We start from the raw sequence: 53,214 nt of genomic DNA, 5'->3' as shown, positions 1-53,214 counted from the left end.
AGTGCTGTACTGCAAGTTGGAGTGATATCATCCCCCCCCTCAAACCCCCCCCCCCCAGAAGAACAATGGGATGGTAACCAGACAACAGCTCCCTGGTAGACATCCTCTTGGAGTACTTGCTGTAACCTACAGCACTTAATATCCCCACGATTTGTGTCTGTAATTTACCCTCCCATTTAGACTGTAAGCTTTATGGGGCAGGGACCTTCATCCTTTTGTCTTATCAAGAGCCACTGCCACATATACAGGTTAGCACATGTATTGCTATGCCTTCTGCGATCTGCAAATCTCACACGTTTGGTTTCTCTCACACACTTTTGGTTTGCGTTCCAAGCATACATGCGCCTGTGTCAGAACGGGGCCATTTAAAAGAGTTTTGTGTGTTCCTTCCTGTGCAGTGAAAAATTAGGAAGAGTCCTTACAATATTACAATCTCTCCATATGAGAAAACCAGCAACTATTCGTAGAGGGCAGTTTTGGGTCTTTAATGATCAGTTGTAGGAAAGTTAGGGTGGTTATACTGCATCTCCTTACAGGCTTTAATTTAGAACTACTTGCTTCAGGGCAATTTAGGGTGGTGGCAGACGGGGAGATTAGTCTCCCAGCGACAAATGTTCTGTACTGCGGGCGACTAATCTCCCGGAAATGCCTTCCCACTGGCAAGAATACCAATCGCCGGTGTGATGGCATATGAATTATGGGATTTCCGAAGTCATCCGAAGTTTCATCATGAGGCAACTTCATCATGAGGCAACTAAACTATTAGTTTGCCATCCCAGCGCTGATTCGTATATTAGCTGGCGTAAAGGCATTTGGGGAGATTAGTCACCCACAGTAGAGAAGATTTGTCGCTGGGTGATTAATCTCCCTGTCTGCCACCACTCTTTAGGGGTTTGCAGCTTTGTTCCACTTATCCTCCCCATTATGTTATGTACCAACGTTAACACTGCAATCATAGGGGTCATTTACTTACCCCAGGGGCATTTATCAAAACTGCTGACTTTAACAAAGCTTCACAAGTTGGTAATTTGGGGGACAAACACGTTTACCCATTTTGGTTTTAGCAAAAGGAGTACTTTTAAAAAAAATATATGGTTTTTAAATTTTTGGTAATGCTGAGCTCACGAGACCTTTGGCTTTCCAAATCACTTGCATTTTTTTGCATAAAATTAACACAATGTTTCTGACATATATTCCTATATTATAAAAATATTTTATTTCATTTTTTCTTGTTACAGAAGTGAAATTACACAAAAAAACTTGTCAGGCAGATTTCTTGCATTCTATTTAGAATTATTATTCCAATTAAAACAAGTGAAGAGATCCTTATTACACGGAACAGCTTTCCCTCAGCAGAGCTTTTTAAGATCAGTTCACGATCCTGCCAAACTCTCCTGCAGTCAGATTCATAGCGAACGCTATATGGATCCACTTGGACGTTAGTCGTCTTTTATCCTACAGAAAGCAAGGGCATAACAGTGATCGTCAGGAGCGGACCTGTGAGAGAAGCCAGTAACACTGTGCGATGTACATAATGCAAATCCCTTAAGTATAATCGCACACAGGATATTTAAAAAGAATCTGGCAGTTCTTCACTATTACAGACATATTTACAGGTGTGGTTGCAGACTGAGGAGAACTGAAAATGGCACTCCAAACGAATTTCACTCTGAGATGCACAGTGTCTAAATTATTTAGCGTAAGTAGAACCAGTATACAGTGTGGCTTGGATCTGAAACGCTAATGCACTACTAGTTGTTGCTCTCTTTGGGGAACGTGAACTAATAGAGGATTTCCAGAAGTGCATCCCTCCCTTTTATCCATCTTTCCTTGCATTCAGGCTCAGACTGGCAATCCATGGGTTATGGTAAATGTCAAAGAGGCTACTGTAACTTTCCATAGACTGTCTGTATTTATTGAGATGGTGGGGGCTGTTTGGGCTCCTGTGTGCCTATAATGCCAGGGCCTATTTTGAATCTCAGTCCAATAAGTCAAATAAATCACGTGAAGAAATGCAGTCTATTCCTTTCATTGAGTCTATACTCACTCTGCCACAGAGAAGTGCTGAACACTGATGAAACACAACTTGGTGCGATCATATACCTCAATGTGAAAAAGTGAGTGCAGGCTCAATAAAGGGCACAGGCTGCATTTGAATGCATGAAACATCCACCAAGGGGGAATGCAGGAAAAATAGCCATAAGAACACCTTTGATAGATTAGGTTGTCCTGAACAAAAAAGTATAGATTTCCTACGTAAAACATTATTCCGAAGGAGGAAATGCACAAAAAGATACTAGCGACCACCAAATATATATTTTTAAAAAGTGGCCAAAATGAGGTGCAAAATTCTCCAGGCCCTGGGTTAACAGTAACAAAAATAGTTGTTTATTGAGGATTTTAAAAAATCAAATAAAATCTGAGGAAAACCAAAGCACTTGCAGAGCAAACATTCACTTCTCTACCTATATAGCTCCAGACAAAACAAGAGATTATGAAACATATCAGTTCACTGCAGGCCACTTGCTGCTGGGGCGTGAGGCGTGAGATTCGACAGCTGCCCTGCATAATGAATCTTGTTACGTTCCTGCACGCACAAAGCATTGTAATCCTTTTAAAGGAAATAAAGCCACTACCTTCAGCACATATAGAATGCCTCCCAGAACTAACCGCTCTACATATCACCATTGACTATTTTCTATGATCTCACATTGCCTCAACTGCCGTTTAGTTATAACTAGCAATTTCCCCCTCCTGACTACATTTAAAAAGACAGATAACAAAACAGTTAAATCCAACCCCATTTGTTCTCCCAGCAGGTTCGGACTGAGAATCAAAATAGGCCCTGCCATTTCAGGTACACAGAGCCCCAAACAGCCCCCACCAGCCCACTAAATACTGACTTTCTATGGCACCTTATAGCAGCCCCTCTGGCATTTGCCAGAACCCACAGATTGCCAGTCCGGTTCTGCCCATCTTATCGCATGCGGCTCTGGCAAACCTTAGCCAATCATGGCCCATCGCGTATAAGCTTCTCTACCAATCAGACCGGACCCTTAAAGAAACAGACTGTGAGCATTATAGGGGATTTTATTTTTAACTGGTGACATCCTGTACATGTATATCAGCCTGCTCTCTATGGGTTCTTCTGTATGAGTTGTGAGTCTTTTTTCTACCTCAAAATCCCTTGACTTTTTTTCAGCCTAAATACAATCTAAATTTTCCAGCCAGCCTGATCAACAAGCTGACTGATATCCAAGTCTTCTGCCGATATTGGTCAGCTCATCTCCCACAATACACGCACCCAATTTTATACGAAAATTTGTTTTGTATGATATTATCAGTGCGTCTATGGCCACCTGGTTGTACTTGAAATAAAAAGCAGAAAGAGCAGGTGCACTAAGGTGGTGCCAATGAGGTGTGCAGTATGGTACAAAAACGAAATGTTCTGCAAGTTATTTAACTGTTGAAGGGAAATAATTATGGTCTTGAAGGAGACCATAGGAAGGACTAACAGTGGCAAGAAATGTTGGAGTAAGACTTTGCTTGTCCTTTAAGATCATACCAGATGAAAAAGTTAAGTAAAGTTGGGGTACCATTTAAAACAGCTACCACTCATGTTGGACAACAAAGAGACATGCCTGCAACCTATATAACTGTAGGCAGAACTTAACAATTTTAAGTTACATGGTGCTGAGAAGGGTCCCTGTGGGGAAAAAGTTATATGTAAACTTTAGAATATTTTTTTCCATGTTAAAGGGGACATATAGCATACATTTTCACAATGCTTTAAACCATTTCAAATAATGTAAAATAGAAGAGAGTGTTTTTATTTCAATACCTTTTGCATCAAAAAACGCCTGTATTAGCTTGAAAACTGTTCTCAGCCCTCCCCCTTTGAAACTTCCTGTCTCAGACTCTTCAGTATCTGAACTGCAGCCGATGGCTCTTTCTGTATAAGCTATAGAGCAACAGCCAATGAGGGAGGAGTGGGCGTGTCTGTGATGTCTCTCTCAGTCCTTCCCTGCAGACTTCTGTTAACCCTTACTGCTGGTTTTCCCTTCCCTGCTCCTTTCTCTCCCTCTCTGTCCTATTTATGTAACCGCCTCCCTTCACTGCTTGTTCCTTTCTCTTGCCCTGCAATATATATATTTCTGTATAAATAAAACATAATCTGCTGCTAAATGTATTTTATTCTTTTCTGGGGCAATGAGCAGTATGAGCAGTTAGTGTAAGTACCATAGTCATTTTCTACCCAGTATTATGTTGTATACAACCAGCAATCAACGTCTTTTTGGGGTTTCCTTTGTAACTCCCTGCATCTGTTATTATATGTTATACAATTCCATCAGCTGCATTTATTCCCTTGCAACTCCCTGCACCTCATTATAAATTGTTCCATAACAGCTGCATTTCTCCTTGCAACTCCCTGCACCTGATCATAAATTATCCCAGAACAGCTGCATTTATTCCCTTGCAACTCCCTGCACCTCCCTATAAATTGTTCCATAACAGCTGTATTTCCTCTTGCAACTCCCTATAAATTGTTCCATAACAGCTGCATTTCCCCTTGCAACTCCCTGCACCTGATCAAAAATGATCCCAGAACAGCTGCGATTATTCCCTTGCAACTCCCTGCACCTCTCTATAAATTGTTCCATAACAGCTGTATTTCCTCTTGTAACTCCCTGCATTTCCCCTTGCAACTCCCTGCATCTGATAAACAATTATCCCAGAGCAGCTGTATTTATTCCCTTGCAACTCCCTATAAATTGTTCCATAACAGCTGCACTTCCCCTTGTAACTCCCTGCACCTCCCTATAAATTGTTCCATAACATCTGCATTTCCCCTTGCAACTCCCTATAAATTGTTCCATAACAGCAGCACTTCCCCTTGCAACTCCCTATAAATTGTTACACAACAGCTGCATTTCCCCTTGCAACTCCCTGCACCTGATCATAAATTGTTACACAACAGCTGCATTTCCCTTGCAACTCCCTGCACCTGATCATAAACTGTTCCACAACAGCTGTATTTCCTCTTATAACTCCCTGCACCTGATCATAAACTGCTCCACAAGAGCTGCATTTTACCTTGCAACTCCCTGCACCTGGTCATAAATTGTTCCAGAACAGCTGCATTTCCCCTTGCAACTCCCTGCACCTGGTCATAAACTGCTCCACAACAGCTGCATTCCCCTTGCAACTCCCTGCACCTGGTCATAAATGGTTTCAGAAAAGTTGCATTTTACCTTGCAACTCCCTGCACCTGGTCATAAATTGTTCCAGAACAGCTGCATTTCCCCTTGCAACTCCCTGCACCTGGTCATAAATTGTTCCAGAATAGCTGCATTTCCCCTTGCAACTCCCTGCACCTGGTCATAAATTGTTCCAGAACAGCTGCATTTCCCCTTGCAAATCCCTGCACCTGGTCATAAATTGTTCCAGAACAGCTGCATTTACTCCCTTGCAACTCCCTGCACCTGATCATATATGAATATGAAGGAAAACAAAGCTACAGCTGCTGTTCTGCAATATCATAACAGTGAATACTAATGGGCACTGTTTGTATAAGTGATATAATGTAATAGAGGCAGGGAGTTGCACAGTGTATAACAATATATTATGGACTATAGATTATGTCCAGGGACATGTGTGACTGATGCCTATTTGCTGTGGAACACAGGACAATACTGTTGTACTTTAAATAAAAGAAAATACTATTACATTACTATTACAGTTTGTATTAACCTTCACATATATTGATTAATGTTGAGCATTTCAGGGATGTTGTTATAAGTGAATGATCAGGCAGCAGCATAAGACAGTTAACTATGTGCAGGCTGGACACACAGGACAGAGGGTGGGAGGGGTTTGGCTGCTACAGCTCAGGAGTTCAGCCTGTCAGTCAGTGCTGTGACCACTTCCTGTGAGAGAATGAACAGACACGCCCACTCTTCATTTCAGCCTAGCTTCTGACCTGAGAGGTTCTCTCTGCAGCTCTGATATAATTATAATGACAGTTCTAGGAGGTAAAATGCTTTCAAAACGTTTTTCTTTCTGCATCATTACATGTTTTGAGGAAGGATGTGCAATATATCTGAATATGAAGGTTATATGAAATGTCCCCTTTAAACTATGTGTCGACCAAGACTCCCTTGCTCTCGAAAAATGCCTTACCTGATCCTGACGAAACTTTTCAACTGTATCCTTGTTGCTTATTCAGTCTACTACTGTTCTGTAGACTACTATACACTGACTTTAACATACCCAAGCACTGAACCTTAACTTACCCACAATTCAAACTTCATTCAAATTATTATGTTGGTATTGTGAATCATTATACAATCTCTAGGCGTGACACAAAAACGACTTGATCTGTGCGTCTGCTAATGATTTTGCGATCACACTGTGTAGAACTTAAATGGTAATAAAACAATAAAGAGTAGAGAGGATCTCCGCTTTGCAGTGGCGTAACTACCAGGGCCCGCTCCCCCTTGGTCCCTGCAGAGGCCGCGCTACTACAAACGCGGTAGGGACCCCACACCTGTAGGGGGGCCCCGGTGCACATCCTGCACTCGAAAGAGGGTAGTTATGTCACTGCCCCTTTGAGTTTTATTCTAGACAAAGGCATAATAAACAAAAAATTATAATTTACTAGGCCCACGTGAAAACCTATGCTGGTTTATTTTAACGGTTGTTGGTAATTTGCTTATCAAAACCTTATTATTAAGCAAGGATTCCAAGACAAGGTTTTTCAGTATAACTGTCACACTTTAGCAAGTATTACAAGGAGAGCTTCAAATATCACACATATCTGTCCATGCTTATATACCCTTTGCTGGACACTGGGAGGCACATTTATCAAGGCTCGAATTTTGAATTTATATTAGTTTTTTAAAACTCCCATAAATTCAACCAAAAAATTATCAAAATTTATAAATAAAATCACATTTTCTCAGCTCGGATGAATTGAATTGACCCTAAAGCAAATTCGATTTGAATAAAAAAAACTTGATTCAAATTTTTTTTCTTCAAAAAAACCCTGGAATTTTAGGAAGGCTGCAAACATCACCAAATTGATCCCTGGACCTCTTCCATTGACTTATACAGTAATTCAGCAAGTTTTAGGTGGCGAATAGTTGAATTTAAGTTCTTAAAGGGCCAGAGTATGATAAATTTCAAAATTATAATTAGAACTCTAATTGAGTTTGGATAATTCACAATTCGAATTTGAGTTTTGACCAAAAAAGGGCACTTATATTTGTTATTACCTATGCAGGGTTTGGGGGGAGCAGGGAGGGGGGGGGACTATGTAGGGGTTTTTATTAGTGGAGAGTTGAGTTCTCCTTTAAAACAAAACATTTTGGGCGATTATTTTATGAACACGAAATCTCCTTTATCAATAACACCAACTTCAATTTACCCCCAAAAAACATGGTGTACTTTTTAACAAGCAATGTCAATACCCATGGGACACAAAAATTACACCCTTTGTAAATACGACCCAATTGGTACTTTTTAAAAAGTGCTATTAAAATCAAGAACACAATTTGTAGTATAAGTCTACTATGGTTTACAATAATCATAATCATATCATACAATAATCACTTGTCATCTTTCACAAATGGGAAATGGAACCACATTTTTCATTTAGAACATTGAATTATATCTTGTTTTGGTCTGTATATGTGACAGCTGCAAATCCTTAATTACTGACCAACTGCTGCAATCTATAAGGGCCTGTCAAAAAAGGGCCAAAGACATTGGTATATAGCCCCCAGCTCAAAAGGGCACATACATCAAGTCCAAAAATATATTCCAAAAACATTCTTTCAAAGTTTAAAAAATTATTCTTTATTCAGCATAAATATTAAAAAATAGGCATACAGACCAATTGATGTTCCGCCTTACGCGTTTCGTACCCACTGGCACTTATTCATAGGCATCATTATATATGCCTATAAATAAGTGCCAGTGGGTACGAAACACATAAGGCGGAACATCAATTGGTCTGTATGCCTATTTTTTAATATTTATGCTGAATAAAGAATAATTTTTTAAACTTTGAAAGAATGCTTTGGAATATATTTTTGGACTTGATAGCTGCAAATCATTGTCATCAGTTAATTCTCCAGACCTGTCTGCAGCAGCTCCCAGCTTTTACTCTCCCTATTTATTAAGACCTCTTTAGGGGAGAGCATTTGCAAGTGATTAATTTACAAGTGATCTGGAAGAGTTTAACAAGGAGTTATGAATTGACATCTCTCTTCCTCTTCTGTTTATTACAGGTAAATCTGCTAAAACTGCTATTGCATTACCTTTCATCTCAGTTGTGGCCCTGTTGTCTGCATTTTTGCACCTTTACTGGTAAATCTGCATTACACCTACCACTGTTTAATGAGTTATATGTATGCATTGTTCATTTGCCACTTCTAAACTAGTCACATTATATTGATTATAAGTTCTCCCTGTAGTCTTGTAACTTGTACATTTTACGACCCCCTATAAACTCCTCTTAAAAAAAACTTTGTAAGTCAGGTTATCTCTATATTCATCTTGAGCCTTGCTCTGCTCTCACTCTCTGTCACAGCTGGGTGATCAGTTTGGTGTTTGATCAATAAGAATCAGACCCAGACCTGTGTGCAGCAGCTCCCAGCTTTTACTCTCCCTATTTATTAAAGGACCAGTAACATCAAAAAAATTAAAAAAAAAATTCGTTAGTATACCACTCAGAGAGAGAGAATCCTCCTTCAGTGTTTTTAAAACAAAACTCAAAGACTACCTCTGGGAGCACCTGGATAACACCTGAACTGGCACTTATATAACAGTGTAACAAACTGTAACCCGCAGCATCCTCTGAATTGTGTCTGTATGTTACCCTCCCATTTAGACTGTAAGCCCTACGGGGTAGGGTCCTGTACTGTACTTATATTTATGTGAATTGTATTTCTAATAATGCACTTATTGTTACTTTTTATTCCAATGAACCCTTGTTTGTTGCTACTAATTTATTGTTTTGCTGTACAGTGCTTTGTCCTCGAGGAGCGCTTTACAAATAAAAATATACATACATACATCTCTATTTTTTTTTATCAAAACTTTATCTCTGCATGGCCTATGAGGAAACATGGTCATATGCCCACTCTCAAAGCATTTTATTAAATGTTCTCATTTCTTCTTGACAAAACTCTATATTGGCTAACTCCACACCTTCTGCAAGTGCAACAGCATTAGCCACTGCAAACAGTCCACAATCATTTGGACCATGTTGTTTCTGTGTGTATTTAAAGTCAACATCAAGAATTTGATGCTCAATGGGAGCATAAAGTTTGAGAATTTGGGCTTTAAGTATTTCTGGGAAGCCCCGTAAATCTCAGAGTCATGACCCATTTTCCATTGCTGTGTGACACAACCCAGTGGTTTCATAAATGGTGTATCTAAATAACATTATCAGCACCAAGTCTATCAACCGGAGAAGTGGCCAGAATTAAAGAGTCTATGAGACCAGCAATAAATGGGTCATTTTAAGCTAGCATTTATTGTATTGTTATCTATTCATTTGTCAGTGCTAATATCTTTATATCTTAACTTAATCTTATTAATTGTTACCCATATATCATTTTGGTTCACAGTAGTGTGTGATGCCCGACATATTCATATTTGCACCTTTCACACTTCTATTTTTTCGCTGGTCAGCCTTTGTGCTAGAGTCCTACGCAAAACCAATTTGTTAAACCCGACCCCCAACCCGCATACTTACCCGCTTGGACCCGCAAGTACCTTATCCGCAACCCGATCTGCAACCTGCTGACCATTAAGAAACAGGAAGTGCTGTTATTGTAAACTTGGAAGTTACATCATTGGAAGTTGGTTTAATCAGAATAAATGGAGTAAAACAGGAAGTGCTGACATTGTATACCGGAAGTGAGATCATTGGAAGTAGGCATGATCAGGAAAAAAGGAGTAAAACTCGCTATTGAGAAGACCTGCAACCCATATATGAAGGGTGGAGTATGTCCCACCTCAATGACTAAAGTGCCAAAAATGCTACAAATATGTTTGCATCGCAACAAAAAGTGTGTGAAATCATGGTGGTACCAGTCTATTTAAATGAATCAGGTATTCTACAACCCCCAATTCACTCTTAACTTTGAAAATGCCATCTTTTTCCTCTACAACTGTTACATGTTTCTTATTCAGTGCAGCCCAGTATCTTTTCATTGCACATAGCAATAAAAGTTGTTTTGTCCTGGCAACAAATGGGAGTGATTGGATTGAAATAAAGAATATCCTGTACTGGGTACACACAGTCAAGCATAAAAGCGCATCCCAGCAGAGTATAAGAGTTTACAAAAAGAGAATCCTCAAACTTACCACAATGCATATGTTACTGCCCGGGGCATCACCTTTACATCCTAAAAGGAAGCACTTGACTGTTTTCCTGTCACCCAAAGAGGGATAACAGTGCAGGGGTAATATGTTAATATTGAATGGCTGCAATATTTAACCCATGTTATTAGACTTTCCTTTAGGTTTCTGAAAAGTCACTGCACACTGCCCCATCTATCTTAGAATTAAGGTTATGTGTTCTGTGTTTGCTTATTATCACTGCCATACTTGTACTCTTAGCTATATGGTGTTGTCCATAAATGTTTAAAATGAAAAGATCAGGTTTTCATAACCACTTTAGAATACTAACTGAACACAATATAATAAAGAAACATAGAAATACTTTTTGTACAGCATTAGGAAAATTTTACAATGCAAAACGGGAGCAGATGAATGTGAGTTCAGATTTTAATAAAAACTCACCCACATTCTATTCATTCCTGTGGGCTTATTAGAAGGGTATTTATCAATTAGTGAGTTCTAAATTTCACCCATTGATAAATATCCTTCTAAAAATCCCGTAGGAATGAATAGAACATGGGTGGGTTTTTATTAAAATCTGAACTCACATTTTAATATTTATGTGCAGTTTGTGTATCCGTCCAAATAGTTATGTTTTAGAATATAATTTTGCCGTTTCTAAACCATTGCTTGTGCTTATTCAAAAATGCAGAGTAGAGTTTTTATTTACATGATTGTATGAGGTGAAAAAAAATCTTACCAGAATGCATTGAAGTGGATAGAGAATAATAATCTATATTACGCTGTGCAAATCACTATACTTGCTTATTTTTATATCTGATTTCAGGAAGGCATTTTATCGAAAAACCATTTTCTAAAAGTTTCATTTTTCTTCCAGGCCTGGCTTTTTGTTAGGTTAACAAGATCCTTGTTATGGTTTTCCAAGGTTGTAGCTTTTGCAACATCTCTGGTCATTTGTAAATTCATTTTTAAAATTTGAACACCATGATCTTTTTTATTTAGCCATTGTGACCAAGCTTTTTCTGGATGAAAGTCACACAAGATTATTTGAGCATCTAAAAACAGAAATACTGAATTATAACTAAGGTTATTTTTCAAAGGTTGAATTTCAAAATTTATGTGAATTTTTTCACATTCTTAAAAAAATTTGAATGTACTCGAATGGGAGGTTATTTCTGAAAAAACTGGAACATCTAGGGGCAGATTTACTAAGGGTCGAAGTGAATTCGAGGGAATTTTTGAAGTAAAAAAATTCGAAGTAATTTTTGGATACTTTGACCATCGAATAGGATACTACGACTTTGAATTTACTTAGATTCAAAGTAAAAATCATTAAAATATTCGAACATTTGATAATCAAAGTACTCTTTAAAAAAAAACTTCGACTTCAATACTTCGCCAACTTAAACCTGCCAAAGTGCTATGTTAGCCTATGGGGACCTTCTACAACATTTTTCTAAGTCTTTACACATCGAATAAAAATCCTTCGATCGATCGCTAAAAACGTTCGATTTTTATTTGACCTCGAATTCGAAGTTTTTTAATTTGATGATCGAATTTCGAAGTTTTTTGTACCTCGAAATTCGACCCTTGATAAATCTGCCCCCTAATATTCGATCGAATAGTCCAGATGAAATTTATTTCAAATCGAGTTTTCCTCAAAAGAAAAACTTGAATGTCAGGAAGGCAATTAATATCTTGATATGGTTCAACGGCCCTTTGACATTGACGTGTAAATTAACTCGGCTGGTTTAAGGTGGCCAATATTTGAATTAGACATGTTTCCATGGTCGAGGTGTGATAAATCTCACATTCAAATTTACATTTGAGTCAGTGCTTTAAATTTGTATAATAAAAGTTTTCATAGCTATGGTCAAACTTATTTTCTTTCCAAACAAGCTATCAATCAGTTAGTAATTTCAAAATAACAAAAACTGAAACCAATACATTTAAAAACCTTAAGATATTGCATTCGTTTCTTCAAGGCAGAATGAGGGAAATTTGTACCATACTTACCGTTATTTCTCTTTCCTGGACCCTGAAGAAACAGCATACACCATAGGTTTTATCCTGCCCCAAGTTGATTAGGACAAGCTCCCAAACCCTTCTCCATATTAAAAAAAATCTATATTAAAACCCTCCTCTTGGCATCACTGCACAAACATCCCAGATAATGTAATAAGTGTTTCTGGTGGATGACCTGAGTGGGCCTTATTTCAGAATCCTATGTAGGGATGAAAAGTAGTAGAAGCTGAAGAAATAGATCTGGCCTCTTGACAGAGCACTTTGACCTTCACGTCATGACTGTTATCTACCATAAGATCTGCCTGGCCTATAAGCCCAAAAATGTCTCTATAGTTCTGTCTGAATTTTGCTGAAAATATCCAGTATGTCTTCTGTTTTTATCTTGGGGAAGAAAAAAAAAAAACAACTTTCCCCAAGGCATGCTTAATAATCTCATCCAGTTTCTGCTCAAATAATAACGGACCCACGAATGGCACAGTGCAGATGTTGACCTTGGAAGCCGCATTGGCTGCCCAACCTCTTAACCAAAGGCTTCTTCTGGCTACCACAGACAAAACTGTAGACCTAGCCATAAGTCTGACCAGATCCATTGAGGCTTCTGCGAAAAATTCTGCTGCCAGTTTGATCTCGGATAAGGCGGCTACAATGTTGGTTCTGTCAACTTGATTAATTATTGCCTCTTCAACATTAGCCAGACATAGTCTCATGGCCCTAGAGACTGACTTCATCACAATAGCTGGCCTAAATGCTGCTGTACCCGATAGGAACGTTTTTCTCAATGTCGCTTCCATCCTTCTCTCCATTGGATTAAAGATGCAGAGAGCAGATTTGGTCAGGGCCCCTGCTTCATTGATTTGAATCCAATCAGCCTGTGTGCACTCACATACAGTGGAGCAGAAGGAGAGGTCAGCCTAAATACACTAATCAAATTCAAAACAATGAAGCAGGGAGCAGAACCACTTCTCTCAAGTCTGCAAAAATACACAGCATGACAGCAGGTCAGACCTTCAGCCTGTGTGCCCATAGCTTTATAGGTAAACGTTATGTAGACAAGAGGAAAGTTAATAAATTTCCCCTCCGCCCCCATTTTATTTATGTAGTAGAAAAATAGTCAAATACCCATACATTCCATGTGAACAATAAACTGCCCTATGAAAAGAACTTTAACAACAAAAAAAACTTTATAAACATTTGAAAAAGGTGTAGCTCCAACTATAGTTTTTAAAAAAGTTTTCTTAAGCATCAACACTAACTACCGTCACTGGCTTTTATTAAAAAATGATTTAAGCAATATGGCTATAAATAAACAGCCCTAATAATACTGTATTCTAGGAGGTAAAGTCCACAAACAGCTGGGAACTGAACTTCAATCCAATTTCTCTACTTTTGCATGATTTCCGATTTTTGGTTTTAAATGTTTTTTAAGTTTGATTCTGAAAGCACTGGAATATGCATTGCCATAGTCTTTATTCATTATATAAACGCTGAGATCGATCTTGCAGAAATGCAAGAGATCCGCAAACATTTGCTTGTTGTTGTACATCCTTCACAATGATTTTTAGTTTTTTGTGGTACTACTTCTCAAGAACCATGTGATTTGTAGTTTTTCTTTGCAGTTCATTGAGAGCAGTTTATATTAGGGTAATCCAGTGATGATCATGGACATGAATCTGAATATATTCTTTGGTAGGTGACCCAATGGGCTCACCTATCTTGACAGTGGATAATAAACAAGTTGATTGGAGGCCTTCAATATTTGGAAAATGTTTCGCAATTAGAAAAATCTCAACATTAATGTGATCACATGATTTTTTTTAAAAGAATTTGTAAGTCTTGATGAGTTAGAAGAATCAGGCTGTCCAGCTTTGTGGGTGGTATTGGATCACCGAGTAGTAAACCATTCCAGATGGGACCACTGTACCCATACAACTGTTGGAAAATAACATTATAAATAAATAAAATACATTATTTAGTTTAAGTATCAACTGTGAATGCCTGATTTTGCAGTGTGTGTGTGAAATTAACGGCCAAACCAGGAATTTCACTAGTATTTGTGAATCTGACATTATAATATCACAAGGTGTTTTTAACCTTACAAGTTACCAATAGCAATAAAACCTTCCTGCAGGTCACTCTTCCCTGTTACTATTGTTCTTGACCCCAATATTGACACTTGCCTGTATGACCTGCTGGAATGCTGCCTGCACTGACAGATTGCTTAGACTTTGGACTTTTGCACAAATGTAAATATTCACAAAGTCAAAATGTATGACTCTGCACCAATAAATTTATCTTTGCGCTAATTTAATTTAGCTCTTGTAAACACCAAAACTGTTTAGAGACCTCTTACAGCAGTGTAATATTGTCAATCAATATCACTTGTCTTCACCAGTACACAATATATGTAATATAACTTTGTTCTGTAAAACAACTGAAAAAAAGATTACAACATCTTCAGGCATGCCTTAAAAGTCTAAACACAACTAAAATTTTCACTGCACTTACAAAGAGTATTACATTGCCAAATGTGGATATTTTGCTCTTTTTGTGCATCTTTTCTTCTCTGTCAAAGCAAACCTGTGTCAGTGCCTACCTTCTACACTGCCTTTTAGTCTGTGCCTCAGTTAGGACACATGCTCATTATGCACAATGTGCCCTCTGTTAGCCAACATTTTTGTAAACAGTTGCCCCAAACAATGTTTCCTCTAAATGTATATGCCCACATACATTTTGAGGCCATGGCACACAACAAATTGTGGTGTGCACAAAGAATTTTGTGTTAAAGAATGTGCACATACGTTCACATTGTGTGCACAAATTATTTTGCTTGCATAGCCGAAAAGGAACATTGGCTCCAAAAGAACACAAAAAATATATATTTTGTATGTTTGAATTATTTATTATGATATTCCTAAGCAATATGCATAGTTCTTAAATCTTTACATATAATATTTACTTTAGTAGGTGAAGAGGATGATGAAGGTGATTAATCAGTTGCCTTTTTGGGGTTAGGAAAAATCCACAAACTTGGCTTTTGGAATTTCCAAATCCTAAAATATTATATTCTACAATACTTAAAGGAGAAATAAAAAACCCTACCCTCCATAGTCCCCCCCCTCCCTGTTCTCCCCGCCCAGGTGTTTAATACATGTAAATGCCCCTAATTATCCCTTGATGCAGTCATCGCAGCGGAGCTCATGGACACCATCTTCACCACACCGGGAGTCTTCAGTAAGTAAGCAGTGTATCGGTGCTTGCGCAGCTGTAGCAATTTTCCAGATCGGAACAACTGTGCATGCGGCGACAGCCCCAGGGACCCAAAGCGGTGAAGATGGCACCCATGAGCTCTGCTGCGCTGAGTCTGCATCGAGGGGTAATTAAAGACTTATGGGCATTTACAGGTAACTCTTGCGTGATTTCTTCATTCAAATACTTCAGATTTATCATTGTTTTTTTTGCATAAATGTGTTTTTTCTAAAAAAACATGTTCAGGGAAAAGAAAATCCAATTGTCAGGTTACCATGGTATTTGAATGGTGAAAACATGCAAAAGTTTAGGAACTCTTGTGTAGTTTTAGTAGCAAAAGGCTTGAGTATTCTTAAAGGAACAGTAACGTGTTTTAAAGTAATGAAAATATAATGCAGTGTTTCCCTGCACTGGTAAAACTGCTGTGTTTGCTTAAGAAACACTACTATTGTTTGTATAAATAAGCTGCTGTGTAGCAATGGGGGCAGCCATAAAAAGAGAAATTAGTGCGAGATACAATATTTTTCGCAGTGTTGCTTAAATTTCAACAGTGAAATTGCACCAAACTAAGTGGACTGAGTAAGGCGGTGGTGAACTTTGTGGCACTAGTGGTGGAATGCATGGGAAATGTGTTTTGCTGTTGCTATGGGTAACAGAATTTTGCATATGAGGACTAGAAATTAGTGCAACATGCAATATTTTGTGCCACATTTGAACAGTGAAATTGCACAAAACGAAGTGGACTGACTCAGGCTGGGGTCAGCTTCATGGCACTAGTTTTGGAATGTGTGGGGAAAGAGTAGTCTGATAGCATTGAAATAAATGGTCTCATAGCTTGGCTGCTTTTCTGAAACAGTCTGATAGGTTGACTCTACACAAAATTGGAGTGCTCACCTCAGACAATTTTCCTTTCGGATCAGGTGCTTCTAGCAGTATTCGATCACGCCTGCCACGGATCCAAACTTCAATTGTAGAAATCCAATATACTGCAGCACACTATAATTTGTGTAAATATAAAGGTGTACTTTATTTGGCTCAAATACGAGCAGACATGTGGCAACGTTTCGGGCCTCGCAGGACCCTTTCTCAAGCCTTGAGAAAGGGTCCTGCGAGGCCCGAAACGTTGCCACATGTCTGCTCGTATTTGAGCTAAATAAAGTACACCTTTATATTTACACAAATTATAGTGTGCTGCAGTATATTGGATTTCTGATAGGTTGACTCTAGTCATATAACAGGCTTCAATAAGACCCTCATATTAAGGGCACACACCTTACAGAGACCAGCAAGTACTGTGTAATAGACCAACAGCCTCCATTAAACAGCAAGAGCCCCAGTATGCCACTAATGAAAGAACTGAATAAACTCCTGCATTTAATCCTGTCCCAGAAAAAAAATAATGCTACCCAGCACAACCCAATACTCACTCAATGGCGCACATTGCCACTACTAATCCGCCATTCTCATCGAACCCCCCGAGTAACTGAGGGCTGCCCCCTCGCAATCTATTTTATACAGCCATTTGAATAAGGCGCCGAATGTCACGTGTTGGAGACGTTCCCCGAGACGTTCGCGTTCTGGTGACGTCACACGCACCTTACTAGCATTTAAGAACTAGTGGCAACCGTGTCCTTGTCGCACTGGAAAAATGGGGTATTGGGATATACCCGATGGGACAGAATGTGTGCAGAAGACATGGCTGACTACGAAACTGGGGGCAGCTCTGGGTGCGTGTACAGAAAATAAGTGTAAATGAGGGTAGTAGGGTGTTCGTAAAGTGTACGAAATGTACTGTATGTGGTGGAAAGGGGCAGAAGGTCAATAGAAACTGGCTTCAAACTGTAACGTTATATAGAGTGGGAAACATGCCTCGATTAATGAGAATTTGTTCATTTGTGTTTAATAGTTAGTGTGTCGCAGCCGTGCTTTTCATAGAGAATGCTGCGTTGTGTAGGCAGTATATATGTGCACTGGTATTCTATTATATGAATCTCGGCAGTATACCACTCACTAGTTCCACACTTTGTAACTTGTCAGTCTTCTAAGAAATACTGTGTGAGAATATGCACTTCACAACTTCTATAATGGCAGGCAAAGGGAAGTAGACAGATAACCGTGCTTGGATTCAGATTCAAAATAGGTCCTGGCCTTTCAATACTGACTCCAAGGCCAATCAGCTGCACCAGAGTCAATAAAAAGTGCTGTTCCATATCAGTTTGCAGCAGCCTTTTAGGCATTTGCCTGAATATCCAGATTTACAGTCCAGGCTGGGGATTGACAACACTACTATCTTACTGAGTGGGGAACATAAGAGAAACAGGGCACTGCTTTATGTCATTTGCATTGTGTTTGTTGTGGATTTCATCCAGTTACTACTGTTTCCTCCCACTTTCCAAAAAAAACCATAAAGGCATTGGTTCCTAATAAAACTGTCCATACATGTGTGTGTGTGTGAATGCTTTTGTATGCTAAAGTGCAGCAGGGACTGACGTATATAGCGTTGCTTGAAATTTTGTCAACATTTTAAAATTTTCATTTTTTTTATATGAATGTGACCAAAAACATCAACTGATTCTGAAAGTCCTAAAAGTAGATGAAAAAAACCTAGATAAACAAATAAAACTAAAATTATTATATTTGGTTATATATTTATTGAAATAAAAAAAATAAAATGACCTAATAGCATATCTGCATGTGGCAAAAGTAAGTGAATCACGCTCTAAGCTTCTGTAACCATTCTATGGTAGAACAACCAAATACTAGGAGCCTAATTCACTTACTTTTGCCACACACAGAAATGTTATTTGATATTTTTTTTCTATAAACACATAAGCAAATATAATCATTTTTGTTTTATGTGTTTAACTAGGGTTTCTTTATCTAATGTTAGGACTTGTTTGAAAATCAGAGGATGTTTTAAGTCACTTTCATGAAAACTTTAAAGGGTTCACAAACTTTCACGCACCACTTTAAAGGATGAACAATCTCTGCAAAGTGCTGCATAAATTGGCCGGTGCTATATAAATAAAAAAAATGATAATTTGATAAACTTAATTGCTTTTCTTCTCTTTCCTGTAGGCTTGGTTGGCTCAGCATATCATATTGTTGCATTTCAGCCCAAGACAGCATTGGAAGGAATTCAGCGAGCAACAATGGGGACTGTCACAATGGGTAGTTTACCTAGGCCTTGACCAAGTTTTTTTTTTGTCTGACTAATATCATTGCCTCATGGTAGTGACAAGCACACTTGTGAGATCTAACTCTGTGTAGGCAGGGTACAGCACACTACAATTCTGGCTTGTCTTAAAATATTTGTCCCCCTTTAAAATTGAATGCACTCAAGATACATGGAATCCAGTTGAATCTAGTAGTATGGCAATAGGACTGCACATATATTTTATGCTGGTGGAAGAGGACGTTTGGCAATGGGAGCACAAATGATAGACTGGGAGCCATAGGGATCTGCAGAGGGAATGATAGTTTATCTTAGGGCAATGTCTGCAAAGTGCTTTTATTAACTCCACACATTCTGGTAACATTATCTTTGTCGAAAAGTCCAAGGTTGCCCAATAGGTAGATCATGATCTGCCAGTAGATCTTGATACAATTTGTTATTCAGAATTAAAACATCCCTTAACATCTTAATCAAATATATCACACACCTTCCATTAGCACTCATTTTATGTCATCATGTAACATCTCTTAGAAATGACTTTATAAGGGTGATTTATTAACATGTTTGTCAGTTAGGCCAACGGCAGATGGAGGTTTGGTTCCGCTGCTCACAGCCTGCGTATTTTTTACAGCCTCAGAGAAGCAGGAAAACTATCACAGTGCAAATAATTTCTCATGTTTTCTTCTTTTTGTTTTTTCCATATTTTTAGCCTCAGTGGGTGCAATCTTTGGCATTTCCACTTGTCTTAGTGCTCAGATTCGTGATAAGCCAGAAGACCCCCTAAATTATTTTATAGGAGGGTGTGCATCGGGCATCTTTCTGGGTGTCAGAAGTAAGTTCATGCATTCAAAATTAACATTGTGTTAATAAACTGGGTTTACATTTTACAGATCCATAAGTAATCAATATAATCTATTTAACAGTGTAAGACGTATAAGAAATATTGTGTGTGTCAGATTTTAAAGGATTCTAGGGCTTATTCACCCAAAACCTCGTTGTACAAAGTGCAATATTTTATGTACATTACAATTTTTTTACCCACAATGCAGCATTTTTCCCAGAATTCAAATATTGTTTAGTATATCAGCATGCAGTAAAACAATTAAGATTTAATGGTTGAAGACCAAGGTCAGGATTAGCCCATGATGTAAAGTCTTAAAAAGCTCCTTTATATTGCACTCACGGTTTTCATGTGTTTTCTTTTAGCTCATAATTATATGACTGGGACTACTGCATGTCTTGCTCTTGGAACCATTGCTGCATTAACCAAGGTTGGGAAGAAGGAAGGCTGGGTGTTGATACCCTCTAAGCCTAAACTGTGACCTCTTTCCACTACAGCATTGCATCTTGTATAATAATTGGTTTTCCTCATGTGAAAAATAAATATATATTCTAAATCTATGACCCCTTTTTTTTTTTAGAGTAGAAGTACTGCGTTGAATCACTGTTGTCATACCATTCATATATTCATTGATAGGAACATGTGAATATTTTAGCTTGGTGGAAATCTGCAGTTTACTGCATCCTTTGCTACCATTTTTAAGAAAGTTGCACGAGGGCTTCCATCATATATTCTAGTGTAGCTTTTGCAGTTCAGAATAAAAAGTTTGTTAAAGGAAAGGAAAACTATACCCCCAAAATGAACACTTAAGCAACAGATAGTTTATATCAAATTGAATGACATATTAAAGAATCTTACCAAACTGGAATATATATTTACATAAATATTACCCTTTTACATCTCTTGCCTTGAACCACCATTTCGTGACTCTATCTGTGCTGCCTCAGAGATCACCTGACCAGAAATACTACAACACTAACTGTAACAGGAAGAAGTGAGGAAGCAAAAGGCAGAACTCTGTTAATTGGCTCATGTGACCTTACATGTGGTTTGTATGTGTGCACAGTGAATCTTACGATCTCAGGGGGTGGCCCTTATTTTTTAAAATGGCAATTTTCTATTTATGATTACCCAATGGCACATACTACTAAAAAAGTATATTATTATAATGGTTCATTTACATGAAGCAGGGTTTTACACATGAGCTGTTTTACTCAGTATCTGTTAATAGAGACCTACATTATTTGGGGGGTATAGTTTTCCTTTATATAAGTATTGTTTCATTCTGCTTAGACACCTGAATGACCGTGATAATATTACAATTTATTTGTAATTTTATTGTATACATTTTAATTTTGCAGAAGGCTTCAGTATTTAGCCAACAAAATCGAGGGTTTGGCACATCTGTCATTTCTAGTATTTTCATTTAGCCAACAATATCATGGTTTTGGTATTCCTCTAATTTTTAGTAGATTTGGCACAAAAAAAGTGTATGTGTTCAGTGCTTGGATGTTTTGCATAATTTGGGAATCGTATAACCACCGTAATTGAATGATTTCAAGAACAGTTTAGGGCATTGGTAGACGGGGAGATTTGTCACCCGCAACTATTTATGAGCAAATGCGGGCGACATATCTACCTAAAATGCCGCTCTATTTGAAATAATTGAAATCGCTAGTGCTATGACCAACATATTGCTAAGTTGGCAGGAGTTTTCTCCAGAGGCAGTTTCAGTCGAATTAGCGATATGTTGGTAATAGCACCATGGATTTCAATTATTTCAAATGGAGAGACATTAAAGAGATATGTTGCCAGCAGTCACTCTTAAATAGTCAAGAGTGACTAATCCCTCAAACACAATAGATAACAGACAAGCTGCATAGATTGCAATGGATTTAGTTTTTACACAGGAAGATAAACAGTGGTCAAATTACATTTATGCCTTTCCTGAACTACAAACTGAATACCTCATCTAAAAAGAGAAATAGATCATTTGTAGGTGATCGGTCAACAAATGCACACTTTAAATCTAAAAGAAAATAGTTACTTTTTGATGTAACTGGTCCTTTAAGGACTGCAAAACCCAAATATGTTATATTGCCTCGGTTTGTGATAAAGCATAATTAGCAGTATATAACTCATATTGACTTAATGCTCCTTTTTGGAGCAAAGCTTAAAACACTTTTATCCAACTCAAAACTCTGTACAATGCCCAAAAAGATTTTTGAACTTGCCTATTTCCAGCCAGATATTGATATAAATGGGCCAATAAAATGCTGGATTAATGTGTTGACAGGATATACATTATTAAATTGTTTTATTTACTAACTCATGAAGTCCAGGCATATCATAAGAAAGATAATCTGACACAGATACTTAACCAGCAAGTGAAAACATTTAATATTTTAACAATACTGACATATTACATCAGATTACATTTAACAATTCAGTACAGTAGTCCTGAAAACAATTCTTAACATTAAGCCACTTTTGTAGTGAAATTACAGCAAAATCAAGAAAAGATGAAAATTGCATATGGTGATAAATTTGTCCGTAGTCTTTTGTAATCGCTACACCCCCTGATATCATCAGAAGATGTTATATGCTCAAGCTAATATAGGATGTGAAAGATGCATGTGTGTAGGTGGGGGGGATGCAGATTTGTGCTTAAAGTGGACCTGTCATCCAGACACAAAAATCTTTATAATAAAAGTCCTTTTCAAATTAAACATGAAATCCAATTTCTATTCTTTATTAGAACATAGCTTTATTCTTTATTACACATAGCTGTTGTAAGCTCATTTCAAAATCTCAGCTGTCAACCAAATATTGTCTGCCCCACCTCTATGCTGACAATTGCTTTCACTTTCCATTCAGCACTTCCTAGATGTCACTGCTCACCCCACATTCCCCTGTTCTCTTCACTGTTTAATTGTGTAACCAGGGCATGGAGATGCACACCAGGTCCCCATTCTAGTTCACAAACAAGATTCTGAGATGTTGCAAGGCTTGTCTTAATAACAGTGTCCACAAATTGGCTCCTGCCTGCTTGCTATAATTATGAAATCACAGACTGAAGGAAACAAGATTCAAATAATTTATTGTTACTGTTAGTGTTGACTAATGTGATAAAATAGGATTTTGAATAATTTTTTTTGGGTGATGAGTCCCCTTTAAATTTAGAGTATTTGTACTAATTTCAACACCAACAAAATGTGTATGTATAAAAAAACATCACTAGTGGAGAGATGAGTAATGTAGTAATAATTTACTTTGTAAGCTTATTTAATGGGCTAGTTTTATTGAGATTAGAATGGGAGCTGATAGATACAAGACGACTCTGTGTAGGGCGTTCTCTTTTTCGATACAGTATTTCTCTCAGCTGTCGATACCTAAGGAAATAAAATAGCAGTTAGCATTTCAGTACCAAAATGATTCGTATTGTTGTATTGCTCTTGCTGTACTGCCTGTGAACCTTGCCTCCTTTCCCCCATTCTGGCGCTGCCTATTCAATTCAGATATACTATGGTCAGTTTTATCAAAAGAAGAAAACTCTGGCACATAAGGCATATGGTTGCCGTTTTAATAATGCCACGCCCCTTTTTTAAGCATTGCTCCAGCTCCCATTCGGCTTCCCCAGCACACTTAACTATAAAAGGAGTGGCCCATGGGCATCTGTATGATCAGATAGATTGACAGTCCTGGCCTGGTTGGGGGTAACAGTAGGTTTTTTGTTTTTAAATTGGCCCTGCCAGCGCTAGGACACCTGTACCGGGAGGTGTGAGTGGCCATGTTGTGCATACACATAATAAGCAAGTTCTGGCATTTGCTCATTATGTGCATGCGTGTGCCCAGACATGGCTGCTCGAACTAGGAACTCCCTCCCAGGACCGGTGTCCTAGCTCTGGCGGGGGGCAATATTTAAAAAAAAAAACTACTGTTACCCCCCAATCGGAGCATTGGTTCTAAATATTATTTCTGCAATGAGCTGGGGGTTAGGTAATACTGATTAGTGATGTGAGAGTCAGGGTTTCCCTGACCCGCACCCTACCCTAACCCGCCCTACTAATACCCGCACCCGCCTGCATCAGCTTCCGGAGGTCCTTTTATAGACCCCCACAAAACGTCACAAAAGGGGCGAGCAGACGTGACACTATTAAACCGGAAGTCGGATGCCGGCATTTGAAGGTGGTGGGCAGGGAGAGCAGGAGAAAAGCTCAACCCGCAAAGAGCACTGCGAGGTCCCGCGGGTATCGGGTCAGCCTGCACGTCACTAATACTGATGTATAAAGTTAATATAAGATAGATGAGATTAATACTCTGTTCTAAATGAAAAATGAGTACAAACAGTATGTATCCCCGCCCTGTAATAAACAAAAACTATTTAATTTGATGGAATATAGTGGCCCAGTAATGTTTAATTGAATGTAACGGAATGTTCAGATAATCAGTGTACAGTTCACTGCAATAAGCTTTAAGGAATTGTTCAGTGTAAAAATAAAACTGGTTAAATATACCATAAAAAAAAAAAATACTATTATATATACTATTAAAAAATGTATACAGGCTGGAGTGACTGGATGTCTAACATAATGGCCAGAACACTACTTCCTGTTTTGCAGCTCTCTTATTGGTTACCATCCAGTAACCAATCAGTGACTTCAGGGGGGGCATGTGGGTTATAACTATTTGTTTTTGAATCTGACCTGCATGCTGAGTATCAAAAGCAAACTCACTGAACCACAGTACAGTACCCAGTTTTCCTTTTTTTACTGAACTGTTTCTTTAATCGTGCACTAGTTCACTCACCTCTCCTCAATTTCATTATTCTGATTCACTCTTTCTGCTTCTTTCTGCTTTTCTTCTATCATTGAGGTAAGGAGATGTTCCCTTTCCCTCTCCATCCAAGTGAGTTGTTTCAGTAACAAGTCATTTTGTTCTTTTAAGTGCTTTAGGTCATGGCACTGGTTACTGCAATGTCACAAAAAATATTAAATGAATAACACAAAAATAAGTAGTTAAATTAAAATGTATGAAACACAGAAATCAGAGGCATAGTTATATTCTGCTGGGTCCCACTGCAAATGAATCAACGGTGAACTATTTTACCAATGTACAGTTGTGTTCAGAATAATAGCAGTGTGTTTAAAAAAAGTGAATAAAGCACAAAATCCTTTTAATAGCTTTTATTTCCATACTTGCAAATGCATTGGGAACACTGCCCATTACATTCCAAATCAAAACATGAAGAAAAATGTATCTCTGTTACTCCTTTACTGAAAGTGAAGAAAAAGGAATATTATTGTTCCAAAAAATAGCAGTGTCTGCATTCTTATTTACAAACTCAAACATTCGCTGTATAAACTAAAAAAATGTTTCAAGCTTTTGCTTTTCTTTGATTTACTGAACTAATATTTAGTTGTATAATCACTGTTTCTGAGAACTGCTGCACATGGAGTCGACCAACTTCTGACACCGTTTACATTCCACAATTCTTCTGCATTTCTTGGTTTTGTCACCCCACAAGTTTTCTATTGGATTAAGGTCCAGGGTTTGGGCTGGCCACTCCATAACATCAATCTTGTTGGTCTAGAACCAAGATGTTGCTTGTTTACTGGTGTGTTTGGGGTTGTTGTCTTGTTGAAATGCCCATTTCAAGGGCATTTCTTCTTCGGCATAAGTCAAAATTACATCTTCATGTATTTTGATGTATTGAACTGATCCATAATCCCTGATATGCGATAAACAGGTCCATCACCATAGTATGAGAAACATCCCCATATGATGCTTATGCCACCATGTTTCACTGTCTTCACACTGTACTGTGGCTTGAATTCAGTGTTTGGGGGTCATCTGACATACTGTCTGCGGCCCCTAGACCCAAAAAGAACAAATTTGCTTGCATCGGTCACAAAATGTCATTTCTCTTTAGGCCAGTCAATGTGTTCTTTGGCAAATTCTTCAGCGTGTCTTTTCAACAATTGGACTTTAGGCATTTTCTAATTGTAACAGTACTCACAGGTAACTTTAGACCTTCTTTGATCTTCCTTTAGCCGAATCTTTGCCATCTTGGCTATTCTTCTATCCATTCGAATTGTAGTTTTCCATTTTCTTTCACATCTTTCAGGTTTTGTTGCCATTTTAAAGCATTTGAGATCGTTTTAGCCGAGCAGCCTATCATTTTCTGTACTTTTTTACATGTTGTCTCCTCTTCAATCAACTTTTAATCAAAGCACACTGTTCTGAAAAATGTCTGGAAAGACCCATTTTATTCAGATTTCCGAGAGAAATGCACTATAACCAGCATGCACAATATTTTCTGCTTTCCTTCCTTTAAATAAGGGCCACAATTTACACCTGTTTTTTCACACAATGAATGACATCACTAATTAAACTCCACACTGCAATTATTATGTAGAAGCTATTATTTTGAACACTGCTATTTAGAATAAGGCTCAATTAATGATTCTATTACACAGAATCAGCAGCATACATATAATTTCTGTAATAACTTGTTACTAGTCAAGTACGCACCCCTCTTTTTTTGTCCATGTTACTACCCAGTTTCCCCCACCGTTTCAATAATAGGAAACAGACAAAGGTTTTAAGGTTAAAGTTCTTCTTCCACTCAGATCATGAAGACTATCATATAGTGGTCTCTTGTTGCAGCCACCACTCTAGAACAAACAAACACCACAATGGTTTGATTGAGTAACAGATAAGCTTTATTGCAAATTTGATGTAATAATGTATCAGCCTGTTGCAAAATGCAATGTACAATTCATACCTTGAAAATTAATTGTTAAAAAAAAAGTAATATCATTTCTACCAAAAACCTGATTGCTCAGGTTAGTGATGACAGACTACTATTATTCTGAACACAACTGTATGCTGAAATTACTTATTACTTAGATCACCACTGGATTCTTTACACTCTTGGTCCCTTGTGCAGTCAGAGAGTCAACCTCCTCTATATTTCCCCTAAATAGAAGTGTGGCTGTATAAAATTAAGGTGTATATTTATTATGCTGTGTAAAAAACAATGGGATAATACACCACACATCGCCAGACTTTGCAGTGTAAAAAACAGCGTACAAAATGGCATAACATGTTTATTTAACATTTTTTCTTAGAGTGACTTGCGGAAGCAATGTAACATAATGTTATATACAGCATAATAAATATTCCCCCAAAACTCACCAGTCAGAGGTTGCTTGAATCATGATATAGCTGTTAGGGGTGAGAGGCTCATCCACATGATCCTGTAAAAAATGTCAATAACAAACTGCATAAAACATAATACTTTTTGCACAAATATAACTATGCAAAACTTTTAGCTTCAAGACCAGTGCCTCAGGTATATACTCTATCACTTACCGGTACCCTATCATATTGTGAACAATAAATAAACACACACAATATGTTTATGGCATCTTTCTCCATTCATGTACCAAAAGGCAGAAATAACACTGAACATTACATTGAATTGGTGCTTTCAACTAGTGGCCCTTGGACCAACCCTGACCCACAGATGAGCACCTTGTGTAGCCCGCAGCTTGTTGGCCAGAATAAACTGCTAATACAGATATCACTTTTAGAGCACTAGTACCAGAAAAGCAAACAGTGGCACATTAAAGTTTAGGAAAAGAGCAGGAGGTTCAAATAGCGGCCAATACATCAGTAACAGCACTATGTGAGCAATCAGTGTTAGCAGGTCAGCCCAGAAATACAAGAAAGTCATAGGTATATAAGGATAAGTCAAAAAAGAGATATGTTTTCAATGATTAATATTAAAAGGGAATCTAAACTCCCAAAATGAATTGATGAACCTGTTTTTCCCCGCACCAAAGGGAGTACTACAGGGAAAAGGTTCAGAAGGATGTACTAAAAAAAAGAACTGAAGCAGGCTTGGTTTCACAAGAGTGTTTGCAAAATGCATAATTATAGGGACCTACATATACATATCTGCATTCTTGGTACAAGAGAAGATTGGTACAGTGGTGTATCAGAAAACTATTTTTAAAAGCACACTTCTATCAGCATCTTGTACTCTACAGGACATGGGGCAGAGTACCAATTCAGCAACTGCCGGAACTGGCACAATAGTGGTTAGAGCCTTGCTAAAATGTAATGTGCCAAGTACGCGATCAATGTCCCCAAACACCATCCAACACTAATTGTTTCCAATGTCCCATCCAAGTGCATACTAGTAGAACTGTTGCTATTCCTTTTCAAATATTTCTAAATGAAAGCGCCTGAAAAGATTTACAATAAGTATAACTCTTCTCTATTCCACAATGCCTTGCATGCTAATTCACAAGTCTAATTCACGTCAAGTTAGCTGGCTTCTGTGACGTTTGTTTCAGTAGTCAGAACCAGCAGTGAGGAGAATGGCAAAGGATTGCTTTTGTTAGCAATTTAATTTACAAATAACTTTAAAATCATTGAAATCCGTAATGATTGCTTGTTGGAAATCATTAAATATATGTAATGACTGTATATTGGAAAGATAGTTACATAGTTAAACGGGTTGAAAAAAGACCAAGTCCATCAAGTTCAACACCTCCAAATAAAAATCCAGCATCCATACACACCCCCCTCCATACCTTCACATAAATTATATATATATATCCATATCTATACTAACTATAGAGTTTAGTATCACAAAAGTCTTTGATATTATGCTCTTAAAAGCATTAACAGAATCAGCCATCACAACATCACCTGGCAGTGCATTCCACAACCTCACTGTGAAGAACCACCTACGTTGCTTCAAATGAAAGTTCTTTTCTTATAGTCTAAAGGGGTGGCCTCTGGTACGGTGATCCACTTTATGGGTAAAAAGGTCCCCTGCTATTTGTCTATAATGTCCTCTAATGTAGTTATAAAGAGTAAACATGTCCCCTCGCAAGCGCCTTTTTTCCAGAGAAAACAACCCCAACCCTCATAATTTAAGTCTTCCATCCCTCTAACCAGTTTAGTTGCAAGTCTCTGCACACTCTCCAGCTCATTTATATTCCTCTTAAGGACTGGAGTCCAAAATTGCACTGCATACTCCAAGTGAGACCTTACCAGGGATTTATAAAGATGCATAATTATGTTTTCATCCCTTGCGTTAATCCCCTTTTTTTATGCAAGACAGAACTTTATTTGCTTTAGTGGCCACAGAATGACACTGCCCAGAATTAGATAACTTGTAATCTACTCCCTTAGATCCTTCCCAATTAAGGAAACGTCGCCAAACGAGCGGATCTTTCCCCGATATGCCATTAACGAGCATGGCTATATCGGGGGTAATCTGATTGTACGGCCGTATGGCCGAACGATCCGATTACAATGCGTAATGGGCTCCGACGGGATTGGTCGGGTCAAAATCAACCCTGACCGATCGACCAAACGACCGATCTCCGCCGGACGAAATAGGTCGGCACACGATCCAAAAATCGTACGAATCCTCGATTCGTACGATAGGATCTGTGTGTCTATGGCCACCTTTAGTCAAATCACTCTGCAAAGAGGCAGCATCCTGCATGGAACCTATAGTATCATCTGCAAAAATAGAAACAGCCCACCTCCAGGTCAAATTGAAAAGCAAGGGAGCCCTGTGGTACACATCTAACAATACTGGTCCAATTAGAAAATGTTCTATTTACCACCACTCTTTGTAATCTATCTTTTAGCCAGTTCTCTATCCAGGTACAAATACTATGTTCCAGGCCACTATACTTAATTTAACCAGTAACCTTCTGTGTGGCACTGTATCGAATGCTTTAGAAAAGTAAATCACATCCACTGCCATCCCAGAATCAAGGTCCCTGCTCACCTTCTCATAAAAAGAAATTAAGTTAGTCTGACAAGATCTATTACGCATAAAACCATGCTGGCACATTATGATTTGCTTAGAATTAGATTTTCTTTTACTAGGAAATAATATTTTTAGGTTTACAACCTGAAAATACAATTTGAAGTTTACTCAATGTAACATTTTATTTGGGGGTAAAGGGTACTTGGAGTAATCATTTATTTTGCAATATTTTCCTAGCAATACTCTTCTTGTTTGTGATAATGACACTAAAAAACTACTCTTCATAATTTGAATGTACATTAAGTTACCTATAGGTCATGCTGGTCATACTTTTACCAGCTCGTTTTCAGCATAGTAAATGGCATTTCTTCATACTTTTTGAAGAAACAGGTAAATGTGATGGGTATATTAGGGGTTTCTGTGTTATGTGGACCTCTTTATCAAATTTTGGTTTGGAAGCTGGAGTTCCCCTTTGATAAAAAGTTTAATTTTTGGTGTCGGTATCTCTTTATTAGGCTCTGCTGTTGTTGTATGCATGCCAATTTTTGCCTAACCCTTCTATATCATGTTTTTTCTATGCACTTTTTAAAACTTAAACTTTGACTTTAAAAAAAAATGTCCTGTTAGCTCACCTCTGTCTCTTTATTCCACTTACTTCGGTCTTCTTCTTGTTCCAGTAACCGAACATCTACAGGAAGTACAATTTACATGATGAGTTCGGTCATCTTCAGTTCCGCTAACCAATATATCATATGCCGATACCACATAAAAGTGTATAAATAAATAATGGATCCATATAACTAAAATGTTAAAGGGTCTGTTCACTTTTTTACCTTAAAGTATGATGTAGAGAGTGATATTCTGAGACAATTTGCATTTGGTTTTCATTTTTATTATTGTCTTTGTGTTATTTAGTTTCAGCTCTCCAATTTCAGTCCAAATCGCCCTAGCAATCATGCACTGATTTGAATGAGAAACTGGAATATGAATAGGAGAGGGCCTAAACAGAAATACGAGTAATAAAAATTAGCAATAACAATAATTTTTTAGCTTTACAGAGCATTTGTGTTTCAGATTGGATTAGTGACCCTCATTTTAAAGCTGGAAAGTCATCCGAAGAAGATAGCAAATAATTAAAAACTAAAAAAAGAAAAAAAAAGTTACTTAGAATTAGCCATTCTATAACATATTGAAAACAGTTGAACCATGAAGATGATGCTTTGTAAAAAATCACCACAAGCACACATATTAATATCTGGACTGGTGGGGATGAGAATTCACCAAAATGTAGTTAAGATTAATTTTGTATAAAACTGGCATAAAATGTCTGTTTACTACATACAATTAAATGACAAATTCACACTATTGAAGGAAGTTGGAAGAAACTAGCCCCAGATCTGAATGTTCCATGTGCCATATTGCTTAAAATGCTAGGGCCAGTAAAGCCCCACAACTAAAGTGCAAATGACAGCAAGGCTAGACTTTTCTTATTCTTAATTGCAAAACTTTCCATTCAGGCCCTTTGCTCCTTTCATATCCATCCTTTGACATTCAAACGCATACCTGTCACGGCCAATAAGTAGCGCTATCGGGTGAACTGTTTACATGGCTAAACAGCTGGCAAATAAACAAATTTCATTCATAACTACAGTGTTAAAATGTAATTTTCATGGTAACTTCCCCCAGTTTGAATGCGGACATTGGACTAAATAGAATTCAAGCAAATGTTATTTGTACGTTGACGGTGCTGAGAGATGACATAGGATCATTTACCAGCTACTAAACCCAAAATATTAGCACCCAGATATGAAGGGTTTTAATTTAAACTCAAACTGTAGGATGGATGCATTGGGGCTCATTAATAAACGCTAGGCAAATGTGCCCTTGGGCAGTAATGCATGGAAAATAATCTGTGATTAGTTTTTGCAGTCAAGTGCAAGAAGAACAGTGAAAGTAATTATTTGATTGGTTGCTAGGGGTTAATGTCCAGTTGCAAATTTCCCCTGTGTTTCTAAAAGACCCTAATTAACTTTTAGATTTGCACAGATTTATTGCGAAGCTTTACATGATTCCACCAAGCTTCCGTAGTTCCCCAGCTGCAGAACGTCCCTTCGCCTCAGCTCGCGTCTGATTTGCTGCTTCCATGGTAGCGCCATGCAGCCCAATATGTGCTAGGTGCGAAATTAGTTTTCGTTGATATTTGTAGGCCTTGATACTGCGTTTGAGCTGCTCGTATAGCTACCAACTTATTCCTTCCATGCTCCATTATTTGTCTCCCGCCCGCTATTTATCAAAAGGGACGCCTAAAACACACTGTAGACGTACGCCGCAATTACTGTCCTTTCAAACGCACGGACGGCGGAAGTGCATCGGTCGCCATCTTTGTTTTGGCCGAATGAGACGCAGGGAAGCCAGGTAAACATATTTTTGTGTACTGTGGATTTAGGAGGCAAAACTGTATGAAAAAAAAAAAAGAAGATATTTTATATTGTATGGTTGAATTTCGCAGTGTACCGGAGGAACGCAGTGTGGTTATGTAGGCGCGTACACGTTCTAACTAGACACGTTCTATGTTTTAAACACCATTGTGTAAGGAGCCTACAGCCTCTGTGTGTATGTTTTAGTGTATGGTTTCTATTTACATTGATGTAACTTCATTTTAACAGCATCAAGAATAGTCAGTAAACATTTTTCCTTATTGCCCTGTTGCTAGTGAGTCTTCATTTGTAACATGCGCAGTGGTGCTTTACAAAATTGCAATTACCCTCCATATATATTTTGTATTATGCTATACACAATAGATGTTTATGAAATTGCAATTAGTCTCTATCTATCATCTATCTATCTACCGACTCACTCACTCACTCTCTCACACGCTCTCTCTTTTGGAAGAGTAGCTGATATCTGTTTGTTAGTGCTTAAAGGGGGTGGTTCTCCTTAAAGTTAACTTTTAGTATGCTATAGAATGCCATTCTAAGCAACTTTTCAATTGGTCTTCATTTTTTAGTTTTTGAATTATTTGCCTTCTTCTTCAGACTCTTTCCAGCTTTCACTGACCCCCATCTAAAAAACAATTGCTCTCCATAAGGCTGTTGATACATTTTATTATTCACCTTTCTAATCAGACCCTCTCCTATTCATATTCCAGTCTCTTATTGAAAGCAATGCATGGTTGCTAGGTTAGTTTGGACCCTAGTAACCAGACTGCAAAAATTGCAAACTGGAGAGTCGCTGAATAAAAAGCTCAAAAATCACAAATGAAAACCAATGCAAACTGTTTCAGAAAATCACTCTCTACATAATACTAGGTGAAAAACCCCTTTTATCCTAGCAGGCTGTAATTTGGAAGTCCGAATGCCAAAAGAATAGCTGAAGGTCTGATCTTTGGTGATATTATTCATGTGGTGTCACCATTCTGCTAAGTTGCCTTATCTAAAGTAAAGGTGGCCATACATGGATAGATCCGCTCGTTTGGCGATGTCGCCAAATGAGCGGATCTCCCTCCGATATGCCCACCTTGAGGTGGGCAATATCGGTCTGATCCGATCGTGGGCCCTAGGGCCCAACGATCGGATCCTCGCGTTCGCAAACGGGCGGTCGGATTGCGGGACTGCATCAACGAACAGATGCGGCCGCGATCCGACGGGATTTTTAACCCCATCTGATCGAGATCTGGCCGACTTTCGGCCAGATCTCGATCGGGGAAGCCCGTCGGGGGCCCCCATACACGGGCCAATAAGCTGCCGACTCAGTCTGTCGGCAGATTTTATCGGCCCGTGTATGGCCACCTTAAAAGTGTTTGATCAAAGTAGTCGGCTCACAGACTGATGCTCTCCAGCTTTATAGGGGAGAGTTAAAGTCCAGCACCCATTTTTAAAGGTAGAATTTTCAACTGCATTCCAGAAAGTGGTAGAACTGAAACCATTAGAAATATAAAAATTAAGCCATAGTAAAAAGTTTGTAAGGCTGATTATGACACATTAAAGGGGTTGTTCACCTTTAAATTAACTTTTAGTATGATGTAGAGAGAGATTTCCTGAGAAAATTTGCAGTTGGCTTTAATTTTTTGTTTTTTTTGTGTTGTAGATTTTTATTAAACAGCTCTGCAGTTTCAGAAATTGAGTTGCTATAGTCCAAATTACCCTAGCATTCATACATCAATTTGAATGAGAGACTGAAATATGAATAGAAGAGGGTCTTAACAATACATTTGTAGCCTTACCCTGCATTTTTTTAGATGGGCGCAGTGACCCCCATTTGAATAAGGGAAAGAGTCAGCAAATCAAAAACAATAAAAAAAAAAAACATGTTTGTGCAAAAATTAATTGGACTATGGCAAATGAGAAAGTGTTGATTGTCGCAGCAGATGCCTATAACACACACAAGTGAGGGCCTATTGACTAGCATATACTGCACATCAATCAGTTTTTATAATAGAATATGTTTATGGTTTAACCTTTACTTTTCAGTACCAGACTTATATCCTGTAAGTAAACCAAACATGGAACCCGAATTTATTCATTTACTTTTAAGTAGATGATTTAAAATTAGGAGAAATGAAGACCTGGAGGAGAAGACAGATTTGTTTTATCATGTATTTTTGTTTTATTTTACTTGTTAATTTAGTTATTCCTTAATTGTGAATATATATTTTAACGTGTCTAAATATTTTGGAAGAATATAACTTGAACACTCCCCTCTCTGTGGCAGAGCATTAAAATCCTATATGTCATAAACCCATAATTATGTCCAATTATGGATTTGTATGGATTTTCAATAAAAGAGAGAAAATAGAAAATAAAGGCCAATTGAAATATTGCTTATAATTTGTTATTCTATAACATACTAACAGTTAACCTAAAGGTGAACCACCCTTTTAAGCGTTGTGGATCTTTATTAGTGTTTTTTTTTTTTTTTTTTTAAATGAAAGATCTCCCCATATCATACTCATTCATACTGGACAAGTAAAAGTGCTCATAGCATGAAACTGAAATATTTTTAAAGTGTTTCCAATTGAAAGCTCTTTGGTGGCTCAACTTTGTAAGGATTTTGGGGTTTGCCTTAACATATAAACAACTTGTAGCAGGTTATATTGTTTTCTATTGAATAAGAACTGTAGCAAATTTAAGATTAAAATTCACACAAAACTTCATCTTTTTAGCAGGATAGGGCCAAATCTTTACTGCTTACCTAGTCAAGTTACTTTAATGCGATAGAAAACTGAAGCCAACATTTTTTGAAGGGATTTTCTTCACATTTCTACATGTAAATTTTTAAATACAAATTAGGGCTTGGATTTGAATCTTTGCAGAGTGATTTGAATGTGTATAATACACATTCAAATCACTCTGCAAAGATTCGAATCCAAGCCCTAATTTGTATTTAAAATTTTGCATTTAGAAATGTGAAGAAAATCCCTTCAAAATCAATGCATGCTCTTATTCAAATCAATGCATGGTTGCTAGGGTAATTTGGACCCTAGTTACCAGATTGCTTAAGATGCAAATTGAAGAGCTGATAACTCAAAAACCTTCAATAATATAAAAAAATTAAAATTGCAAATTATCTCAGAAGATCACTCTCTACATCATACTAAAAGTTATCTTTGACTTTATCTATGATTAATTCTAAACAACTTTTAAATTGGCCTTCAATTTTTTTTTTTTCCCAAAGCTTTATTAAGAACTTCCATCAATACAGAGTCAAAAAGAATGAATACGTATAGCACATACAATATAGTTTCTTACACGGTATCATCCACATGTACATTGACCAACAGCATAACAGTTCAGTCAATAAAACATTATAACACCGTAATCGTATCCTATAACCTGCTTTAATGTTGTTGTTACTCTCACCAAAAGAAGTTTGTGTACTGTGGTTAAAGTAGGAAAAAGATAGGAAAGGAGGAAGATACGAAAGAAAAAAAGGGGGGGGGGAAAGTGGGTGCAGCAGGGAGATGTATTACTCGCTCCTCTTATAGGTAAGATTTGTACACGTCTGTTTCTTTAAACATAAGCCACCTTGTCCAGACCGCTGAAAACTTAGCAAACTGATCTGCGTCGTAAGACGACATTTCTTCAAATTTATGAATTTCAGAAATTTTAGTAAGCCAATCCTTTATGGTAGGAATATAAGTAGTTTTCCAGTGTAGCGGTATGAGAAGTTTGGCTGCATTTAGCAATTGTGGTTCAAGGCCAGAATTGAAAGAAGCTACTGGTTGTGTATTAAGAAATAGCAGTACCCGTGAGGGGTCCGCCGGTACGGCCTCGCCGAGGATCTGGCTGGACAGTGAGCATATCTCTTTCCAGAACGGTCCCAGGAGGTCGCAGGACCAGAAAACATGGAGCAAGGTACCTTTTTCTCTAGAACATCGCCAGCAGAAGCCGTTCGAATTTTTATATATATATTGTAATTTGGATGGTGTATAATACCATCTAGTAACTATCTAGTAGTTTAATTCTTGTATCCGGCTGCATTTTGAGCATTTCAGTAATTTGGATAACATATTTTCAATCTGTGCCTCTTCTAATTGGACTGCTAAATCTCTGAACCATCTATTTATATATGAGACCGAGCCCCAGTTGGTGGTCGGCAGCAGCAGTTTATATAAAAGAGAAATAGTATGTCGCGGTGGATCTTGAAGTGAGCAAGCTGTTTCAAATTTTGTTAAGTCTCTGCCTAAGGTTTGTGCTCCTCCCAAACTATGGAAATAATGGGAAATTTGTGCGTATTTTAGGTGGTCCATTCTCTGAAATTGTGTCGCATTTTGTAATTTTTCTTTGGGAATAAATGTTTTATTCTCCATGAAATGTACTAATTGGAGATTTCCCTCTATTAACCAGTCCTGGAAGTAATTAGGTTGTAAACCTGGGGGGAAGGCAGGGTTATTTATCAGCGGCAGCAGAGGCGATGGGTAGCTAGTGAGGGAATATTTTGTACGGCATTTATCCCAAATCATCATTGTGTTAGATAGGAGAGGATGGTCTGCATGTTTCAATCGTCTATAGGAGCGTTCTATCCATGGTAGATGTAATAAATATGTATAAACAGATTGTTGCTCTATTTCCACCCATAACTTTGTGTTTGCATAATGGGACCAGTCGATTATTCTTAACAACACCGACGCAAAGTAATACAAACGGCAATCTGGCAAGGCCACGCCACCTTGCCGCTTGGATTTGGTCAGCATATTATAACTGATTCTAGCTTTTTTGTCTTGCCACACAAAGTTTATTATTTTTTGCAGATGAGTCAGTTGCGTCTCCCCTACCTGCAGCGGGAGAGTTTGGAAGACATATAAAATTCTGGGCATAATGTTCATTTTCACTACGTTCATTCTCCCAAACCACGAAATAGGTTTGTCCTTCCAAGTGATCAGGTCTTTCTTTATTTTCGATATAACGTGTCTCAAATTAAGCTCGGCCCAATCTGAAAAGTCCTTGGTTATTTGAAGGCCTAGGTACGTAAATGATTTCTGCGCCCATTTGTAGGGGAAACCCGTGGATAAGGCAGGAGTGGTTAGGTCTGAAATGGAGACGTTCAGTGCTGTGGATTTGGAGAAGTTAATCCTGAAGTTACTGAGAGTTCCATACGTCTGAAACTCTCTGTTCAGTGCTGGTATGGATGTGACAGGCTTAGTAAGGAAAAACAGCAGATCATCAGCATATGCAGCTATTTTGTGTTGCGTGTTGCGTACGGGGATGCCAGATATACGCGGATTAAGTCTGATGTGGCTAAGTAGGGGCTCTAAAGCTAGGATGAAAAGTGTGGGGCATAACGGGCAACCTTGTCTTGTGCCATTACAAATATCAAAGGATTCTGACAGGTAGCCATTAATTTTTAAGCGTGCTGTCGGTTTGTTGTATAGAGACATGATCCATGCCAGCATGTTAGGTCCTATTCCCAGGTGTTTTAGGCACGAGAACATGAACTTCCAGCTAACCCTGTCGAAGGCTTTTTCCGCGTCAGTAGATAAAAGCAGGTTCTCAATTTTATGTTTTTTAGCCCAGAATTGCAGGTTAATCAGTTTGTTCGTATTATCTCTGCCTTCCCGTCCAGGGACAAACCCCACTTGGTCTGGGTGTATTAGGTTAGGAAGGAGGGATTGTAGTCTATGGGACAGGATTTTCGCTAATAATTTTATATCTGTGTTTATCAGAGAGATGGGTCGATAATTACTTGGGTCTGTTGCGTCTTTACTCGGTTTCATGAGTAACGTGATATGCGCCGTTAATGAAGATTTATCAAAGGTTCTTCCCAAAGAGATGCTGTTAAAAGCGGAGCACATATACGGCAATAATTTGTCTTTAAATATTTTATAATAGGGGATGGTGAACCCGTCCGGGCCTGGGCTTTTACCTGAGGCCGTATCTTTAAGGACTGACTCTAATTCGTCAATAGTAATGTTTTCTTCCAGATTTGCAGTGACAGCTGGGGAGATATGGTGCAAATTGGCGGAGGTTAAATACTCGTCAATTTTATCTGATAGTAAGTCAGGAGGTGTCTGCGTCGGCAATTGGTATAGTGCCGTGTAGAACTCCCGAAAGACCGATGCTATTTTATCTGAAATATGTTCAATTGTGCCTCTGTTATTGCGTATTGAAGGGATAAAGTTCTTGGATTGTGAGGATTTTAATATTCTGGCCAATAATCTCCCGCATTTATTGCCATGTTCATAGAAACGGTGTTTTGTCAATGTCAGCACTTTGTTCGTATAATATTCTAAATGGTCTGCCAGCTGTTTCCTAACCTCTGTTAGTTCCTGGAACGTGTCACGTTGTAGTGAGTGCTTGTGAGTCGATTCTAATAAGGCTATTTTATCTAGGAGGGTACGGTATTTTTGTTCTCTTTCTTTTTTCTTTCTGGCGCCCATTTGGATCAAGTACCCCCTAATCACGCACTTATGTGCTTCCCAGCAAATAACCGGCGAAATTTCTGGAGAATCGTTCTCCTCAAAATATGTTGTGATTTTGGAGGCTATATCCGAAGTCAGCTGTTCATCTTTGAGCAGAGATTCATTAAGTCTCCATGAATTAGTTTTAGGTCTGTTAAGGGGTGTGTGCGAAGGGTGAGAGTAATCATGGAATGATCTGACCACGTCCTAGGTAAGATTTGACTGTTAAGCACGTCCTGTAAAGCAGTATGTGAGAGAAATAGATGATCGATCTTGGAATAAGTGTGGTGTCTATGGGAATAGAATGTGTAGTCTTTTGTGGTTGGGAAGAGTATGCGCCAAGGGTCCGCTAACTGCAGTTGGTGAAGGAGTTTTTTGACTTTAGTTATAAGCGACCTGGGGACACTGGTATGACTTGCTGAGCAGTCTAGTATTGGTTCCATGGGGAGGTTGAAATCACCTCCTAGAATGAGAATGCCTTCAGCGAAAGAGAGGAGTTGGTCAGTAATGCGAGAAAGTTCCGTTGCTTGATCTGAATTAGGAAGATAAATATTCGCCAGTGTATACATTTTCCCGAGAAATGTACCTTTTATAAAGATATAGCGGCCACTGGGGGTCGCTTTTTCTATCTGTCAATGTAAATTCAAAGTTGCTAGCTAATAATATAGCGACTCCCTTGACCTTTGTGGGTTGAGGCCTGCTACAATATATGTCCGGAAAATGTTTATTATTCCATTTAGGGGTGCTCCCCTCTTTAAAGTGGGTCTCTTGTATGAATGCAATGCTCGCCTTTCTTTTTTGTAAATCTGCTGAGAGAAGAATCTTTTTTTGGGGGGAGTTGAGCCCATTTGCATTAATGCTGATGATCTGGAACGAGTCTGGCCCATGCTTGGACATATTACGTGAAAGTATGCAAGAACAATAAAAGGAGATAAAGAGGATCAAGTAAGCTAGTTCCTCCCGCTGCACCAAGAGGCCAGGTAGATAGTATGAAGTAAACGAAGGTTGAGATCAAGGGTAGGGGGAAGGAAAGTAGTAGAAGGATAGAACAGTCCCTTCCTTCGTTGGGAAGAGAGGAGAGTTGGAGTGCGCCTCTGCTCACAGGAAGCTTAGAGCATTCCTTGAGTAGATAATACTAATGGCGCGATAGGTGAGGGTTGTTGGTGGTGGAAGTTGTCCTTCGGTGACCTAGCGTGAAAGCAACCGCCTCCCGGACCCTACTAAGTGGAAGACCAAGCCGTTGGGGACATATCTCAATAGTCCGCGAAGACCGGAAGGGTGGTATTTTCCAAGAGAGGGTAAGTTGGTGGCACTAGAAAAATTGGTGAGACCGAATTTGCAGGGGAACATGGGTTCGATTAAGGGTGACAATGATAGAAAAGTGAAGCTGGGCGGCTGGAGAGGGTTGGGTCAAGGACCCGGAGGCTCAAAATAAGTCATGTTTAGAAAGCCTATCAACGTACTTCTCAGTCCGCATGGTGGAGTGTATCTGAAAGCCTGCCAGGGCCTAGACTCCTGCGGTGGGAGAAGAAAAGAAAAAAAAAAGGGAAGGGAAGGGAACACACACAAGGTCATGACACGGTTCCCTAACCAAACACAATAGGGTAGAATGTTAACAGAACCTCAGTGTGGGAAATCATTGTAGGGTTCGGTCGTATACAAAAAAAAAAAAAAAAAGGGAAAATTCTATGTGGCCAAGCAAATCTGAGAAGGCCAAAATCATAATGCGGGCTACCATTCGTTATGTCATTAACAAACGGGAAAAGCATACATCCGTGTAGAAATCGACTGAAAGGTGTACCAAATGATTCCTAAGTAGTCACCAGAATGGGGAAATCGGGTATGAGGTCTCTCTATGGTGGTATGGTTAGAAAATAGTGAAGGAATGGGAGAGAGAGAGGGAGAGGGAAAAAAAAAAAAGGGGGGGGGGATTTCCCTCGCACCTTCGTTCCTTCCTCTCCCACCACCCGCCCCACCCAAAAGAAAAGTCTAATATGCGCCTGGTGTGGGAGGCTCGTACTGTTCAGTCGCTGTACTGGCATATAAAGGGGGTACCATTATGGATGCATAAAAATGTACACAGGCAAAAGTAGACCTTAACAGAATTAAAACAGAACATGAATGAACAAACTCCAGAACTGCAGATTAAACACTATATATGGGTCTAAGGTGGTTACCACTGCGAGTGGTAGTGCAATACCGTACAAAAAAAAAAAAAAAAAAATACAGGTATATATTATTTCCTCCCGATGTAATGGGAGCATGTCTTACACCGAATAAGTCAGATGCTGACGAAATAGTAGCTTGGCATGCTCATTGGTGGGTTCCAATAGTAACACAGTTTGATGAACATTAGTATAAGAACTGACGTTACATAAACACGTAACATATCGTTAAATCATAAGCGTCAAATGCAACATACGGCAGTAGCCAATAGTAAATTGTAGAAGAAGTCCCACTTGGAGGAGTATATTCTAGAAAAAAAAAAAGAGAAAAAAAAAAAAAAAACTCCTGTATGCCCCCGCAATAGAACAAGAGTTCATAATGTGCCTGTTAAGAGAGTCTCACAATGTGCAATCGAGTTATATATACATTGGCAAGTTCCAATTGTCAAACATTCAGATGTATATTGCTATAACTAGGCAGCGTCAGAAGTAGAACCTCTTATGAATAAACATGCATCATGACTTTAGAGTAGGGTAAGCGCCAAGCACAAACCAGGATCCACATTGAGTTGCAAGAGGAGTCCTGTAAAATCCTCCGTAAGGGAGTATAAGCACTGTAGAAGCTGCGATATCCAGTGGGTTGAGGTTTGTGTTACTCATGGGAGAACTTCCATGTGGAAGAGAGAAAATTTGGGCAAATCATGTACAATTGAACAGCATATCACACAAACTGAAGGGAACAGTTGAACTTGAGGGAGTCGCTGCCTGTCGACATGGGTCCCTATGGGAGGTTGACCGAATGACATAAAGGGAGCAAATGCCGGATAGTTGGTTACAGTAGATAGTGTCTCCATGGGGATGCAAGCGAGACCATTTTAATGTATTAGCATACAATGCAGGGTGGGGGCATCGAGCATGTATATGCTTGCATGGAAAAACTAAGCATTGCCCCGAAAACAGTAGGGAAAGAGGAAAACCAAATGATCTCCTTCCTTATGCAATAGAAATCTCTACTGCAACAAAAAAGAGAGAAAATTCCAACTAGGTTCGCGTAATGCCCAGGGGCACAGCAGCGTGTTCGCGAAAGTAGGGCCCGTTACTCCGGTGACACACAATAAAAATAAATCCAGTGACACATGTCCCGTAGCCGTAGCCCCATATCTAAGTATCGGCTAGCGTGTATATGTCCTCTAGGCCGCTGAGGCTTGCGGTAAGGTACAGTGTGTTAAATCCTGAGATGAAATTACGGAGTCGTGGCCCCTATGATACACCGCAGTGGAAGCCTAAACTTTCGGGATCAATGTGTAAAATTCAGATAAGAAGGACCTCTTACTCACGTAACCGGGACCTTGTCCTGGATGTGTGGAGCGGTGCCGTCGGAGTAGACAAATTTACCCCACTCCTGGAGATCCACGCTAGGTATGCCCAGGTCGTTGAGGAAGCGCGGGGCATCCGAGGGTTTCTTGAGTGCGTATGTTTTCCCATTGTAGTTGGCGAGGAGAGCGAAGGGAAACCCCCATTTATACTTGAAATTGCGTTCCCTGAGAAGAGAAGTAACTTCCCTGAGTAGGCGCCTCTGGAACACCGTCGAATGCGCCAGATCCTGGTAAATTTCAATGGTTTCCTCGTCCAGTTTTACCGACTTGATGTCTCTGGCCTGGCGAAGTATCCTTTCCTTCGTGGTAAAATTATGAAGGCAGCACAGCACATCTCTCGGTCTCCCAGGTCTATTGCCGGCAACCCGATGCAGTCTATCGATAGGGATATCGGTATCTCTGCCCTGAGCCAAGAGATCGTTAAAGAGATCCGTGAGCGTTTGCTTAAGGTCCGGTTGTAAGATCTCCTCTGAGAGGCCCCGTATTCTTAGATTGTTACGCCTATTACGGTTTTCGGCATCTTCGAGCAGCCTTCTAAGAATAAAGAGATGCCGAGCTTGTTTGGCTATTTGTTCAGTATTTTGTTTAACCGAAAGCGAGAGGTCGCCTTGCGTTTCCTCCAGGGCTCCGATTCTCGTAGACATGGCCGCCAGGTCTTGCTTGATTTCTGCAGTCTCTTTCCTCTGTGCCTCTTTGATATCGTCTAGCAGGCGATTGAGGTCTGCTTTTTGTGGCAGGGCCGCGATTAAGGCCGTAAGGTCAGGCGTCATTGTTGCAGAGGTATGCGGGGATAAGGAGGGCCGCTGACTGCACGGTCTGTCCCCCTCGTGTTCCTCGTCGGCCATGTTGGAGTCACTGTCGTTGGTTCGCAACGGCGATGATCTGTTAAAGAATTTATCGATGTCTTTCTCCTTTCGGGTCATCGGAGTTCTTTGCGATGTCCCCTGTGAAGAGTTCTTTTGAGATTTCTTCATATTTTTGGTCGTTTCTATGATATCTAATAAGCTTTAGGGGTCAGAGAAGCGGGAGCTCAGCTAGCTTGCGACTGCTCACTCCGCCATCCAAACCACGCCCCTTCAATTTTTTTTTATATCGTTTTTGAATTGTTTGCCTTCTTCTTCTGACTCTTTCTAGCTTTCAAATGGGGGATCACTGACCCCATCTAAAAACAAATACCACAAAGTTAATGTTATTGCTGCTTTTTTACGATTCTTTCTATGCGGGTCTTCTCATAGTCTTCTCCAGTCCCTTATTCAAATCCATCCATGGTTGCTAGGGTACTTTTGATCCTAGCAACCAGATGGCTGAAATTGCAAACTGGAGAGCTGCTGAATAAAAAGTTAAATAACTAAAATAACAAATACTAAAAAATGAAGACCAATTGCAAATTGTCTTAGCATATCACTCATAATATTAAAAGTTAACTTAAAGGTGAACAACCCCTTTAAGATGCTTTATGCTTCATTATTTCCTATGCAATTGTGCAACATGTAGTTGATGTAATAACTGACTACCCATCAAACTTTTGTACTTAATTCAAATCTGCATTTCATGCCTGCATAGGAACCAGTGAAGTGTGTAATAGAGTTCATCAAATACATTTATCAGTCTTGCAGAATGATTTTTTTTTTAATTGTTATTAAAAAAAATCAAGCAAGAAGCATAAGGAAGAAAGTTAGTAGAACAGAAGTTTGAGCTGTGAGGGAGACATTTTTTTTCATAGATGTTTATTGTCACAATATTGCTCTGTTTGTTAAGATCCAAGCAAGGTGCTCTTGACAAGATACCATTATACTAGGAACTAATTTTTTTTTTCTGTGTTTTTAGGTTTGATTATTGAAATAGCAGGATTTACAATATACCGGTACCCATTTTTAAATCTCTGGTGTTATGGCCACATTTGGCATGGCAAATGAGAGACTACGTGCTTTGGAGGAGATCGAGCGTGAAATAGCAGCAATATTGCTCAATGCAGGTATTAAACCTTGTGTAATAATTTTTGCATTAAACTGCAATTTATTTTGATTCTAATTTTTTTTTTTTAATCTTTAACAGGAAATGCAATTTTAGAGCTTTCAAAAGAGAAGCCAAACGAACGTATGTTAGACAAACAGGCAGCTCAGTTCACAGCTTCAGTGCAAAGAGTAGAGTCTGAACTCTCGGGACAGATCCGCTATCTCACCCAGGTAATCAAAATATTTTGTGTCAAATATAATATGCTAGAGCAGCGTTCCCCACTGTAGGGTTTGCCCCGTTGGCGACTTGGAGCCTGGGGTAATAGGAGAAAATTACACTAAAGGGCAATACTAGTGGAATACCCTACTTGTTTTTCTAGATGCTTCTGGGGTCTCTTTTTGACGGTTTGCCAGGATGACTGGGGAAAATGTAGTTGTTGCTGCTCCCTTGATTCAGGCCTGACTCCTTAATCTTCTAAGACTGCTTTCTATAAGCAACTGCTGTAAAATAATATTATAAGGGCTTGGGCTTGCAATAGTATTATGGCTTTACAGGCAAGATCTGTAAGCAATTGGGAACACATTTTACAGGTGTGGGACCTGTTATACAGAATGTTCAGCACCTGGGGTTTTCCAGATTATGGATCTTTATGTAATTTGGATCTTGAAAATCATTTAAACATTACATAAACCCAAATGGCTGATTTTGCTTCACCAGATATTTGTAGAGCAGGCACTCAAAAAAGACAATCTTCCACCAGGCAGTAGAATAAGTAAAATATTTGTCAAATCAGTGTAGCCTTACACGTTTTGTGTTACACACACGTAGACATAGGCGGTGCACCTGGGCCTCTTCCATAACTTGATTTACTACTATTTATCATTGGACTATTATTCTTAGTCTATGTGGTTAATTACAGTTAGGCCCATACATCTTTATCTTACAACAGAGCCCCTGAAATGAAGTGATTGTGTTAAAAAAAGGCTTTAGTTCCTCACATTTTTATGCAATCTTTTTGTTCAGCCCACTGAATTAAAGCTCAAAGTATGCAGTTCAACTGCATCTGAGTTGTTTTATTTAAAATTCATTGTGGTAATATACAGAACCAAAATTAGAAAAAAGTTCTCTGTCCAAAGATTTTTGGGCCTATTTGTATATCTTAGTTTAAATCCCGTGCACTGTACTGTTTTATTATGACTATGAAGATTTGCATTCATCCAGGTCATGGTATGTCTAGTATAGGTAAATCTAAAAACAACTGGACTGAGTAATCAATGACTCAAGTACTCATCCGAGCAGCTTTTGCAGTTCAACTGGTGTGGGAAGTTCTCGGTAAATAAACTCTTCCACTTATCCAATCACTATGGCACATTGTAACTCTTCAAAGTGGTGACATCTGAAGAAGAGGTGTTGATTCTGTGTAGTTACTGTGATAGGATTATCCAATGTGTCATGCAACTCCTAGAAACAGGTGTTATTTGTGTGAGTCGCATGAATGAATGTGTGAAGTGTTCTGAAACCGCAGGGGTACAGCATTGTATGTTTCAGACAGGTGGTGTCGAAGGCCCCCGCCTCTGTTCAGGGATGGTTTCTCCACCTTGATATGAATCACCTCTTTCACGCCTCGTTCAAACTAGCGGTCTTCTTTATCCAAGATTTGGACCTTGCTATGTTCAAAGGAGTGTCCCTTGTCTTTTAGGTATCGAAAGACAGCTGAGTTTTGCACTGTAACGTTCGCCCTCCTATGCTGAGCCATTTGCTTGGTGAGCAGCTGTTCTGTCTCCCCAATGTATAAATCTGTGCACTCCTCGATACACTGGACTCCATATACCACATTGCTCTGTTTTTCTTTTGGTGTTAGATCCTTTGGGTGTCCCAGTTTTTGTCTCAGTGTGTTGCTAGATTTGAAAAACACAGGGACGTGGTGTTTGTTGAAAATCCTCCTGAGTTTCTCTGACAATCCAGCTACAAATGGGATGACTGTTTCACCTACTATGTGTCTCCGGGCCGTTATTTCTATTGGTGTTCCTGTTGGGCTTGGTTGCTGCTGTTTTGACAAAGGCCCAGTCTGGTTAGCCACACACTTGTTTTTGCTCTTTGTCTTTGGTATCTGTTGCCACACATTCCGCCCTGTGGTGCAGAGTTCTAATGACACCCAGTTTGTGTTCCAGCGGATGGTGCGAATCGAACAACAGATTGATCCGTATGAGTGGGTTTCCTGTATACTTCCGTCTTCAAATTACCCCCTCTTGGATGCATATCAAACAGTCCAAAAAGGCAAGTTTGTTCTCGTGGACATCTTCCCTTGTGAACTTGATGTTATTGTCCACGGAGTTAATGTGTTCTGTAAAGGCCGCCACTTCATTGGATCTGATTTTAACCCAAGTGTCATCCACATACCTGAACCAGTGACTCGGTGTAGTTCCCTGGAAAGTAAGTAAGGCCCTCCTTTCTACTTCCTCTATGTACAAGTTTGCTGCAATGGGAGAGATTGGAGAACCCGTTGCACAGCCATGTTTCTGTCTATAAAAATGGTCCTTGTACTTGAAGTATGTGGTGTTAAGAGAACTTCCCACAACAGTCAGTTGAACTGAATAAGCTGCTCTGATGAGTAGTGAAACGTCTTCATTGATTACTCAGCAAGTCCAGTTGTTTTTAGATTTACCTATACTAGATGTACTGTTTTATTGTTGCATAGAAAAATCAAATCATATTAAAATTTGGATTATTTGTATGAAAGTCTATGGGGAAACAGCTTTCCTGTAATTTGGAGTTTTTTTTATAAATGGGTTTCCAGATAATGAATCCCATACCTGGATAATAAAAGGAAATCCCTGCAACAGGAATATTATCATACCCAAGTTACAAAGAGAAAATGTGAATTTGAAATAAAAGTAAGGACCAATGTTTCTTGGATATAAAAAGCAAACTAAATTCTGCAGATATCATCCTCTGTTTTTTTTTCTGTATGTAGGTGGCCACTGGACAGCCACATGAAGGCTCAAGTTACAGTGCTCGGAAAGATGGCACAATGGCTCTAAACAGAATCGACTATTCTCGAGTCAAGTTAGCAGAACTGAGCAGGACATGTGAGCAGATGTTGGAACAGCCTTGATATGTAAAACGGAGAAAAGTTTTGTAAGATCCATGTGTTTATCAAAAGGATGATAGTGTGGCAAGAGAGACATCAATAATCAATTAAAGAATTTGGTATTTCACATAAATGATATAGCTGCTGGTCAGCAATCCCTGAAGGAAAAGCATGTTGGAACATTGTAAGAAGGATCTACACATTAAACATTGATTTATACGAGCTTCTGGGTCGTTTTTTTTTTTTTTTATCCCAAATCAACCCTTTAAAAATAGAATTTTATTGGCTAGCCTCTTTTCGATGTATGTAATTTAGCAGTGGTCGGAATGTTCTTAACCTTGTGACTTATCTTTGCTTGAAATGAAAACCGTGTGTGTTAAAGCAGCTGTTGCACAATTCATTGGGGGTTGGGGGAAGGCACACTCTGTGACAATTAATTTAGTGTGAAAAGAGACAAGGAGATTCCTAATCCTTTCACTCTTGTTTTTACAGATGTTTCAGAATTCTCGCTCTGATTTCTCTGGTTAATGACAGTTTAGCTCCTGACAATTTTGTGGCTCTGACCACAATGCTTCTTGCTTTAAAAATTAGTATCTGTCTTATCCCAATAAAGTAGACACATGTCTAACACATCTCAGAAAATACAATTATTGAACCCTCAACACTTTAGTTGGCAGTTTTGCCAAACCCTGAGGCTCAAAGCCCAAGCTTACATCAATTTTGTTAAATTGTGTTTAATGTGTATATGTGTATATGTAGTTGTGTGAACAAAATTAAGGCCATGGCCTCGGCCTGAGTAAAAACGCTGGCTGTTAGTCTGGTTTATAATCTCATGGTACCCCTTCCAGGCTACTGGCTAACCACGTTTCATTCTCGGGTGCATGTGATATCATCTCGTGTTTACAACTTTAATTTTGTTTTTTTTGTAATTTTTGTCTCATGAAACACTAGACAACCATTGAACTCTGAACAGTTCCCAGGGAATTGTATGAATTCTTTATGAGCGAAATCTTTGTGGACCTGGCCAGGCACTATATTAACCTTTAGGGTACGGCACATTTTTCACCTTATTTTTTTAATTCCTATGAGTGAGTGCCTTGCTTTATTATTTTGTGTGTGTGCTTTTTTTAAATGAAAAAAAAAAAGCATTTATTAACCACAGTAAGCAACACATGCTTTTGCTTTTAGTGTATAATTACTTCATAGATAATGAAAAGTTGCTGGTAGAAAGCAATTGCAACTGTGTAAAATGTATAATGAAGCTGTAGACTTCTTAATGAATCTGGTTAATGTAAGACTGAGCAGACCTGGGATTACTTTGGCATGGGATTTTTAGAAACATATTTGTCAATGATTGAACGTTAACATTTGATAACTACACTTCTAAAAATCCCATAGGAATGAATAGAAAGTGTGTGACTTTGTTTCTGAGGTAAATTCTAATATCACATTTTAATAAATCTACCCCTGATCGTGCCACATGGCTATGTATGTTATTTCTAATAGCTTGTTTTCCACAACCATTCTCCACTTTTGTGAATGAAGTTTCCCTCAGAGAATGCCATCCGTACTCTAGGGGAACAGGAGCAAAGGTGCTGTGTTTAGAACCTTTTTTTTTTTTTTTAAATAAGGTTTTTTTTTGATGCACAGTGAGGAACAAGCTTCTTTTGAATACTAGTGCTATGGTAGCTTAAGTATACATTAAAGAGAAAGGAAATGCTTGTTACATCATCAAAATGGTTCCAAGTACATAACTGTTCCTTCAAAATAAGCTATCAATTCATTATTTATATCTAACTCATATAATAACTGAACTGAATTCAATAGGCATGAAGTAATTTAAAAAACAATAAGCAAAGGGAAGAAAAGAAGAGTAAGGAGATGGGTAAAAGAAGACGGACCTGGATCCGGATTCCTCATGCTGCTCTTAGTCCGCCCGGAAGTGGATAAAGGATCTTCTAGTACCATTCTACTCTCTCACAATTTGGTGGCACGGAAGCAATTATGTATCTGTTTCCCTGTTCTTAGTGGTAAGATGTCAATGTAGCTTTCCCATGTAGAGAATAGTTTGTAGTGTAGGTTTCCTTTTGTAGGGATGCCTCTACCCACTAGTTAATGTTGATTGGCCTGTATGAGGATGAGTTAAATATTGCCCACTCCAGGGACAGCAGCATATAGTTCACCGAAAGATGTGGCCCAATCTCTAACTTGTATCCAGAAGTGTTTTATGTGTGGGCAGTCCCATAGGCAGTTAAACCTGTGGTGTGGCACATTTTGGGTAGGCTGGGTCGATGTTAGGGTTTATGAAATGTCGTGTGGGAATAAGTAGCCTCTATGAATTGTTTTCAGTGCCTTTAGTGAAGAGGTTGGGTCTCTTGTAGCTTTCAAAATGACTGAGATTGTTAGGGTTGGTAGCCTCTTTTGCCATTGTGATAGGTCAGTGGAGATAGTTGTATGGTTTTATGCAGGGTTGAATAAGCCCCTCAATAGCTTGAAAAGTATCTGTTTGATAGGAAATCCATCTAGGTCATTGTCCCACAGGTTGCATCCCACCTTGCATGCATAGTTCTTTGCTTGATAGTAAGAGAAGATATGTGTATTTATCATTTGGAATAGAGTGGATGCCTCTGTTACATTCAAGACTTTTTTCCTAGTTGTAGATACTAGTTGACCCACCCGGTTAATGCCATTCCGGTCCCAATGTCGGAAGATTGGGCCCCAATACCATTTTGGAAATCAGGGTTATGAACAAAGGGGAGCCATAGCGAATGGGTGACTTGAAGGTCCAATTTAGAACGGGGTTGCCTTCAGGTCTTCCAGGCTGTATAAAGGAGGGGGTTATTTTGTATTTCCTCTGATAGGTTGTGTCATGGCATGTGCAGTAGGACTGCCAAGCTAATGTGTGATGCAAGTTGCTAGTCCAGGGCTGTGTTAAGGAATGTCTCATTGTTATGGAGCCAATTTGTCCGAGTTGTGCCGCCAGGTTGTTTAGTTTGATGTTGGGGTAGTAAGTGCCTCCATTTGCCTTGGGCTGGCTCAGTTTCTGTAAGCCAATAGCCAACCTTTTGCCACTCCATGTACAGTATGTGTGCTAAATTGTGCTCTAAGCCACTTATCTTTTGGTTTTAGGAGTAGTGGCAACAATTGGAAGGGGGTATAGTATTATAGGGCATAGTATCATCTTAATTAATTTGACTCTCCCCAGATAAGATAGTTTGATTCTTTTTCAATTCTGTTGTACTGTTTGGATTTTCGAGAGTGTGGGAGGAATATTAAGACTATAGTTTGTGTGGGTTTTTGTGAGAAGGATCCCTAGATATGAGATTGAGTGTTTGGCCCATTTGAATCGAAAGTGTGTGCCCCACGTGGGGGTATGTTGTGGTGTTAGGGTCATAGCAACAGATTTTGTCCAGTTTAAGTGAGTGAGTCGCCTTAATTGAGTAGCCGGATGCTTGCCCAAAGGCTATTCGTTTGGTTTCTATTTTTCCCACATTAATTCCCTTAAAGTGGGTAGATGAAACTAAAATTCTGAGTAGCGGGTCTAGAGCCATATTGAATAAAAGTGGGGAGAGTGGGCAGCCCTGAACGAAATCTTCGTTCTTGTAGGAGAGTAGTAAGGTATGGCTTAAATGCCTTGGTGGCGTCTAAGCTCAACAATATGGCTGATTTGGAGTGTTTGGTGTTCTACTCAAAGTATTGGCTATAGCTGGGCAAATGCCTTTTTGATGGAGTGTGTGTTGCGCGTGAATCCTAATTGATGTCATGTCAAGAGTCCGGGTAGGATAGTTTGTAATTGTGTTGCTATTATAGACATCAGAATTGTTAGGTCTACACTCAGCAGTGAGATTGGCCGGTAGGCTTCTAGATTTTTGTTGTAGGTGTTGGTGTAGGCCTTTTGTACTTCTGTTTAGAGTGCTGTGTATTTAGTATAATCTTTTTTCTTTTTTGCCATGTAGGATATGTGTCCCCTCATTACTGCCTTTTAGGTTAACCAGAGGAGTGGCTCATCATCCACGTTTTGTTTTAAAAATGCTTCAAAGTCTACCTATTTTTTCAGATAATCCGGAAACCGCCAATGTCGAGAGGGCTAACCTCAGCGTGACCTGAACTAGGGCATGGTCTATTTTTTCCAGACCTGGAAGAGACTATGGCTAAACCCTGTGTCTCTCAATAACTCAGAGAGTGAGAGATGAAGGGGGGGGGTTAGGAAGTCTAAAGGGTGGACTGGTTATATGGTGCTATAGTAGCAGGTGATTGGGGGGGGAGTTGGGAGAGGGGGTAGATGGTCAAGGATTATCTACAAAGTGTTTGATTGCATCTCTGGGGTTGTTGAATAGCAGTGTCTGGCCGTTTTTTGTGACTTGCAGGGCAGCTGGGTATAGGAGGGCAAATTTAAGGTTTCTTTACATAAGTTTTTTGCAAATCTGTGCAAAAAGTCTCTCCTTTTTGGGGCCATTGAGGCAGAGAAATCCTGAAAGATAAGGTTGTGGCTGTCTACAGAAAGTTTCCTGGCTTTTCTGTAAGTTTGATGTATACTGTCTTTATTAAGAAGTTTTGCAGAAATTTTGCAATCACAGATATAGTTTGTTACTGCTGGCCTGGTCTCTCTGGACCTATTCTGCGAAAAGCACTTGAGAATATAGTCTGTTTAACTTGATTGTAGTGTAGTGGGGATGGTTGTTGATAGTAACTGGAGTAATTTAGGCCTTTGATGGATTCAGGAACGCCAATAATGCGGAGATTGCTGTGGCGACCCCTGTTCTTAGGTCATCTATGTTGTCTTGTAGATGGTTCTGTTTTGTTGTTGTACTGTATTTTGGAGTTGAATGACACTTTCTTCCATGTCATTTCTGTTCTGCCTTTGTTAGGTGTTTTGAGTTTGACTCTATGGTCGACATTGTGGATGTCTGGAGCCCCTCAAATCTTTTATCGATCAGGGGCATGAGATGTGAGATCATTTCCTGTACTAGGGTACCGGTATGGTCCTCTTCGTCCTGTTAAGGTGATGGAGAAGATGGCGGAGTCTGTTGAGATGGCTTGTTGTTTGAGGGCGGTGAGGTACTTCTTATTCTGATTGGCTGCCCTAATCACGCTTCTGATTGGTTTGTTTTCATTTAAATATCACTGCTTGTACAGAATATCTTTAGCCTATGACTAAAGCTCCCCATAGACGCGACGATTCTTCTTGCCGAACGACCGTTTTTAGGGAAGCCCGACCAATCCTTCGAAATTATCGTGCGGTTAGTGGGATTCGAACGTAGGGGTTGTTGCAGTTCAGCCAAGAAGTGGGCTGTGTCTCTTTGCTTTGCAGGCTTATAAGTGAAGCTGGTCTTGCCTGTTGGTGCTGGTCCTCTGATCATTTTATCAGTTTCTGGATCAGGAATGTTGCTAGTATTGTGTGGTGATATTACATGTGGTTCTGTCTAAGGGGCAAATTCACTAACCTGCGGAGTTGCGTTAGCGCAGGCTTCGCCGCACTTCGCCAGGGCGCCGCTAATTCATTAAATTCCAAAGTTGTGCTCAGGGAGGCAAAAGGTAGCGAAGTTGCGCTATCGTTATTCGTCGAGCATAGCGAAGTTACGCTAGCGATGCCTAATTTGCATACGGCGCCAAGTTAAAGTACAATGGACGTATATGTAGCAGTAAATACATTACACTAAACAAGCCTGGGAAACCTTCATAAAATAAAATAGAGGTGTTATTTTGCCCTATACATGTGCCCACTGTATAGTTTAGGTGCCATAAAAAAAAAAGTTTACGATCTTTTTCAGCCTATCACCCTTAAAAAAGGAAAAGACGCCAGCGTTTTTTGGGACATAGAAAAAATTTAAACTTTTTTTAAGCAAGCCCTATCTACTCTATTGCACTTCGCCTGGTCTGAGGTGGCGAAGGCAAGTCTGGCGCAAGAGGTAACCTTCGGTAAAATTAGTTAGTGAATTAGCTTAGTTACGTCCCTTCGCCATAGCACAACTTTGCCTGGCGTAAGGGATTTGCAATTTTATTGGTGTTAGCCATCTCGTCAACGTAGTATTTTTAAAGTTCCTAAATGATGCCGAAGCGTGGGCCACCAGTCAGCTAACTGTGAGTGTTGGCAGTGATGGCCACTTAGTTTGGGGGGGGGGTGATACATTAATATTGTGGCCTAAGTGTGATTCCCCAGAGGCGGTTTCCCCCGTTGGGTGGCTGTGATGCTGGTTCCAGTGTGCTTATTTATACTTGTATGTGTATCCAAAAAGGTCTGGAACCTGTGCAATTTCTTTATAT

General features: G+C 39.1%; 3 protein-coding genes and 2 long non-coding RNA genes across 6 annotated transcripts; 2 read left to right on the top strand and 3 right to left on the bottom strand.

The window, feature by feature from the left end:
* Positions 1-1,197: 1,197 nt before the first annotated feature.
* LOC121399371 lies at positions 1,198-3,902 on the bottom strand. Its single transcript, XR_005964960.1, has 2 exons — positions 3,842-3,902; positions 1,198-1,455 (listed from the first exon to the last, which is right to left on the bottom strand). It is a non-coding gene; the product is annotated as an uncharacterized LOC121399371 (long non-coding RNA).
* Positions 3,903-13,464: 9,562 nt separating this feature from the next.
* On the bottom strand, positions 13,465-17,204 carry LOC108706861. The gene is made up of 2 exons (XR_001934159.2): positions 17,073-17,204; positions 13,465-14,328 (listed from the first exon to the last, which is right to left on the bottom strand). It is a non-coding gene; the product is annotated as an uncharacterized LOC108706861 (long non-coding RNA).
* Positions 17,205-17,214: 10 nt separating this feature from the next.
* ndufa11.S (NADH:ubiquinone oxidoreductase subunit A11 S homeolog) lies at positions 17,215-20,221 on the top strand. Its single transcript, XM_018243628.1, has 4 exons — positions 17,215-17,372; positions 18,724-18,816; positions 19,530-19,652; positions 20,027-20,221. The coding sequence occupies exons 1-4, from the start codon at positions 17,294-17,296 to the stop codon at positions 20,140-20,142; spliced, it is 411 nt and encodes a 136-aa protein (XP_018099117.1). The 5' UTR covers positions 17,215-17,293; the 3' UTR covers positions 20,143-20,221.
* A 1,816-nt stretch (positions 20,222-22,037) lies between these two features.
* Positions 22,038-31,670, bottom strand: LOC108706859. Its single transcript, XM_018243627.2, has 5 exons — positions 31,532-31,670; positions 30,099-30,154; positions 26,862-26,923; positions 24,471-24,632; positions 22,038-23,053 (listed from the first exon to the last, which is right to left on the bottom strand). The coding sequence occupies exons 1-5, from the start codon at positions 31,620-31,622 to the stop codon at positions 22,930-22,932; spliced, it is 495 nt and encodes a 164-aa protein (XP_018099116.1). The 5' UTR covers positions 31,623-31,670; the 3' UTR covers positions 22,038-22,929.
* A 73-nt stretch (positions 31,671-31,743) lies between these two features.
* On the top strand, positions 31,744-47,582 carry med11.S (mediator complex subunit 11 S homeolog). 2 transcript variants are annotated; one of them, XM_018237865.2, is made up of 4 exons: positions 31,744-31,881; positions 43,731-43,878; positions 43,959-44,089; positions 46,834-47,172. In XM_018237865.2, exons 2-4 carry the CDS (start codon positions 43,794-43,796, stop codon positions 46,972-46,974), a joined length of 357 nt encoding a protein of 118 aa, XP_018093354.1. In that variant the 5' UTR covers positions 31,744-31,881; positions 43,731-43,793; the 3' UTR covers positions 46,975-47,172.
* Positions 47,583-53,214: the final 5,632 nt, after the last annotated feature.

Source organism: Xenopus laevis, chromosome 1S (assembly GCF_017654675.1).
Source record: "Xenopus laevis strain J_2021 chromosome 1S, Xenopus_laevis_v10.1, whole genome shotgun sequence".
NCBI classification, from domain to species: domain Eukaryota; kingdom Metazoa; phylum Chordata; class Amphibia; order Anura; family Pipidae; genus Xenopus; species Xenopus laevis.
This window is presented reverse-complemented; position numbering and strand designations above follow the sequence as displayed.

Excerpts from the sequence above, each read along its gene's own strand:
- ndufa11.S (XM_018243628.1), top strand. The coding sequence starts at position 17,294 with ATGGGGTATTGGGATATACCCGATGGGACAGAATGTGTGCAGAAGACA. Across the intron at positions 17,373-18,723 it reads GAAACTGGGGGCAGCTCTGG|GCTTGGTTGGCTCAGCATAT; the intron begins GTGCGTGTACAG and ends TCTTTCCTGTAG. Across the intron at positions 19,653-20,026 it reads CATCTTTCTGGGTGTCAGAA|CTCATAATTATATGACTGGG; the intron begins GTAAGTTCATGC and ends GTTTTCTTTTAG.
- LOC108706859 (XM_018243627.2), bottom strand. The coding sequence starts at position 31,622 with ATGGCGCTACCATGGAAGCAGCAAATCAGACGCGAGCTGAGGCGAAGG. Across the intron at positions 30,155-31,531 it reads CGGAAGCTTGGTGGAATCAT|ATGTTCGGTTACTGGAACAA; the intron begins GTAAAGCTTCGC and ends TACTTCCTGTAG. Across the intron at positions 23,054-24,470 it reads AATAATGAAATTGAGGAGAG|GTATCGACAGCTGAGAGAAA; the intron begins GTGAGTGAACTA and ends TTATTTCCTTAG.
- med11.S (XM_018237865.2), top strand. The coding sequence starts at position 43,794 with ATGGCCACATTTGGCATGGCAAATGAGAGACTACGTGCTTTGGAGGAG. Across the intron at positions 43,879-43,958 it reads AGCAATATTGCTCAATGCAG|GAAATGCAATTTTAGAGCTT; the intron begins GTATTAAACCTT and ends AATCTTTAACAG. Across the intron at positions 44,090-46,833 it reads AGATCCGCTATCTCACCCAG|GTGGCCACTGGACAGCCACA; the intron begins GTAATCAAAATA and ends TTCTGTATGTAG.